At 40.2% G+C, this 72,089-nt stretch overlaps 3 protein-coding genes across 3 annotated transcripts in view; 2 read left to right on the forward strand and 1 right to left on the reverse strand.

Annotated features, from left to right (window-relative positions):
• The first annotated feature begins 17,469 nt into the window (after window positions 1–17,469).
• Window positions 17,470–25,290, forward strand: BOLA-DQB1 (MHC class II antigen). The gene is given in 5 exon segments (NM_001034668.3): window positions 17,470–17,629; window positions 18,875–19,144; window positions 23,071–23,352; window positions 23,852–23,962; window positions 24,929–25,290. Coding segments are annotated over 5 exon segments (786 nt in total). The 5' UTR covers window positions 17,470–17,520; the 3' UTR covers window positions 24,943–25,290.
• A 10,751-nt stretch (window positions 25,291–36,041) lies between these two features.
• On the reverse strand, window positions 36,042–40,079 carry LOC100848815 (SLA class II histocompatibility antigen, DQ haplotype D alpha chain-like). Its single transcript, NM_001319889.2, is given in 5 exon segments — window positions 36,042–36,339; window positions 36,491–36,664; window positions 36,906–37,187; window positions 37,635–37,883; window positions 39,951–40,079. Coding segments are annotated over 4 exon segments (768 nt in total). The 5' UTR covers window positions 40,033–40,079; the 3' UTR covers window positions 36,042–36,339; window positions 36,491–36,509.
• Window positions 40,080–68,499: 28,420 nt separating this feature from the next.
• Window positions 68,500–72,089, forward strand: part of BOLA-DRB3 (major histocompatibility complex, class II, DRB3) — an 11,103-nt gene continuing 7,513 nt past the window's right edge. Inside the window, exon 1 of the mRNA XM_024984096.2 lies at window positions 68,500–68,661. Coding sequence (XP_024839864.1) covers window positions 68,562–68,661 — 100 coding nt within the window. The 5' untranslated portion in view covers window positions 68,500–68,561. The remainder of the gene's footprint in view (window positions 68,662–72,089) is intronic.

Raw genomic sequence — 72,089 nt, forward strand, 5'->3', positions numbered from 1 at the left:
ACTTCCAAACTCATTCTATGAGGCCACCATCACCCTAATACCAAAACCTGACAAAGATCCCACAAAAAAAGAAAACTACAGGCCAATATCACTGATGAACATAGATGCAAAAATCCTTAACAAAATTCTAGCAATCAGAATCCAACAACACATTAAAAAGATCATACACCATGACCAAGTGGGCTTTATCCCAGGGATGCAAGGATTCTTCAATATCTGCAAATCAATCAATGTAATACACCACATTAACAAATTGAAAAATAAAAACCATATGATTATCTCAATAGATGCAGAGAAAGCCTTTGACAAAATTCAACATCCATTTATGATAAAAACTCTCCAGAAAGCAGGAATAGAAGGAACATACCTCAACATAATAAAAGCTATATATGACAAACCCACTGCAAACATTATCCTCAATGGTGAAAAATTGAAAGCATTTCCTCTAAAGTCAGGAACAAGACAAGGGTGCCCACTTTCACCATTACTATTCAACATAGTTTTGTAAGTTTTGGCCACAGCAATCAGAGCAGAAAAAGAAATAAAAGGAATCCAAATTGGAAAAGAAGAAGTAAAACTCTCACTATTTGCAGATGACATGATCCTCTACATAGAAAACCCTACAGAGTCCACCAGAAAATTACTAGAAATAATCAATGACTACAGTAAAGTTGCAGGATATAAAATCAACACACAGAAATCCCTTGCATTCCTATACACTAATAATGAGAAAACAGAAAGAGAAATTAAGGAAACAATTCCATTCACCATTGCAACAGAAAGAATAAAATACTTAGGAATATATCTACCTAAAGAAACTAAAGACCTATATATAGAAAACTATAAAACACTGGTGAAAGAAATCAAAGAGGACACTAATAGATGGAGAAATATACCATGTTCATGGATTGGAAGAATCAATATAGTGAAAATGAGTATACTACCCAAAGCAATTTATAGATTCAACGCAATCCCTATCAAGCTACCAACAGTATTCTTCACAGAGGTAGAACAAACAATTTCACAATTTGTATGGAAATACAAAAAACCTCGAATAGCCAAAGCGATCTTGAGAAAGAAGCATGGAACTGGAGGAATCAACCTACCTGACTTCAGGCTCTACTACAAAGCCACAGTTATCAAGACAGTATGGTACTGGCACAAAGACAGAAATATTGATCAATGGAATAAAATAGAAAGCCCAGAGATAAATCCACGCACATATGGACACCTTATCTTCGACAAAGGAGGCAAGAATATACAATGGATTAAAGACAATCTCTTTAACAAGTGGTGCTGGGAAATCTGGTCAACCACTTGTAAAAGAATGAAACTGGACCACTTTCTAACACCATACACAAAAATAAACTCAAAATGGATTAAAGATCTAAACGTAAGACCAGAAACTATAAAACTCCTAGAGGAGAACATAGGCAAAACACTCTCCGACATACATCACAGCAGGATCCTCTATGACCCACCTCCCAGAATATTGGAAATAAAAGCAAAAATAAACAAATGGGACCTAATTAACCTTAAAAGCTTCTGCACATCAAAGGAAACTATTAGCAAGGTGAAAAGACAGCCTTCAGAATGGGAGAAAATAATAGCAAATGAAGCAACCGACAAACAACTAATCTCAAAAATATACAAGCAACTCCTACAGCTCAACTCCAGAAAAATAAACGACCCAATCAAAAAATGGGCCAAAGAACTAAATAGACATTTCTCCAAAAAAGACATACAGATGGCTAACAAACACATGAAAAGATGCTCAACATCACTCATTATCAGAGAAATGCAAATCAAAACCACTATGAGGTACCATTTCACACCAGTCAGAATGGCTGCGATCCAAAAGTCTACAAATAATAAATGCTGGAGAGGGTGTGGAGAAAAGGGAACCCTCTTACACTGTTGGTGGGAATGCAAACTAGTACAGCCACTATGGAGAACAGTGTGGAGATTCCTTAAAAAACTGGAAATAGAACTGCCTTATGATCCAGCAACCCCACTGCTGGGCATACACACTGAGGAAACCAGAAGGGAAAGAGACACGTGTACCCCAATGTTCATCGCAGCACTGTTTATAATAGCCAAGACGTGGAAGCAACCTAGATGTCCATCAGCAGATGAATGGATAAGAAAGCTGTGGTACATATACACAATGGAGTATTACTCAGCCATTAAAAAGAATACATTTGAATCAGTTCTAAGGAGGTGGATGAAACTGGAGCCTATTATACAGAGTGAAGTAAGCCAGAAGGAAAAACATAAATACAGTATTCTAACGCATATATATGGAATTTAGAAAGATGGTAACAATAACCCGGTGTACGAGACAGCAAAAGAGACACTGATGTATAGAACAGTCTTATGGACTCTGTGGGAGAGGGAGAGGGCGGGAAGATTTGGGAGAATGGCAATGAAACATGTAAAATATCATGTAGGAAACGAGTTGCCAGTCCAGGTTCAATGCATGATGCTGGATGCTTGGGGCTGGTGCACTGGGACGGCCCAGAGGGATGGTATGGGGAGGGAGGAGGGAGGAGGGTTCGGGATGGGGAACACATGTATACCTGTGGCGGATTCATTTTGATATTTGGCAAAACTAATACAATTATGTAAAGTTTAAAAATAAAATAAAATTGGAAGAAAAAAAAAATAAAATTCACCAACAAAAGTTAAAAAAAAAAAAAGAAAAAAAGAAATGTAAATTAGAAAGAATAGGTGATTTACAATAATATTTCCTTGCATAAAGTTACTTTGTCTGAGCCTAACTTTGTTTGCCAGTAAAATGACTTAGATTAATTAAAGTAATATGTTGAAAAGAAAAAAAAAAAAATTAGAGTGGGTCCAACTGCTATAACAAATTCATGAATGTATGATGGCTTCAAATACAGAAGTTTATATCTCACTAGGTAACAACAGGTAGTTCATGTTGATGATTAGTAATTCTCCTCTAGGTAGTGCTTCAGGGGCCCAGGCTCCCATATTTCAACATGTCACCTTCCATCTTTAAATGAAAACTAATATTTTAATTTTTTCTCAAGAGGAGACATCAGAAAGGGAGGCAATTGTGATCTGGAAGACTAAAAGAAGGTTAGTGAGATTTTCTACAGTGTCCACTGCTATAATTAACCTTGTGGCTGTAAGTAATCTTTATCATGGATTTCCTTCACAAGCCATTCTTGATTCCCCTCATCCTATGAATTTAGTTTAGATTATTTTTCTGCCTTGATTATAGAGACTACCAGCCCATAGATGTCTGTATTCTTATTTACTCTCCCCTTGTTGGGTTATGATTGTTTTAGCATCTGTTGTCAGTCATTACCATACATAAAAGTACTAAAAGACTGTCCAGTAAAATTCATGGGTTGCAAATATATTCCTCTCTGCCTTTATTGTATGTGAACAACATGTTTTCTATCACAATTAAGATTCATTTCTCCATTCAGTACATTAACTCCTTTGTTTACCTCTTGGTCCACTGGCATGAGCTGGCAATCATAGTCAAATTTTATGAAAACCTTATTGTATAATTTTGCAGAAGCATTTCTCTTCCAGGAATCAGGATGTCTACATTGGAAGAGCCCAAGTTTATAAGAACAGTTAGCATAAATTCCACACCTAGGTTTCTTGGTAAGGAGAGTCACTCCATCTTGGTTCACATCTTTAGTTTAAGGCTGATATCACATCTTAGAGGACAGTGTCCTCCAGTCAACCCCGTTCAATCATTCTATAGGGTAGATACATTTTTATAACGGGCCATGTGGCCCATTGCCATTACTCCTTTGTTATTAAATGGGTTCTGTGATCTGAGGCAATTTTGTGGCTGGGTATTATCCCAATAAATATGGCATATCATGTATCTTTGGATGGTAATAATCCTGGATACACTGTGGGCAAAAATGCTGAACCCATATGCAAAAATATATACCAAATTTAGGAAGGAAAAATCACTTTCCCACCAAGATGGAAGGTTTTGATACAGTCTGCTGCCAATTAACTTGATATTCCCAAGGAATAGTGCAATATTAAAAGTTCAGGGTCATTGTCTATTTTTGGGAAGTTGGGCCATTGCACTCAGTGCATGTATATTTATCTTTCTTCCCTACTATGATGACCATGCTATTCATGGGCTCAATGCGCAATCACTGCTGTGGCCAATGAGAGAGGCAAGAGAATATCCATAGGATGAGTTGTCCTTGTCACTTTCAAGAGTGATCTTTGATGTAGAATGTGAAAGAAAGTCTTAGGAGAAAGAATAGCACATGAGTGACACTTTGCTATTCATTCACAGAGATCTACTTATGTACCTCTTTCACATTTTTCCTGCCCCAGATCTACTACACAAGTTCCTTTTAGAAATTTGATCACTCAGGTAAACTATTCCCCACGGCCCAAGAGTGAGTATCTATACCTCAGGCCACATCTCCTGATATTCTAAGGTGTTAACCAACTCCTGGAGAGCCATCATCAAGTGAGGCTGTGATATAGCAGCAAATAATGTCACCGTGCAATCCAACCCTTTTGAGAACTGAGTCAGAATTCTTTTTTCCTTCGCTAGTTATTTAAACAAAGTTGTAATGATATATATGTAGGCTCAGGGAGAGGTGAAAGCTCAGTAGAGGTAAGTAAGATGTGGGAACTTAGACTGTCCATTCACTAATGTACCTTGGATCTATTCAAATCTGGCTCCATATATATCACTCTATTTACACAAAGAATTGTGGTTGTGTATTCCCAAACCTATTACTCTATGAATCCTATAACATCCAGCATCAAGTCATACATTGCACACTCATTTAATATTCTAAGTGCTTATAGAGAAGAAGATGCACACTTGGTCTTATCTTTAGGGGATGTGAGTTCATGTAAACTTACTATTACAGAAGTTTTCTGCTGGTCAAATTTTGGAACATATGGTGTGATAGAAATGGTCAAAATTTTGAGCTAGGTCTTTCACTTTAAGCCGTGATAGAGTAATTAATAAGAGATATCACCTACTGATATAAACAACTAAAAACAGGAAAAATATACAAGGTGATTGTTTTCAAATTTTGGACAACAAGTTATAGGGATTGTGATTCCTGCGAGAGGAATATAAGCCAAGAGAAATACTATATTTGGTTTGGATTTCTTCCTAAAGTAACTTTTCAAAACATGGCACATAGGAGGAAGTCTCAAGCAGAAGAGGATGAATTTGATGAGTTGAAAAGAAAGTGATTTGAGTTTGGGAAGTCTAAGAAGGATAGACTTTCAGTTCAGTTCAGTCACTCAGTTGTGTCCGACTCTTTGCGACCCCATGAATCACAGCACGCCAGGCCTCCCTGTCCATCACCAGCTCCCGGAGTTCACCCAAACTCACATGCATCCAGTCAGTGATGCCATCCAGCCATCTCATCCTCTGTCATCCCCTTCTCCTCCTGCCCACAATCCCTCCCAGCATCAGGGTCTTTTCCAGTGAGTCAACTCTTTGCATGACGTGGCCAAAGTATTGGAGTTTCAGCCTCAGCATCAGTCCTTCCAATGAACACCCAGGATTGGTCTCCTTTAGGATGGACTGGTTGGATCTCCTTGCAGTCCAAGGGACTCTCAAGAGTCTTCTCCAACACCACACTTCAAAAGCATCAATTCTTTGGTGCTCAGCTTTCTTCACAGTCCAACTCTCACATCCATACATGACCACTGGAAAAACCATAGCCTTGACTAGACAGACCTTTGTTGGCAAAGTAATGTCTCTGCTTTTCAATATGTTATCTGGGTTGGTCATAACTTTCCTTCCAAGGAGTAAGAGTCTTTTAACTTCATGGTTGCAATCACCATCTGCAGTGATTTTGGAGCCCCCCAAAATAAAGTCTGACACTGTTTCCACTGTTTCCCCATCTATTTGCCATGAAGTGATGGGACCAGATGACATGATCTTAGTTTTCTGAATGTTGAGCTTTAAGTCAACTTTTTCACTCTCTTCTTTCACCTTCATCAAGAGGCTTTTTAAGTTCCTTTTCACTTTCTGCCATAAGGGTGGTGTCATATACATAGCTGAGGTTATTGATATTTCTCTAGGCAATCTTGATTCCAGCTTGTGCTTCATCCAGCCCAGCATTTCTCATGATGTACTCTGCATATAAGTTAAATAAGCAGGGTGACAATACACAGCCTTGACGTACCTCTTTTCCTATTTGGAACCAGTCTGTTGTTCCATGTCCAGTTCTAACTGTTGATTCCTGACCTGCATATAGGTTCTCAAGAGGCAGGTCAGGTGGTCTGGTATTCCCATCTCTTTCAGAATTTTCCACAGTTTATTGTGATCCACACAGGATAGACTTTGAAGGGCATTTATTAGAGAAAAACAAAAGCTGAAGAAAGAGCTCCAGAAATCTACTTGGTGTCCCTTTGAGTCTCTAACTTAATATGAAATGGAAATTCATTAACCACAAAGGGACTCTATGCTCTTTCTGATTAAAACTTGAATTCTACTCGGTGTGTGTCTCCTCTAGGAACTCTTCAGGTTACAGCTACTGGATTACTCTTTTCTAGACCTTGTAGTTTCACCCTATGAATTATTGCCAAGTTCAATGTCAAGGGTCTTATCACCCCTGCTATCCTCTAGGAATTTTATAGTTTCAGGACTTTAATCTGTTTTGAATTAATTTTTGAGTATGATGTTCAGTTTTGCAACACTTTATTGTTGAGACTCTGATTTCCCAGTGTATATGTTTGGCTTCCTTTCTTGTAAGTTAACTGACTCATAGAAGCATCAGTTTAACTCTTGATTTTCTGTTCTGTTTCATTAATCTGTGTGTCTGTTTGTATGCCAGTATCATATATTCTGATTAACTATAGCAACTAGTCAAGAAGAACTATACTACGAATACAGTTTTTAAAAAAATGTTTATTTACTTATTTGACCATGTTGGGTCTTTATTATGTCACACATGATATTTTGTTGTAGCTTATGGACTCTCTAGTTGTGACCCATGGAACCAGCAGTGTGGCATAAGGCTTAGTTGCTCTGAAACATGTGGGATCTTAGTTCCCTGACCAGAGATTGAATTTCAAGCCTCAGCATTAAAGGTGGATTCTTATCCACTGGACCACCAGGGAAGTCCCTATAAATATACTAATAGTTTTGAAATATAGTTTGAAATCAGGAGCCTCTATGATGCCTCTAGTTTTGTTCTTTTTTCTCTAGATTGCTTTGACTATTTGGGGTCTTTGTTGTTCTGTACAAAGTTTAGAATTATTTCTTTTATATGTATGGAAAATGCCATTAGAATTTTGATAGGGATTGCATTGAATCAGGTAGATTGCTTTGGGTAGCACGCACATTTTAGCACTATTAATTCTTCCAATCCATGAACATAACATATTTTCAATTTATTTGTGTCTTCTTCAAGTGTTTTGTTGTTGTGAAATTCACTCAGTCGTGTGCGACTCTTTACCACCCCAAGGACTATACAGTCTGTGGAATTCTCTAGGCCAGAATACTGGAGTGGGTGCTGCTGCTGCTGCTGCTGCTAAGTCGCTTCAGTCGTGTCCAACTCTGTGCGACCCCAGAGATGGCAGCCCACAAGGCTCCCCTGTCCCTGGGATTCTCCAGGCAAGAACACTGGAGTGGCTTGCCATTTCCTTCTCCAATGCATGAAAGTGAAAAGTGAAAGTGAAGTCGCTCAGGTTGTCTACTTGAAAGTTATACAGTCATGTCTGACTCCTAGCGACCCCATGGACTGCAGTCTACCAGGCTCCTCCGTCCATGAGATTTTCCAGGCAAGAGTACTGGAGTGGGGTGCCATTGCCTTCACCACTGGAGTGGGTAGCCTTTCCCTTTTCCAGGGAATCTTCCCACTCCAGGGATCAAACCCAGGTCTCCTGCATTGCAGGCAGATTCTTTACCAGCTGAGTTGCCAGGGAAACCCAAGAATACTGGAGTGGGTAGCCTATCCCTTCTCCAGTGGATATTCCTGACCCAGGAATGGAACTGGGGTCTCCTGCTTTGCAGGCGGATTCTTCACCAACTGCAGTGTATGAGTCATCCAACTCCTTGGTTAAATTAATCCCTAGGTTATTTTATTCTTTTGGATGAAATTAAAAATGGGATTACTTTTTTATTTTCTCTTTCTAAAAGTTTTTTATTAGTGCATGGAAATACATAGATTTCTGTTTATTGATTGTACAACCTGCAACTTTACTGAATTCATTTATTAGTTCTAGTAGTTTTTTCTCAGAGTCCTTACGATTTTCTATATATAATATCATGTAACATGCAAATTAGCAATGATTTTAATTCTCCTTTTCTTAGTTGAATGGTTTTATTTACTTTTATTGACTAATTGCTCTGGTTACAACTTCCAATACTATGCTAAATAAAAGTGGTGAGAGTATGCATCTTTGTCTTATTCCTGATCTTAGAGGAAAAGTTTAAACTTTTTGCCATTGAGTATGAAGTTAGCTGTGGGCTTGTCATAAGTGTCTTTATTATGTTGAGGCACATTCCCTCTACACCGACTTTGTTTAACTCTTTTTAAACCATTTATCATTTATTTATTATTATTATTTTTTACTTTACTATGGCAAAACCAATACCATATTGTTTAGCATTTTTATAAAAAATGGGTGTTGAATTTCGTCAAGTGTTTTTTCTGCCTTCTAGTAAAATGATCATGTTTTTATCTTTTGTTTTGTTAATGTGGTATATCACATGGATTGATATGCAGATGTTGACACTTGTATTCCCTGAAATATACTATTTATCATGGTGTATGATCTTTTTAATTCATTGTTGAATTTGGTTTACTAATATTCTTTTGAGATATTTTGGATCTATGCTTACCAGGGATGTTGTTCTGTAATTTTCTTTTCTTGTGTTGTCCTTGTCTGGTTTTGGTATCAATGTAATGGTGGCCTCATTTATATTTTAGAAGTATTCTCTCTTTAGAGCATTTTAGATATGTTTATTTTTTGGAAGAGTTTAGTAGAAATTTCTTTTTCTGTTGGGAGGTTTTAAATTACTGAACTAATCCATTTATTACTAATCGGTTTTTCAGGTTTTCAATTCCTTGATGATTCAGATTTGGAAGGTTGTACAATTCTAGGAATTTATGCATTTTCTATATTGTCCAAACATTGGCATAAAATTTTATTATTCTCTTATCATCCTTTATGTTCATGGTATTAGTGATAACATTTCCTCTTTCTTTCCTGATTTTATTTATGTGAGGCTTCTCTTTTTCTCTATGAGTCTAGCTAAAGGTTTCTCAGCTTTATTACTTCAAAGAAGTAGTTTTTATTTTCATTGATCTTTCTATTGTCTTTTAGTCTCTGTTTTCTTTATTTCTGTGCTGATCCTTGTTATTTCCTTCCTTCTAGCAGCTTTGAGCTTTATTTATTCTTCTTTATCTAGTTCCTTGAGGTGTAAAGTTAGGTTGTTTATTTAGATTTTTCTTGTTTCTTGAGGTATGCAGTAAAAATGACTATTTTCCTCTTAAAACTGCTTCTGCTGTATTCCATACATTTTGGTATACTTTATTTCCAGTTTCATTTATTTGAAAATTTAAAAAATTTCAATTTTGATTTCCTCATTGATCCATTGGCTGTTCACTAGAATATTATTTAATCTCCACATATATATGTTTTTCTTCCAGTTTTCTTCTTGTATTTGATTTCTAGTTTTCTACCACTGTGATCAGCAAAAATGTTTTGTTTCTGACTGCTTTGTAGTTTCTCTGTTTCTTTCTTCTCTTGCTTTTTATTGATTTTGATTCATGACTTACTTTAGTAGTATGCTTAAATTCATTTCTTTTTATCTTTTGTGTATTTACTGTAAGTCCTTGCTTTGTGGTTACTATGAAGTTTATATATAACAACTTACATTTGTAACAGTCTATTTAAATTTGATAACAACTTAAATCTGAATGTATTCTAAAGCTCTACCTTTTTATCTCCTTCATGTTTTATGTTTTCGATGTGACATTTTACATCTTTTCATCTCTTGCTTCTCAACCAATTATTGTAGTTAGTCATTTTTTTTTTTACTACTTTTGTCTTTTAATCTTTTTGTTTTAGGAGTGATGAATCAACTACTTTTTAAGGTATATTTGCATTTACCATTGAGCCTTACACTTGTAAGTTTACATTGTTTTCTTTTTACTAGTTAGCAAGAAGTCCCTATTTTATATATTTGTATATATATATATATATATACATATATATATATATAGTTGTTAAGGCCAGTTTAGTTCTGATGAAATCCTTTAGTTTCCTTGTCTGGAAAACTCTTTATCGCTCTTTCAATCCTGAATGACAGTGGCAAGGTAGAGTATTCTTGGTTCAATTTTTTTTTCTCTCAGCACTTTGAATAACTTTCCCCTTCTAGAAAGTTAGTGCTAAAAAATCTGATTATCTTATGGGGGCTACCTTGTATGTAACTCTTTCTTTCTCTTGCTGCTTCTATGATTCTCTCCCTGTTTTTAACATTTTGATTATATGTGTTTTGATATTGATCTTTTCCCAACCCAGGGATTGAACCCAGGTCTACCATCTTGCAGGTGGATTCTCTACCAGCTGAGCCACCAGAGAAGCCCATGGATCCCTAAGGATTGATTTATTTAAACTACCAGGTTCCTAGATCTGGATATCAGTTTCTTCCCCAGGTTAAAGAAATTTTTAGCTATTTTTTCTTCAAATAAAGTTTCTGTCTCATTCTCTCTTTCTCTCCTCCAGGAGTCCTAGAGGTAAATGTTAGTCTGCCTGAGGTTGTCCTGTAAGTTCATTAGCTGTCTTCACTGTTTTCCCTTTTTTTCCCCTCCTTTTGCTTCTCTGATTAGGGGAGTTGCTCTGGTCTTTCTCCCAGTTCACTGATTCTTTCCTCTGTTTCACCTGTTCTGCTGCTGAACCTCTTGTGTGCATTTTTCAACTTAGATATTGTATTTCAAATCTGTGTGTTCTGTTTAATTTTCTTCTATATATTTTTTTATCTTTTTGTTGAAGTTCTTACTATGTTCATCTATTTAACTCCCAAGTTTGTGAGCATCTTTTTTAAAAAACATATTTTAAGATGTGAGAATGTCTTTCCATATTTCTTGTAGGATTTTTTTTTAAGTGAGCAATAACCTCAGATATGCAGATGACACCACCCTTATGGCAGAGAGGGAAGAAGAACTAAAGAGCCTCTTGATGAAAGTGAAAGAGGAGAGTGAAAAAATTGGCTTAAAGCTCAACATTCAGAAAATGAAGATCATGGCATTTGGTCCCATTACTTCATGGCAAATAGATGGGGAAATAGTGGAAACAGTGGCCGACTTTATTATTTTGGGTTCCAAAATCACTGCAGATGTTGATTGCAGCCATAAAATTAAAAGACGCTTACTCCTTGGAAGGAAAGTTATGACCAACCTAGACAGCATATTAAAAAAGCAGAGACATTACTTTGTCAACAAAGGTCCATCTAGTCAAGGCTATGGTTTTTCCAGTAGTCATGTGTGGATGTTAGAGTTGGATTATAAAGAAAGCTGAGTGCTGAAGTTTGATGCTTTTGAACTGTGGTGTTGGAGAAGACTCTTGAGAGTCCCTTGGGCAGCAAGAAGATCCAGACAGTCCATCCTAAAGGAGATCAGTCCTGGGTGTTCATTGGAAGGACTGATGTTGAAGCTGAAACTCCAATCCTTTGACCACCTGATGCGAAAAACTGACTCATTGGAAAAGACCCTGATGCTGGGAAAGATTGAGGGCAGGAGAAGAAGGGGATGACAGAGGATGAGATGGTTGGATGGCATCACTGACTCAATGGACATGAGTTTGAGTAAATTCCGGGAGTTGGTGATGGACAGGGAGGCCTGGCATGCTGCGATTCATGAGGTCACAAAGAGTCGGACACGACTGAGCGACTGAACTGAACTGAACTATCTTTTTTATGAGTTTTTTCCTTTTTCTTTCATTTGGAACACATTCCTCTATTTCTTCATTTTGACTGACTTTCTGCATTAGTTTCTATGTATTAGCCAAAACAGCTACCTCTTCCAGTCTTGAAGTGTTTGCCTTGTGTAAGATATGAACATTACAGCAATGTCATCACTTTACATAGAAAAATCTCAGTTTCTATTTATATTGGCTCTCAAATCTTTTAAAATTGCATTTGTTTAGTCAAGATTTTAGCATTTTAAGGGCTCTTTTGCTAATTTCTCTGGAGGATCAATTCATAAAATTTACAAAATTCAAACAAAATGTTTTAAAACTATTTATGATGTTTATTCCAATCTATATCAAAAGAAGTGTTAGTCGTTCAGTCATGTCTGACTCTTTGTGACTCCATGGACTGTCGAGGCTCCTCTACCCATGGGATTTTCCAGGCAAGAATACCAAAGTGGGTTGCTATTCTTTCCCCAGGGGATCTTCCTGACCTATGGATCGAACCCAGGTCTCCTTCATTGCAGGCAGATTCTTTACCATCTGAGCCACCAGGGAAGCCAATTTATATTAAAAACATTTAAAACAACTTCTGAAGTTATCTGTGAAGTGTAATCGACCCACTTTCATTTTGTCTTTACAAATACACTTGATATAAAGCTTCATGGAAACTGGAGCTGTTTGTTGACAGAAAGAGTGGAGTTCCAGGGAGGGAGAGACTAGGGCCTATGGGGGAGCAAGAGAGCCCCAGACATTTGGAGGTCTATGATTCTCAGGCCTCTAATACACTTCCAAATATGAACTTACGCAAACATCAGGAACAGAAAAAAAAATGAAAAGAGTTTAGGGTATGTTAATTTTGGTAAATTTACCAAACTGGTCATTGGTACATGGGTTCCTCTGTAAACCAGGTTTTGGTAGATTGGGTTCATCACATTAACCTGGATCTTTTCTGGATCACAGAAAGTAATCTACAGGCCCTCTGAAAAGGTAACTTTCAAGGTAGCTCCATGAATAGAAAAGCATGTCATGGCACTCTGCTGCTTAAATTCCTTCTGGTTTTCTTGTTAAACCGATGAAAATCCAGGCACTTCCAATGGTACTATGATCAAATCTCACAGAGCATAGGGTACTTGAATCCCACCTTCTAAACATACCAAACCACAGGTTGTGAATGATCTCTGACTCCTCAGCCCCAGTCTTGCCAAACTTCTGTGTCTGCATTCAGGTTTGTGTCTTTGCCTGGAATGATCACAGCCTATCTTCCAAGCCAAAATTTCCTCTGAGAACTGCATCTGAAAAGGCTTTCTTTCAACCGTTTCATGATCTCTACACCATTAACTCCCCATCCTCATCTTCTTGAAAAATTATTATTTGTGAATTAATTCACAAATAATCATCATCTCCTAGGTCTGTGTTTCCAACCCTTTCCAAGAGAAGAGAAAATAACTGAACCAATGCTTTTCATTATCTGTAGTTTTAAATGTCCCCTGAAGCTTGAACACCACAGTCTTGTCTTTAGTCGGTAGTATCTGACATTCTCCTTAATGGCTGTTGCAAAATTTTTTCTCTTTTATTTTTCCCATTTATTTCTCCCCTCCAACGTTTGGACTCCTAGAAGCCAGGAGTCTTCTAGGAGTTTCATCTTTGGAACCCAGGACATTAACTTTGGAAGTGTATAAAAATATTGGTAACTGACAGTAACCACCATCTAGGGGCTGCTGGCTTTTGGGGAAGGAAGACAAAGCCACTAGAGACCAAAGCACATAGATATGTCAGAGCTCAGACACAAGGGGGACTCCTGATAATGAGGGCTAGGAAAGTAGGGCACTCAGGCATGTGGAACAGGACAGGGTTTAGATATTTGGAAGAAGCTACAATGAGCAGTGGCCAGTCCCTCTTTCTCTAAATCAAAGCAAGATGTGTGACATATAACCTTGGACTCTCTGTCATTAACAGTCTTATGAAACACACAAAATTGCATTCACTTTCTTCTTTCATCAATTTTTGTTAGATTCTGTTTTGCACTCAGTTTCCACATTTATGAGCCCACCGAGAAGAAGACCAGGTCCTGAGATCTGAAATTATAGTTAAAATGGCAGTTCTTTGCAAGGGTACTTATGGGGTTCAGAGAGGGAAAATGCAGTGGATTCATGATCAAATATGGCTAATGATCTTTCCCCTCTGTTTTTCTCCATAATGAGGCAGGAGTTAGGGATCTGAAACCACAATGATTCTGTCATCTGAACAGAAATGAGAAATAAGACTTTGTTAATGACCTCAAGAAAGATGAACTGACTACTGTTATATTAAAAATCAGTGTGTATGCATCTCACCATAGTTTGCAGTGCACATCGACAAATTATATCTGTTTTCATGAAGTGGTCCTGTGATGTGTGTATTCTTTCTGCCAATGAGGCAAAGCTAAGTCTTTCAGAACTGAAATGGCTTATACATGGTCACTCTGTTACTAATTTGACTCTTTCTTCAGATTCTGTAAAATGTGATTTTAAAGAGATAACTTTGTGCAAGTCCTTTGAGAAAGGACTTTCTATATGTCATGGAAAATTTTTATAATGGATTACCTAAGTGTTCATATAGGGGACATATATGAGTAACTTCACAAAGATTTGGAAAAATTTAAGGATAATGGCTTGACAATTTTATATTAAAGGGAAATAATATTAGGAGAAATAATTATATTACTACTGGCATTAAGGAGGTTATGGAAACTTTCATAATATACAATGAATGTTGCTTCCTGAATTGAGTGCAAAATAGGGTCCTGGATGGCCCTTCTGGACAAGATGATTATTACTTTCGCAGTTAACCCCACTGACCAAGAACAGATTCCAGTGGATGCTGACCAAAGAAGACGATTTCTCCCTGAATTTTCACAGGGACGTAGTTCACAGCTTTTATCTTCCACTCCGAGGGAACAGAGGATGTACCATGAGAGTTACCCTACAGTGACCTTCACCCATATCAATGACTGTTTCTAGATCCCTCCATCTACTCAAGTGGGATACACACTGCCTCCTCCTAAGCTCCGTGCCTCCACAGGGTGATTCAGGTAAATACTTGGAATCAGACCAGGCCAGGCCAGCAGTGACTGCCCTGAGTAACTCAGCACAGATAAGGACAGTGCAGAGAACTCTGGAAAATATAGAGAATGTTACCTGGCCTGGGAAAGCAGCAGGCAGAAGCCCAAGCCACAGCCTTGCAGATGAGGTTGTAGCCAATCAGAAAAAGGATTTTAAGCTGACACGTGTTGCCAGTTTAAAAGTCTGTGTGAAGAGGAGGCCTGTGAGAAGAGGGTAATCCCCATGTCTGAGGCAGCCTTCACTGCACAGCCCCAGAATAGGGCGGAGGGAACGTCCTCCTTAGGACAGGAGGAAGGGGAAGGGTCAGAAGCCTCTGTTTATTCCTAGAGACCCTGTGGTGGGCCTGAGGGAACTGAGACATCTTTGGAATCCCTTTCTGACTGTTCTTTGTTGCCCCACAACCCAGTTACTGGTCTGAGCTTGATGTTCCTATTTTATGCTTTTATCCCATCCTGGAACCCTCCTTATTCTGGAGCTACCCTGGTCCTGAGTGTGCTAGAGCAGGTGGAAGCCCAGTGACAGATTTCCCAGTCTCAGGTGCCCTGGGACTATGCACCTAATTCAGAATATTGAACTAACTCATTGCCTTCATGTGCAACTAAGGGAAACTTTTTGTCGTTGCCTCTTCCCTATGTCTTTTTACCTGGTAAAATCTTTATATTCTGCTTTTAGATCATCTCCTCTCTTCTAAAAGACGAACTAAAATTCAGGAAAGACAGAGAAGGAGAGAGAAATTAGAGGGAGAGACACTTATTTTCTTGTTCATTAATATATGCCAGATACTGTTCTAATTGCTCTATAACCATTTTATACTGTCCCTAGACATGGGCAAGAGAAGTCTGATAAATAAGACGTTTATTTAATAAAGCACATTGATACTTCTACCATTGAGATTTGATTCTTAGGGTTGGTACAGCTCTCTAAACATCAATAGAATTCAAACCCCAGGAAATGCTTCTTCACAATTTTGCTCTCTGTCCTCAACACTGAAGTTGACAGTATCTTAAAGCTTTTAATGTTAGTGGACTATGCCTTTGCACAATCAGACTGTTCAGGAAGAATTTGAGTGGATGAAGATATTTTAAGAGAAGAGTCAACTTAACTTTCCAAATAGTTTAACTCAAAAAGCATAAATGCAATAGATTCTTTTCTTTTTTATAAGTGTGTTAGTTGCTCAGTCATGTCTGACTCTTTGAGACCCCATGGACTGTAGCCCATCAAGCTCCACTGTTTATAGAATTCTCCAGGCTAGAATACTGGAGTGGGTAGCCATTCTTTTCTCCAGGGGATCTTCCCAACCCAGGGATCAAACTCAGATCTCCTGCATTGCAGGTGGATTCTTTCTCATCCGAGCTACCAAGGAAGCCCTAGATTCTTATGTAATGAAAAATCACTTGCCAGCAGGGCTGGCTGTCAATTTTTTAAAGTTTTGGCTGTGCCCCATGGCATGCAGGATCCTAGCTTCCCAGAGATTGAGCCCACACTTTCTGCAGTACAGGGCAGAGTTTTAATCACTGGACTGCCAGGGAGGTTCTGATTGTCAATTTTTTTTTTTGCTTGTTTTCTTGTTCCACATATTAACCTGATATTGCCAACAGTTACACATGGCAGCTGAGGAACATTCTGTAATATTAAACAAGTCATATTACCCTTAAGTTTGTATATATGAAGGTCTAGATATAAAATGCATGAAACATGATTCACATTTTATAGAGAAGTCTTAGGCAAAAAGGTTCAGTATTTTGTTGACTCTCATAAAGCGCATCAATGGTAGAACTACAGCTCAAAACCATTTCCTTCAAGAACTCTGTTCTTTCCACCCACAACTTAAGGGTCTCTAAGACAATAAAGTAAACATCTCTGTGACAATAATTTTCCCTCTCTGAAATATGGTCCCCACTTATTTTCCCTTGTGGCTCAAACAGCAAAGAATAATCCTCTTGCAATGCAGGAGACCTGGGTTTGATTCCTGGGTCATGAGGATCCTCTGGAGAAGGGAATGGCAAACCATTTCAGTATTCTTGCCTGGAGAATTCCATAGACAGAGGATCCTGGAGGGCTACAGTCGATGGGGTCGCAAAGAGTGGAACACAACTCATTAATTAACACTTTCACTTTTATTTTACCATATCCCCAATTCCAAGAACAATAGGTTTTAAATAAATATCACAGAAATATCTAATCTTGAATCATTTTTTTTCATTATTTAAACTCGTAAGGCATTCAATATTCAGATATTTTATAACTGAGAGAACATTTTCATCTCAATCCAGTGTAATTTGATTAGGGCAAAGTACCAGGCATTAGATTAAGAACCTTCAAAAAAAATGTCTACCCAGAAACAGATGAAGTTTTTCCGATCCACTGCTGATTGGTCCCTTTTCTAGGGACTCTCCAATCCTGCCATACATGGAAGCTCTCATCGGCTTTTATTCTGTGAAGTGGCCTCACCAGATCCACTGTGTTTGAGCTGTGTTGACTACCATTACTTCTTCCTTTGTTCTCAATTATGTCTGGGATGGTGGCTCTGCGGATCCCCAGAGGCCTCTGGACAGCAGTTGTGATGGTGACCCTGGTGATGCTGAGCACCCCAGGGGCTGAGGGCAGAGACTCGCCAAGTAAGTGCAGGGCAGCTGCTCCCTGGAGCCACCACTCTGGGGAGCAGGCTCTGAGGGACCCTTGGGCTGGGGTGTGATCTTAGGATACTGTCTTTTATCACACATTTTCTCCCATTGGGAATGAGGGCTATGTTACATTCTCATTTCCACCCTCTAAGGACAAGGTGAGGACAATTCCCCTCCCACAGGTTTAACCCTGGGAATGTTGTAACGGGGAGGATGAGACATAGTGTGTATCTACAAGTGCCAGGACAAAGTGAGCATGGGCATTTTTTTTTTTAAAGATGTGACTTTCTCCAAAGAAGGCACTGCAGAATCTGTCATTTCAGGGTCCCCCCAAGACCTTGTCTGGACTTACTGCTACGGGTTGGGGATGTGTAGGGCAGCCATGGTCTCTGCAAGCTCAGCATTTGAGGGGAAGACTCTCAGTGGAGGGTTTGTGGAAGCAAACTTTTTTTCTTGAGTGGAGCTGCCTGGGTGACCACAGACAGAATTTTAATCTCAAGTTTCACTGATTTGTAGTCAACTGGTGACTTGAGTGATATTCAGAAACTTGAGTTGAGGATGGACAGGATTTAGGACAAAGGAGAACATAAAAAGAGAATATATATTTGATTATATATTAGCTCTAATCTAATTTGAAAGTCCATACTCTTTCTGTGAATAAACTGCCCTTTTTAGGACTGGGGGGTGGGTGGGGTGGGGTTTGCTGGTCCCTTCAAGCCACACAGGAGTCGGGTGCGGGGGGCAGAAACTCAAGAGTAAGCCAAGGCGTTGTAAGGACACTTGCTGGGGACCAAGAGAATACTCCTGTCAGGAGGAGGGCAAGCTTAATTCTACAGGTCCTTTGCCATCCCTTGAACTCTCCTGCTCTCGTTTGTCTCTGAGGTTCCCAGGAGTTCAGGGTAAAATCGGATTTCATGTGAGAATCTTTAAGTACAGAGATGGATGCAAAATCAACCTGCCGCCCTGTTTACTTGATTCTGAGCCTCTAGGGATCACAGGTCCTAGGGCTCCCTCAGCGTCAGGCCTCCTCACATCCTGGGAGCCTGGGGAGGAACCGCTCGAGGACCCGGGTTCACAGCAGAAGGCGCAGGGCCGGGCTGGAGAGGAACAGGGGTTGAGAGGAGGCGGGTTTCAGGTTTACGGATCCCGCTGGCGGCGGCCGGCACCTCCCCATCTGGCCGAGCGGCCGCCGCGTGGGGCTGTGGAGCTGCGCCTGATCGAGCTGCTGTTTCCCCGCAGAGGATTTCGTGCTCCAGTTTAAGGGCCTGTGTTACTTCACCAACGGGACGGAGCGGGTGCGGTACGTGACCAGATACATCTACAACCAGGAGGAGTACGTGCGGTTCGACAGCGACTGGGACGAGTACCGGGCGCTGACCCCGCTGGGGCGGCCGGCCGCCGAGTACTGGAACAGCCAGAAGGACATCCTGGAGCAGACGCGGGCCGAGGCGGACACGGTGTGCAGACACAACTACCAGGCGGAGCTCATCACATCCTTGCAGCGGCGAGGTGAGTGCTGGCTGCCCTCCGCGGGGCCGCCCTACCCTCTCCAGGACTTCGCGCGGGGAGGGGGCTGAATCCCCCGGAGAGGGGGGTCCCCAGACCCATGGATGGGACAGAGAGGCGCTGAGGGACAGGGGACCGAGGGCATAGCGTGTGGGGCGGGGGCATCGAATTTGGCAGCCCTGGAGACTTCCCTGCAGAGGCGGCCCGGCCTGCCCGGTGTGGGTCACCTCTCGAAGGCCCCGTCCTGTGCTGTTATTTTCACTCATTCTGCACCTCCCCGCCTGGTGCCTTTGGCGTATTTGCTTCCTGGAGGCCTGACAGCTCAGCTTGGTGGCCTTAGGGTTACTTCCGGGTGCTCTTAGGGCAACTTGAACTCGTGGTGCCGTATTACAGTCATGAAATAATACATTTTCACTTTTTGGTTTCAAATTATTATTCACCGTAATCCTGGTTTCTTAAATGGATATCACTGTATCACTGGGCCTGGACTTCTTTCAGCCACGGGGCTGTCTTAATTATCCCTGTGTGCCTAGTCTGACACACTGGCAGGTAGTATGAACTCCATAAAACTTTGTTAAATTAATGAATAAATGTACTCTGTTGCCCATCCACTTAGGCTCAAGAGAAACAGAAAGGTAAATAGTGCCTTAAAAATGACTTTATCAATTATTCTTTACTATTTTGCTCAATGCTTTAAAGTAAATTCTTATTGACTTGAATGGATTTAGAATTTGTGAATGCAAAATTAACAATGTAGAATTTGTGAATGCAAAGTCTGAGGGAAAAAGTGTTTGCTAAAAAAAGCCCCCAACACTTGAATGGTATTGTAAGAGAGAGTTTTAATTTCTTAGAAAAGGTCAACAAATGGCATAGTAGAAAGACTGAAGTTTTGGGATAAATAAAGTAATGCCATTAAATTACTGAATAAACATTATTTCTAGTTTCTTTTATGTTTTTTTATGAGAAGTTTTTAGTTTTTTTATGAGAAGGCAGTGGCACCCCACTCCAGTACTTTTGCCTGGAAAATCCCATGGATGGAGGAGCCTGGTGGGCTGCAGTCCATGGGGTCGCTAGAGTCAGACACGACTGAGCAACTTCCCTTTCACTTTTCACTTTCATGCATTGGAGAAGGAAATGGCAACCCACTCCAGTGTTCTTGCCTGGAGAATCCCAGGGACGGGGGAGCCTGGTGGGCTGCCGTCTATGGGGTCGCACAGAGTCGGACACGACTGAAGTGACTTAGCAGTAGCAGCTAGTTTCTTTTGGCCTAAACCCTGCCTTTGCTCCCTTCCTCTCCCCTCTCCCAACATTTCCATCCACTTCAGAAATTATACCCATGTAATAAGCAACTAGTTCTAGACAATTATCTTACCAAACACCATCTGTATTATGCTACTTCATTTCACAACTACCTTAACAATCAGCATCACCATTTTATATACACTATTTGTTGTTGTTCAGTCACTCAGTTATGTCTGACTCTTTGCGACCCCATGGACTAATATTGGTACATAATAAACAGCTTAAGTAAGTACATCATAGTTATTCCCTAAGTTGTGAAGTGTTCTCCGAATACAAAACAGTCATCATGTTCTTTACTACATGTGTATAGCATCTAACAGAAGCAAAACCTCCATTAAAGTCAGTTATGACCAGAAGCAGCAGTACCAGTCTGTTTCTGCCTGTTTTCAATGGTAGTGGGATGAAATGATATATTCAAAGGGCTGAAACTCACTGATTAATCCCTAGTTTGACTCCAGTGTTATCTATACAGGTTCAAATAACTTTTAGCTTACTTCACAGTCTTGCCTTCTTCTTCATCCTAATGTCAATGAGTACTTATATTGAGGGCAGGAGGAGAGGGGGCAACAGAGGATGAAATGGCTGGATGGCATCACTGACTCAATGGACATGAGTTTGAGCAAATTCTGGAAGATAGGAAAGGATTAACTGAAGCCTGGTGTGCTGCAGTCCATGGGGTCACAGAGTTGTACACGACTTAGTGACTGAACAACAACTTATATTTTTGTTATTTCAGTTCTTTTTCATAAAAAAATTATTCTAACATTTTTCTCTTGAACTTGTGCCTTCTACTTTTACTCCCAATCTGTTTAAGATGAACAGATTTTATAAGTCCACATAGCTGATTATGACTTCAGTCAGAGCCCAGGAAGAAGAACCTGATCAAGAGTCAAGACCAAACAAAAGCATGCTTCCTTCCAGATGATGGCTCATGAGTGACATGTAATTGGGGTAATTTGACTGCCTGCTCACCTCAGCAAGTCACAGTTAAATGTTTATATAACATTCTCATTAACTCAGGCCAACTGCTGCAAGAATCTCAGAATATTTTCTATAGAGAATACATGCGATAATGTCTGATTTCAGAACAAGACAGTTATTCTTAATAGCAGGGGAATGGAGTAGGATAGGGAGCCAGCAGTTACACTTACTTGAATATTAAAAGAAAAAAGAGGAAATTAGAGAACATAACATGTTATCAAATAACTAAACCACACGTGAAATATTTACTATGGTTTCAGGCTAAGAGAATGAGGGCGATTCAGTACAATGCCTAGATAAATAAAGGGTAAGACGTGTTAAAGAATTTGGGAGGTATGTTGCATTTGATGATGAGTAGCAATCCTAGAAGATAAAGGAATTGAAACATAGTCAAACATTTTATCATTGTTACTTGTTTTTAAAGTCCCCTTTCCTTTACTTCAAAAATTACAAACTTTTAAAATAACATTCTTTTTTTGTTTGTTTCTATTACTAGATTGCAAGTTCTGTGAAGCCAGGGGCCATGTTCTTGTATATCATTGGATTTCCTGTGCTTGTCAAATTTATATTTGTTGATTGGATTAATAAGTGAATCAAAGAATAAATAAAATATAGGTGGGATATATGATGTGGAGATGGAAGTTTATATATCATTTAAAATAATATATGTAGCTAATTGTATTTATTTATCATTATTATTTTTGGCTGCACTGGGTCTTCATTGCAGCACTTGGGCTGCAAGCGAGATTTTAGTTGTCCCACCATGGATGGAACCTGTGACCCCTGCATTTGGGAGTGTTGAGTCATACACTGGATCATCAGGGAAGTCCCTGGAAGTTTATGTATCTTAATGCAATGTGTGTGTGTGTGTGTGTGTGTGAAGTTCACTAGAGTATGGCATCTGAGCTAAGGTTAGGCTAAAAGCTGAGAGAGGTGCTTTGTTGACTGGCAACATGTAAGAAGAGCATGCTCTTGCTCTCAAATTTTGTTAATATTGCAGGCTAAGAATTATAGAATATAGCTTGTTTGAGAAGCATTACTTGTAGGAAGGATGGAATAGTCATTGTTGACCTACTTTACCGGACATAGAAATGTCTATACTTTCTTAATTCTCAGTCCATATTGCTGTTCCTGAGGCCACGACTAATGTTGATCATCTCAGCCAGCAGGTGGGAGTCAAAGCTGCTGGATTTTCTCTACTGTGGGGAGCACAGGGACTAACAGAAAACGGTATCACTGTCCCAGCACAAGTCACCAGTGCTGATCCTGGTGGTCACCTTTAATAGGTGGGGGAGAAAACAAGTCCATGTGCTTTTTTAAAAAATTTATTTAAAAAAATAATTTATAATTATTTATAATTTTTAATTTATAATTATTTTTAATTTATAATTTTAAAATGCTCCATTATCAATTAGTATTGATAGAATAACTCCCATAGAGTGATTGCAACGATCTCTTGAGACTGAAAAGGAAACTGACCAATGTGTTTATTCAATCTAATTAAATGACTCAGCATGGATCTAAATCCAAGGCTTGGAATCCAAGGATCTTTCCACTCTGGTACCAAGGAATGACTCCTGCCTATGGAAGACGTGCTGTGTGGTCTCACGTCTCACTGTATCTTTTCCTGTCTGTTTCTCCCTCAGTGGAACCTACAGTGACCATCTCCCCATCCAGGACTGAGGCTCTAAACCACCACAACCTGCTGGTCTGCTCGGTGACGGATTTCTATCCCAGCCAGATCAAGGTTCGGTGGTTCCGGAATGACCGGGAGGAGACAGCCGGCGTTGTGTCCACCCCTCTTATTAGAAATGGGGACTGGACCTTCCAGATCCTCGTGATGCTGGAGATGACCCCCCAGCGAGGAGATGTCTACACCTGCCGTGTGGAGCACCCCAGCCTCCAGAGCCCCATCATGGTGGAGTGGCGTAAGGGCACTAGGTTTCCTTTCACTGTGGGCCCTACAGGACAGGGGTGGGCAGAGTTTCCCTGGTCCATACCCTCTCATCCCTTGTCCCCAGCATCACTACTGAACTGGAAATCACAGGACACAAGAGTGCTCATGCCTTCTAGCACAGGCATCAGAAGAGCCAAATCACATTGTCTTTTCACATAGAGGGAGCTCACTCTACACATCATGGCCCCAGAGCCCAGCCTGGTAGCTCTGTAGAACTGACTGGTGACCACAGTCTTAAGGTCTAAGGTTATGGAAGTGTCCCTGAGAGCAGGGATCCACTTTCACCTTCTCTCACCTGCCCACTGTGTCCAAAGATCTGTTGGTGGGTCCCTCCCTTGGGGATGGTTGAAATGGAGAGCCAGGTTCCCCTGACACCTCCACCTACTGTACCTCAGACTAGACCTCAAGCTTCCTAAAGGGACACCGTCAGATGTGGGGACAAACGCTGACACTCAGGCTCTGCTCCCCAGGGGCACAGTCTGAATCTGCCCAGAGCAAGATGCTGAGTGGTGTTGGAGGCTTCGTGCTGGGGCTGATCTTCCTTGGGCTGGGCCTCATCATCCATCACAGGAGCCAGAAGGGTAAGGAACTCTGGGGAAATGGGAACATGGGCTGTGATTGAGACCGTCTGTTCAGGGCAGCCTCTGCCTCTGGATGTAGCTCTTTCTTCCTGATCCTGAAAGGGGGAGGCAATGCTGGGGGTGAGAGGAAATGAACAACCTAGGGAGACATTGGAGTCTGACTTTACTGATTTGAAAGGGTAGCCCTGCCATGGAGATGACAGGTGGGACTTATTCTAAGACTTCTTTAAAGTTCATCATTGTCTCATGGGCTCCTTTCTGAAAACTTCCTCCATTAAGAGGGTCAGAGCACTGGTTTCCTTTCCTTCTAGTGACAGCTTCATTCATTTGGGGGAATTTTAGCTTAGGGCAGTTAAGGCCTGTGGTCAATGGATAAGAAAGAAATACATTTCCCCTTGAGTTGCTTATCTCATTTTCCTTTGGGGTGAGTAAGGCAGTGCCTGTTTGTGTCATGAGATCTTTTGTAGGACATTGTGGGCCCCTACCAGCAGGTGCTCTATTTCTGTTCTGTGTCAGTGGGGATTGTGGGGACAGATAAAGGAGGGAAGGGTGTGAGGTGAGTGTGCCTGGGTGCAGTGTCTCATTCATAACCTGTTCCCTGCTATGGAATCAAGAGTTAGGGAAGAAGTTTCTGTAGGAGGTTCTGTAGGAAGCTCTTGAGATTGTTCCCCAGAATCAGGCCATAACTTTGATGGCATCTTTCTGTGAAACTCGGAGCCAGAGCTCTGGTTTGAAAGATAGACACCAGGATATCACCTACTTCGTGCCACATGTTAGTGGCTACTGCCTGTGGGCATTTATAAGTGATTGAATGTGGTGGACAGAAGGTGAGCTATCATTGAATTTACTAAAAAATTGAAATCTTCATATCCCCCAGAAGGACAACAGCTGCTCGCCTGCTTCCTGTGCCTCGTTGTCAGGTTAAAGTATGAGTCCTGTGTGCTGATCACGCTCTCTCTTCTACAGGGCTCATGCGCTGATTCCTGAGGATATTTTGGGATTGGTGTTTGCTCTTCTATAATGCATGCCTGACCTTGCCCGGAATTCCCAGATGCCTGTCAGCCTGTCCCACTCTGAGATCAGAGTCAGTCACCAAGTCATTTCCCGTGGCCATCCCCCAACCATGGATCTGGCTGTGATTCTGCTTCCTCCACTGACCCTGGAACCTCTGCCTGTGCATTGTCAGCTGCATCTACTCAGACGCCAAGAGCTTCCTCTGCTCCCATTTTTACCCAACAGAGTATGCAAAAGAAACACATTGAAATAATTTACCAGGCTGTAGAGTTTTTTTTAAAATCATAATTAAACATGATTATGAGTTATCTGTACTCTGAACCTCCTTAAATGAGTAGAGGTAGGAACCACTGCAGAATGAAGGAAACTATTTTGGGGTGAACCAGCCAACTGAGGACCAGGAGACTAGAAGCACCACTGTGTGCCATGTAGGGGTGGGTGGACAGAAGAGAAAGAAAATCAACTTTTCTCTGTCTACACCTTTGTCATTATGTATCTGCATCTCTCTATTTTCTGCATCTTTCTTTCTTACCACCTCACATCATATCACTGTTTCTGTGTTTGTGTGTCTGACCCTATCTCTGTTGTATGTTTCTAGATTGTCTTCCAGAGTTTTAATTATTCTAGGAAGGATTCTGTCTGGCCCAGCCTCGGTAACATGCACACCTTTCAGAAACATCCTATACATGGCATGCAGACTCCTGGCGTTGTGCCCATCCCCCTGATTAGGAAATGACTTCCCAACATGGAGAGTCTGCATCAGTCAAATGGAGTATTCCAGTCTACAGAGCCTCCTTAGTGTGGAGTGGCTTAAGAGGAGTTTGTTTTTTGTGGACCCCAAAAGACAAATGGCAGAGTTCCCTCCAGCTCTAGGGTCTCTCATTGGAGGTACTGACTCACATTCATCCCAACCCTCAGGTCCTGCACAGTCATCTTATGGCATCACAGCCCTAAAAGCTAGTCTTCATCTCGGTCCCTGGGATTAATCACTAAGATGTGTGGCTGGGTGCTTATCTTTGAGGTTATGGACAGCTATGCCTCTGAGGACCAGACATCCCCTTTTCCTTGATCACTCATCCACTCACTGTACCTGAGGAGGCAATGGAAGGTCATTCCCTCTCCTGGGAAGTTCAGGCTTTCTTGAGATCTTTATCTCTTGTACCCCAGGATGCACTCCAGGTCATCAGCCAGGGACACAGTGGAGTGTGGGGACTCAAGATTCTGCTTCCTAAGGAGGTCATAGTCTGAATCTGCCCAGAGCAAGATGCTGAGTGGAGTCAGAGGTTTTGTGCTGACTTTGCATCTTCCTTAGGATGGGTGTTGCCATTCACAATAGGAGTAAAGAGAGAGTGACATTATAGGGAAAATGGGAGGGCTTGTATGGGGTGTCCACGGAGACGGGCTCAGTATGCAGCTCTTTGATTTTGATCCTGCAAAGGCAAGAGGCAGGACTGGAGATTGAACCAGGTTCACAGTTTAGGGAGACATTGAGATCTGACTTTTCTAGTTGAAATATAAGACCTTTTCACAGGAGTGAAAAGATGAGCGTATTCTGTGACATGCTTACAGTTCAACTTTGTCACACAGGCCCCATGCAGGAAGATTCCTTCTTAATGAGAGGTCAATATCTTCTTTAATTCCTGCCTGTGACAGTTTCATAGAAATAATTTTTTTTTTTTGCATCAAGATTTCATTAGGAATATAATCCTTTATTGATCATTTAATTTAAAATAACAAGTATGTTTTTGGGAGGGTGAAGTAGAAAAGAATAGTTTTATTGCTTTTCCAGGCAAAGGGGACACAGCAAGCTCCTGCCTTTGAAACAAGTACATCTTTTATAAACAAGTTTGCTGGCCAAAAAAACTCAAGTTTTAGTAAACATGTAGCTTGGAGAAAAGTACATGTACTAGAGAACAACCTGTTTGTTATGAGCATTTGGGCTTATCATCAATTAGATCAGTCAGTATGTCTTTTAGGGACAGTGGTGTTCAACAATATTCCATAAACTTCTGTATATTTCCCAGCCTCCTTGGCAGTTAGGTTGGAGTCATGTAACTGGCACCAGCCAATGAAACTTAAAAGTGGGTGTAAGTTCTGCATGCTGTCCCTGTTATTGCAAGCCTGGAAAGCATTGTTGAGGTGATGGTGCACAAGATGTTGGAAACTGTATAACCTGAATTCCTTGAATGATTGTGGAATGGAGTCCCTTTTAGTGAGCTAAGCCATTGAGATTAAATTTTTACTGTGGTTTAACATCTTACTGTAACATAACTTTGCTTGACTATAATGGAATGCTTACCTGAAGAATAAAGTTCGTAAGTTAGAAGATGAGCCAGTGGAGTTAATGGAAGTTAAGAGATGATGAATTTTTAAAAACATTTGTTTGTTTGCTTTCTTCTACCTGACAGTATAAGTATTCCCAGTGACTAGAACAGTGCTTCTGCAGGGCATGCTGTTGAGAGGGTAACAGGTAGGAAAGCCATGGGTCTCCAAACAGAGCAAATAGGCTGCAAGTGTCTCTTAAAATTCTGTGTTGCCATGATGACACCTGGTTCCACCAGAACTTAACTTTTCTCAAACCTTGGGCTGATAACAGCTCAACAAACCAGTATTCATATCAATTGTTTTATGGCTGGGGGATGACACACTTCGTGCCATCCTATCTCAAAAATGTACATTGTGGGAGGGGGCCTGGTGAAACTCCGTCAACCTTGAGGTGTCTCTCTTATCTGATTAATAGCTTTCTAAACATCTGGCGCTAGTAAAGTAATGCTCAAAATTCTCCAAACCAGGCTTCAGCAATACATGAACTGTGAACTTCCTGATGTTCAAGCTGGTTTTAGAAAAGGCAGAGGAACCAGAGATCATACTGCCAACATCCGCTGGATCATAGAAAAAGCAAGAGAGTTCTAGAAAAACATCTATTTCTGCTTTATTGACTATGCCAAAGCCTTTGACTGTGTGGATCACAATAAACTGTGGAAAATTCTGAAAGAGATGGGAATACCAGACCACCTGACTGGCCTCTTGAGAAACCTGTATGCAGGTCAGGAAGCAACAGTTAGAACTGGACATGGAACAACAGACTGGTTCCAAATAGGAAAAGGAGTATGTCAAGGCTGTATATTGTCACCCTGCTTATTTAACTTCTATGCAGAGTACATCATGAGAAACGCTGGGCTGGAAGAAGCACAAGTTGGAATCAAGATTGTCGGGAGAAATATCAATAACCTCAGATATGCAGATGACACCACCCTTATGGCAGAAAGTGAAGAGGAACTAAAAAGCCTCTTGATGAAAGTGAAAGAGGAGAGTGAAAAAGTTGGCTTAAAGCGCAACATTCAGAAAACGAAGATCATGGCATCTGTTCTCATCACTTCATGGGAAATAGATGGGAAACAGTGGAAACGGTGGCAGACTTTATTTTTTTAGGCTCCAAAATCACTGCAGATGGTGATTGCAGCCATGAAATTAAAAGACGCTTACTCCTTGGAAGGAAAGTTATGACCAACCTAGATAGCATATTCAAAAGCAGAGACATTATTTTGCCAACAAAGGTCCATCTAGTCAAGGCTATGGTTTTTCCAGTGGTCATGTATGGATGTGAGAGTTGGACTGTGAAGAAAGCTGAGTGCCGAACAATTGATGCTTTTGAACTATGATGTTGGAGAAGACTCTTGAGAGTCCCTTGGACTGCAAGGAGATCCAACGAGTCCATTCTGAAGGAGATCAGCCCTGGGATTTCTTCAGAAGGAATGATGCTAAAGCTGAAACTCCAGTACTTTGGCAACCTCACGCAAAGAGTTGACTCATTGGAAAAGACTCTGATGCTGGGAGGGATTGGGGGCAGGAGGAGAAGGGGACGACAGAGGATGAGATGGCTGGATGGCATCACTGACTCGATGGACGTGAGTCTCAGTGAACTCCGGGAGTTGGTGATGGACAGGGAGGCCTGGCGTGCTGCGATTCATGGAGTCGCAGAGAGTTGGACACGACTGAGTGACTAAACTGAACTGAACTGAAACATCCAGCTAAAGACTAGTGGGGGTCGGGGGGCACTCTCTGTCCCCCTTCTGATGTCCATGTCAGAAACTTTGTCCCTTTTCATACGTTAATAAAACTCTGCTATACAAAAGCTCTTGAGTGATCAAGCCTGGCCCCTGGTCCCGAAGCTAAATCTACTTCAGAGATCAAGAATCCCATACCGTTCACTGTAAGCTAGCACTGCCCTGAACCACCTAGTCTCCACCCTTTGGGAATGAAGGGTTTATTCCCTCAGTTGTTGGGAATGTTCCTGACTGATACTTCTCAGCTGTTTGTCCTCCTTTGGAATTACTTTAGCTGAGGAGAGCTGTCTATCCAGTTTTGTTCCACTTCCCAAGGGAATTCACCTCCAGTGGCAGCTCATTGCAGGGCTATAAAGGCCCTGAGTCTTGCCTTAACTTGTGTCAACTCTGAAGGACTCTTATAGCTTTGGAACTCCCTGGGGTTAAGCTGAGGACATTTTCTTGACTGCATAGTGGCCTAGCTTCTAAAATCAAGAGTCATCTTATATAATTCTTGTTTTAGTTTCTATTATAATATAAATATATTTAGTTTTGTGTCTTCTTCCCTTCAATATGACCAGTGTTTTTATCACTCTTCTTAGAAGATGAAGGTATTGATGTCACTATGCTTTCCTTCACCTCTTCTTTATGCTTCCACTTGCCAAATTGTGCTGTCAGGTCTTTTAAAAAATATATTGTCAAAGTTGGAAATATTGGCATTCTTCCATAATAGTAATTGTCTTTGGGCTTTGCTCATAGCTTAATTTTAAAAGTTGGGTGGGGGGAAGTTCTTTATCACTTTTAACTTTATGTAATCATTTTAGGCTTGCCTTGGAGCTTCAGTAGTATGATTTTTTTTCTTGTCCTGGGTTGAATCCGCTGTTTCTTGAATTTTTTGCTTTCCTATTTTCTGAATAACAGCCTCACTTTTCCAAGTCATATTCTTAATCAACAAGTCATAATCTTAATCAACAATCAGTAAAACTATGTGTGGTAGGCAAATTTATATCCTTTCATTTCTAACACTATTTTTATTCTTTCTTCATGCCTGATCATGATTTTGAAAAGGTACACATTTGTTAATAGAAAATTAACAAGGTCCTTTAGAACTTTCAGGCCTTTCTAATTATCTTAATTATATAATTATAGTAGTATAGTATAATTAATTATAGTAGTATCTGGCAATCTGATTTTGTCTGTTGTAAGTTTGTTTTATTTTTTCCACCACCAGGATGCTTTATGGTCTTCTTTTAAGCCTTGAGGTCCTGAAAAATTTTAAATGATGTATTTAGGAATGAGTCTTTTTTCACTAATTTTGCTAAATATATGATAGTCTCCTTCCATGCAAAGAGTTAGGTTTTTCATATCTGGAAAATTTCCCATTGCTATTTGTTTTGGTAATGCTGCTTTAAGTTGCTTCAGTCGTGTCTGACTCTGTGCAACCCCATAGACGGCAGCCCACCAGGCTCCCCCGTCCCTGGGATTCTCCAGGCAAGAGTACTGGAGTGGGGTGTCATTGTCTTCTCTGTGGTTTGATAATACTGTATCTTAATTTTTTGTTCCTCTCTCTAGCTCTGTTACTTGATGTAACAATAGATTTTCCTGAATGTATTTTCTATGTCTTATCTTTTCTTCTATATATTACATTTATTTGTCTTCTTTTTTTAATTTCAGAGAGATTTTCTTGGTTAATTTTCCAAGCTTTATGTTAAATTCTTCATTTTTAGCCCCCGTTATTAATTTTATATTGGTAAAGAACCCACCTGCCAGTTCAGGAGACATAAAAGACATGGATTTGATCCCTGCATCAGAAAGATCCCCTGAAGTAGGAAATGGCAACTCCAGCATTCTTGCCTGGAGAATTTCATGAACAGAGGAGCCTGGTGGACTACAGTCAAGGGGATCGCAAACAGACATGACTGAGCACGCACAAGCAAGCAAGCATTACTTTTATTAGATGCAGTATCTTTTTTCCTTCTGATAATTCTAATTAGAAAAGTTTTAAAGTTTGTTTAAACAATTTTGTTTGCTCTTTTTTTCAGTTTATTTGTTCTTACATTGAACTTTCTGTATGTATGTAATGATTTTTATTCTCTTTTATTTCATGTTGTAAGATTTTCTCAAACATTGCTCTGCCTTCCTTAACTTTGTTCTTTACCTACTATGCATCATCTTATTTCATCTCAAAATACATTTCTTCAAGTCTCTTCTAAACTCTACCAAATTTTACATGGTGTCTGTGCAATACTATTTTGTGTTACCTTTTATTTTTCATTAAATTTTTCAGAGCTTCTGATTATATCTTTGTGGAATTATTTCATGTGTGTATATTTCTTCGCCTGGAGTGTAAATTCTTTGAAGACAATGAATATATCTGTTTTCACATTATTTTAATATACTGAGAACATAGAATTGTATGTTCTCAATAACATTGGTTCTAACCATTTTTGCATTACTAATTAAATTAATCATCAGGTTACCAGAGTTTGGGGATTAATTCAGCCAATAATAAAGGGAAAATTACTTTGCTTACCTTTACTATTATTCTTTGTTGCATATATATATATCTTTAGGGTTACATTTCTGAGAGGTTCCTGTAGTCTGGATTAGCATTTGTATACTGGAAGGAAAGTTATGACCAACCTAGATAGCATATTCAAAAGCAGAAACATTACTTTGCCAACAAAGGTTCATCTAGTCAAGGCTATGGTTTTTCCTGTGGTCATGTATGGATGTGAGAGTTGGACTGTGAAGAAGGCTGAGCGCTGAATTGATGCTTTTGAACTGTGGTGTTGGAGAAGACTCTTGAGAGTCCCTTGGACTGCAAGGAGATCCAACCAGTCCATTCTGAAGGAGATCAGCCCTGGGATTTCTTCAGAAGGAATGATGCTAAAGCTGAAACTCCAGTACTTTGGCAACCTCACGCAAAGAGTTGACTCATTGGAAAAGACTCTGATGCTGGGAGGGATTGGGGGCAGGAGGAGAAGGGGACGACAGAGGATGAGATGGCTGGATGGCATCACTGACTCGACGGATGTGAGTTTGAGTGAAGTCTGGGAGTTGGTGATGGACAGGGAGGCCTGGCGTGCTGCGATTCATGGGGTCACAAAGAGTGGGACACAACTGAGCAACTGAACTGAACTGAACTCCAAGTTTCCTAAGTATGATAAAACTGAAGAAAACTTTAAAAAATTACATAACTTTAAATAGAATGCCCCTCTGCCTACTTTTTTTTGCTTTCGCTGAATTTTTTTTTTTTTTAAAACTTTGTATTATGGAAAATTTCAACTACATACCATAGTAGGGAGCATAGTATCATGTATCAGCAATCCAGCTTTAACAATTATCAACTCATAGGGAATTTTGTAAACCCATCTACTTAATCTTACACGCAGACTTGGAAAATAATCTCAGAATCTTATCATTTCATTCATAAATATTTTACTACAAAAATATAAAATGTAATGAGTTTTTAGAAATAATAATGCCATGAGCATACCTAAAATTAGATACATAATTCCTTAGTGTTTTTAGTGTTCCAGTTTTTCTGATTGTCTCACAAGAATTTTTTAAGTTATTTTATTTGTATATGAATCCAAACAAAGCTTAGCATTTGGTCCATATATTTTTTAATGTATAATTTATCTGTTCTTTATTTTTCCTAGCAAATTATTTGCTGAAGAAGTAGAATTATTTGTCCAGTAGAACTTCCCATGTGCTTAATCTTGTTGGTTGCATCCTTCTGATATAATTTACCATGAGATTTATGGTATGGGCTCCAGAAAATAACAATAATGCAAATTGTTAACATTTTTTAACTGCTTAGTATGTGCCAACTATGTGTGAAGTGCCTGATTTGTATATTAAATCCTTAAAAATCCTTGTCTGTATGTGGTAAGTACAAACTTGATGTATTTTTATGTGATTTTCAATTTGTAAATTTAAAACAGCATATTGAATATTAAAGTCTTATTTTATGCATGTACTCTGAAATAATTCAAATAATTGTTCAAGAATCACGTGATTTGAAATCATGAGGACTGATTTCCATCTTTGTTCATAGTAATGTCATATAGTGGCTGATAAAAATAAATATTGCTCTTATTTTTTGGAATTAATTTTATTTCTGTTAAACTTACACAAAGACTTAATGAATGAATGCCTTTAATAAAATGCAACTACCATGAAATTTGTTTTCCTTAGCATCTCATGGGGAAGGAGTAAAGCATATGTCTATTTCCAGGACACTGATAGTAATGCTATACAATATAACCCTATATTATGATAACACATATAATGTAAACACACACACTACCTCCAATATTCTGGGTTGTTAGCTGATGAATCATTATATTTACATAACATTTACTTGAAATTCTATTGCCAAAAAATTCTTAGCCTATTTATGAATTTTAGGTGACCTACATTTCTTTCAATATTTAAATTGTTATTTTATACATTTGAGATGAAAATTACCAATCTAATTTTATTTAATCACTCATTTTAGAGTAGCTTTATTTTCATAGCAAAATCAAATGGAAGGCAAAGAATTGGACACGACTGAGCGACTGAACTGAACTGAAAGAGATTTCCACATATCTCCTGCCCTTACTGTAACTTCCCTATTATAAACCTCTCCTAAAAAAAAAAAAAAATAAATAAATAAATAAACCTCTCCTAACAGTGGTACATTTCTTACAAATGATGAAGCTACATTGACACATCGTTAGCAAAGTCAATAGTTTACGTTAGGATTCACTCTTTATGTACATTCTGTGGCTTTGTGTGACATGTATGTACTATTGTAGCACCATACAGAGTAGTTTCATTGCCCTAAATATCTGTTATGCTCCATTACCTATATTTTCATGACCAGCTCTGGTTCAGATTCCTTGCATTTACCAATTCCTTGTCTGGACTTTAAATTATTCTCTTGCTTCTACCTCAGAGGTAGCTTTTAATTCTAGTTCCCACTTTTCCTCAAAATAAGCATGGATAAAGATCTGTTGCATATACCATAGCTTGACTAAAAATTCACAGGCCATAGGGAGGAGACATATCTTTTATTAGAGAGTAAAAACACAAAGTCAAATATTACAACTTGCCCCGAGTTCTCTCAGCAACCCCTTCATCACTGATGTGTCACTAACCACCATACCCTGTCTATTCTCTAAGTCTAAGCCAGTCCCACCTCCTCTCATTTTGGAGAGGAAAAAAAATTCTCCAATAACATATGAAAAGTAATTCATCTATAGCTCCAAATTTGAATCTCCTAAATCATTAAAGGGCTCAGAAAAACAATTTTCATATAACATAATCCATTCTTTTAAATAAACTATGGATATAACTAACAATGTTTTCTTCTGTATTTCTATACTATGTATAAGGTACTATCTATATAACAAGATTATTCAAATTCTGTCAATAACTCTGCAAAGAAAGTATTACCACTCCTACATTATGAATGGGAAAATAAGATTCAGAAATGCTAGATACTTTGCCTAATGTTATAATTTAAAATCCTAGCTGTAAAGTGCTGAGTCCTGTATTTGGATTTAGGCTGCTTTGCACTAAAATCTACTCTATCATTTATGGTGTTTATATTGTATCTTTTTTCCCAGACACATTGTTTGATATTTTTTTGATTTAAACATATTAAAAAAAATCTTTACAAAGTAAGTCAGAAAAAGAAAAACAAATATAGTATATTAACACATACATATGGAATCTAGAAAAATGATATGATGAACCTATTTTCAGGGAAAGAATGAAGACACATTCTCTCAGGGAATGGATTTGTGTTCCAATCACATTTTAAGCTTCACTGATGCAGATGGCTTGGGCAAGGACAGTTTCATACATTTCATAGTTGTTCCATAAAATAATCTGCAATGCAATGTATGGACTTAGTAATTGCAGAGTGGAAAGACTGAGGCAATGAACCTAAATAATTTTCAAGGGCAAAATGACTCCAAGTCAAGTCACATACACTCCCAAGAGTGAGGCCTTGGACACACTGAGGACAGCCAGAGAATCTCATCTGTTGATCCATCCCCACTACAAGGACTTTGAGACTGTGAGTCTAGAGGAGGATATGGCACCCAAAGTTGCTGCCACATTATCTCTTCTAGCTGTTCCTCCAGAGATTTTTCTCTTGTAAGCTTATATTTCCCTTTGCCAGGAGGGGTGAGGGGCAGGAGCTGAGGATACTGGTGGATTATCTCCAGGGCAAACAGGGATGCACCGAGATTCAGTGAGCCTGACTTAGGCTTATCTGCCTAGGAGCATCCTGGAGCCATATTCACTCTATTGTTCCACACATGCCAGTCAGGAAAAGTCTACATGGTTTTCTAGCAGGGATTCGCATAAGACATGAAGCAAACTGCAGCTGTGTTCTTAAATATGTCTGTGGATTCTACATCCATCCATTTTCCCATTGCTTCTAACCCTAAATAAGGACAAAGTATTTGGTCCTTCTCAGATACCTGCTTTATTGTCTTATTCTAATGTTTTCCTAACAAACATATTTCTTTTCCAACCTAGATAATTCTTATCTCTTCAAGTGTGAGAGGGAGAGAATAAAGTTTTTCTTATCACCACTAATTCTTTGAGAATTAAAAGTTCTGAAAACTAATTTTGACTCTTGGTACTTTAGAGATTCAAAATTCTTTTTTCCCAACTTATTTCTCTGTCAAAATTTTTAAAGTGATATTAAAATAAGTATCACTTTACTTCTCGGTTTTTGTATTTTTGTTTTAACAAATCTTCACCAAAGGCAGAGAGTATATATTACCTTCATTGATGTCTGAATTTGGGGTGTGTGTCAGTGGTTAAGGATAATAAAAAAGGAAGACAGAAATATTAACTCCAGCTAAGATACCAAAATATTATCAGTCTCTACAAGCTGCTCCTGTGTTACTGGACATGAAACACAATCTGGAAAATGAGGTTAAATGGGCCTTAAGCAGAAGAGGCCATAGTTCTAATCAGCTCTGAAATGAAAGATGGGAAAGAGTAAAGACCTCATAAAGGCATTTATTTCTTCCATGGATATACTAGTTTAGGGTCATTGGTGGATTAGGTAGCTGGGTGGGATATCTCAGGGATCCCATAATAGGTAACAATGGAGAAAAGAAAAAATTAGAAGGTCAGGGGGAGAATCCCAAATGTATGTGAGTTCTGAGATGATACAGCACCTTAAGTCCCAGAGAAGAAGTATGAGGAGGAGGGTAGAAGGAGAGAAGGTACACGATGGACTTTGCCAGAAAATAGTTCTAGGTTATCCATTTTTTCTGTTCTCGAAGATGGACATTGCACCTGCAACAGGAAAGACATGAGATCAGTGGGTTCCAGGGGGCTCCTGTGCCACTGTCATGCTGTTTCCCAATTTAGCAACTTTCAACCACGTTTGTGTCCACAACCTCTTCCCACTTTCCCTTGTCTGTACTATGTCCCCAGGAATTCTTACCTTCCTTCTGGAGTGTGACTCACAATGGCCCCTGGTGTCTGGAGGGGCCACCTGAGCGCAGACCTCGGATGATGAGGACAGTGCCCACCACGATGCCCACGAGGCCCACGGTCAACCCCAAGGCACAGACCACAGTCTCTGTCAGCTCTGACATAGGGGCTGGAATATCAGGTTCTGTGAAAGTGAAGTTGTGGAACTCAGAATACAGAACATTTTTGTGCATGTGGATGGGATGGGCGAGGAAGGGTTGGCTCCACACACTTGGGGTATGGGGCTTAGGAAGGAGAGTGAAGTCTGTCATTAGACACCCTTGGAATGTGAAGTTTTAGGGCCATGAGATTTAGCAGATAATAGGCAGGGTATTCTGGACTTGACAGAGAAAAGAATGTTCCAAAAGGGTGGAACTCGTACATACCCCAGTGTTTTAGCAGCGGCTTATCCAGGCCCCAGTGCTCCACTTTGCAGTCATAAACATCATCATCAGAAGGAAGGAAGGTGAGGTAACTGATCTTGGAGAAGGAATGATCATCCTTGGAGAGGAAGCTGGTCTCAGAAATACCCTCTATGACCAACTGCCCGTTCTTCAGCCATGTAATGTTGATCACAGGAGGAAAGATGTTGTCCACGTGACAGATGAGGGTGTTGGGCTGGCCCAGCATCATGGGAGACTTGGAAAACACAGTCACTTCAGGAACCTCTATGGTGAGGAAACAGCACAGATGTGAAATGGGAATATCACTGCCCATTGCCTCTGGAGGAGCCCTCCCAGCAATGTCTCCCAGTCTAATAGTGGAGGAGCTCTTGCTTCCCTTCTGTTTGGGAGGCACCATGTGTTGCTTCTGCTTTATCCCTGTCCCTCTGTTTTTTGATGACCTGCTTGTCAAGTGGGAGGTCTGTGGGACCTCTCCATGAAGTATTCAAAGATTGCATTATGGGAGTAGGGATCTTTCTATCATATGGAAATACGTGAGTTGGAAGAAGGCAGAAGATGAGGGTTCAGCTATTACCATGAGAAAATGTGGTGACTCCTTGGAAGGGAGAGAGTTTTATAGAGTGGTGAAGGGTATCTATCCCTAGGGAAAAGGGAGTGAGGCCTGGTATGAAGGGTAGATTAATAAAGAGAGGCAGAGTGGGGGACACATACTGTTGGTAGCAGTAGTAGAGTTGGACCTTTGAATCAAGACCTCCAAATTGTGCTTCGCTGTAGCTATGTTTCTCAGCGCACCCTGAGGGTCAAAACGTCTAAATTTACTAAACAGAGGCAGATTCCAGACAGTCTCCCTCTTTTCCAGGTCCACGTAGAACTCTTCATCTCCATCAAATTCATGGGTATAGTAGCCAGAGGGACCATATGAGTGGTAGACGTTTATGCCATAGGCGCCAATGTGGTCAGCTGAGTCGGAGTGAGGAGCAAGAAAGGGAAAAATAGAGAAAAGACCCTTATTAATCAAAGTGAAAGAAGAAATTGACTATCAAACATTGTGGGCTCCATTTGTGGCCCAGTTTCTAGACAAAATTCCCAGTACCTGCTCCTTCTTCGCTCTGTGTTGATAGTTGTCCAGTTAGTTAAAAAGCCTTGCAAGAAAGCCTCCTTATCTTTACCATGAATCTTGACTCCTTTTCCAGACAGGAATATATGTAATATCCTTTTCATCTGATACTTGTCCTGGGCTACCAACTGTTGCTGAAGAACATCACTCCACTGTGTCAATTGGAACTAATTCACTTTTACAGTTTTAGCCTCAGCTGGATCCATGGTCCTGCTCAGTAGTGGTCCTTCTGCTTTCCTGCACCATTTCTTTTCATCCCTAATCTGTATACCCTCTAGGGGACAGAAATCACGTCTTTTCATCTTTGAATCCCCAAAATTTAGCTTGCTGTGTTCTCAAAAATGTGTATTAAGCGTCAGTTGTTATTCTTGAGAATTACAGAGATTTGGGGGAAGACTGACAGACATAGGTGGCCGAACCATAGGGAAGTCAGAATCAGCAGTGAGCAGAGCTGCATTATGGCTTGTGAGCCTTAAGTGTTGTTGCTTTTGTGAGTGCCTCCTTTTATAAAAATATTAAAAATGTATTTTATAGCCATATGATACAAAGATAAACGTAATTCAGTTTGGATTAAAATTTAAAGCATTTCCCCCTATTCTAAAAGTCTGCTTTTCTTCTAATTTTTAAGGAAACAATTTTTATGAGCCCTACAAGCAATGCAGGCCCTCGGCACTGTGCCCACTGCGCCTAGTGTGTAAATCAAGGTGGACAAGGATGCTCTGGTGCGATGAGGAAGAAGGGAAAATTGGAGGTGCTCTGGAGAAGCAGGTGAAACTTGCACTACCACACAAAATTAGAGTGATAGCTGCCGTGGTTAATAATGTTGTTGAAGGTTAGAGTAATCTTTCTTTCACCTCCCCTTTAAACCACTTGGCTTTTCTACTTTGGTTTTTACAAACCCACTTTTTCTGTCTATGAAACAATAGAGATATGAGCCAGGGATGGATCCTGGAAGGAAAGGAAGATGAAGAAATGTAAGAAGAGCGGGTGGAAAGAGGGCGACAGCAAGGCAGAGGGTCCTAAGGGACCATGTAATTAACCTGTGCTTGCCCAGTTTCCTTATACAGGTCTTCATTACATGAACTGAAAGATAGGCAATTTGGGCTGACAAACTGAGAATAATATAATTTAATTCTCCAAATTTTTCTTCAAAAAGTTCTTAATTTTAAAATAAAATTAAATATATCCTCTACTTTGTTTTAGAAAAATATGAAGTTATACTTGTGATAGTAATAATTTAAAAATAAGAATAATCATTGGTATTTATGTGTCTTCATTACTTGGAAAGCATTTCTATATGCCTTTTTTATTTGATTATTTGTGAGGTGACACAAATTAAGTAACTGAGATTAAGTGAGAACCAGGTGGTAAAATGCTTTGTCTAAGACGCTCAGCTGGGCTTGCTCACCTACCTGTGCTAGAATGCCAGCATAGAAATGTATGTAGATCTGAGACCAAGTAAAAGTTACTCTTCTTCATATCCACACAGTATTCATAATTCATGAAACTATATACCCCAATATAAACTTTAGGAGAAATACATGAAAACTTCAAAAGTTATTCAGAAAATTTGGGAGCAATAGCTCATGAAATTTTTTCTAACAAAACATCTACTTGTGAAAACGTCTCTAATCTTTGAGACAATTGTGGTGAATGCCCTAGAGCCCTCCAGAATGTATTCACTGGATCCAATATCAGAAACAGAGCATGCAACAGCACAGGTAACAGAGAGAGTGCGTCTGGACCCTGATTTCCTGAAGGTGCAATGACGGTAACTTTTAGATTTGCTTAATATTGAGAATGCTTCCAGGAATCTCTATTTCTAGGCCAATCCCCTCCCCCTCCACCCCCACCCCTCCAATTCCCTGCTCCCTAACTTCAGTCTCCGTATCCTTCAACCGTGCACTCACCCACAATGTCTTCACTCCCAGAGGGACCCATCATGGTGGTCAGGGCGAGGGCCCCCCAAATCAGGGCTCTGTTCAGGATCATCCTGTTCTCAAGGTGGTCTCAGCAGTTGTTCTGAGTTGCAGAGCAATGATTGTGGGTTGAGTTGAGAGGGAATTCTAAAGATATCCAAGCCACACTCTGTCAGGTTAGGTTTTGACCAATCAGAAAAATCCTCTATGATGACACCTCAGTTGCCAGATGAAGACTTTGTACTAAGAGGCCTGGAAGGGACTGGGAAATCCCCTGGTTCTGATGCAGCCTCCACTCAGAGTGGACAAGAGGGATCTGTCTATGAAAGGTGGGAGAGTACTAAATCAGAATCTTCTCATTTATGTGTGTATGCCTGCTGGTGATGAGGGGTGGGGATTTCTGAACAGCCTCATGGATAGATGAAGATACAGCTAATTTGATGTCCAACAGGGCTATAGCTTCCAAAGAAATCTTCCCTGAGTTGTTCCCCCTCCCTGGCAGGTCCCATTCCCTCCCCTTTCCATTGACTCTGTATGTAGGTTAACTGTCTTTCTCTTTGTTTCCATAGTGATATGGAATTCTCTAAATACTGAATTGATCTAAGTGATTTCTGCCAAGTGGTAGCCAAGGAATACCTTTGCCTTTTCTACTTGTGGAAATCCAGTTGCGTAAATTATTCTTCTCATGCTCTCAAAAGCTCCAGTATTTGCACTCAGGGGAATAAAAAGACTTGTAAGGTCATATAGTGCTGCCTAAAGTAACTGCGTGATGTTTCATTTGAATTTTTCCCCTGCCTTGAGTATTCTTTATGTTCTATATTTTGGTGAACCTACCTACATTTAAAGGAATTTGGGGATCATTGATTACATTAAAGGACATTCTTGTTGACTTGCTGTATAATTAAGTACATCAACTCAAATACTGAGGGTAGAATTCAGGGAATTGTCCTGACTTAGAAAATTAGTTTTCTTCCTTTACTCTATATTTTAGAATTATTTATCCTGCCATATCAAAACTCCAGATATTTGTGAGGGACTAAGGACGAAGCTAAAGTGAAGTGAGTGAAGTAAAGTCGCTTAGTTGTGTCCGACTCTTTGCGATCCCCTGGACTGTAGCCTGCCAGGCTCCTCTGTCCATGGAATTCTCCAGGCAAGAATACTGGAGTGGGTTGCCATTTCCTTCTCCAGGGGATCTTCCCAACCCAGGGATTGAACCCGGGTCTCCTGCATTGCAGGCAGATGCTTTATCCTCTGAGCCACCAGGGAAGCCCATGACTTTAGACCTTTGACTTTAGACCAAGCTAAAGTCAAAGACAACTTTTAGAGGGGAAACTTATTTTTTCAAAATAATTTATGTTTGTGTGTGTGTTATGAAAGCCACAGGTTAATGGGGGTTCCATTTGGAATCAATCACCCTGTCCCTGTTAGATGTTCCTCAGTTTCTCAGCACTGTCTTATCTCACAGTGACAAAGACTATAAAGAAGAGTGAGACAGAAAAAGCCCTGGTGTCTAGAGCTGCTTGTAATTAGGCCTTGTTGTTGCCCGGGGCTGGCCTGCTACTCACAGCTAGGTTTTGGTATTTTCTTGTTGAACATAAGCAATGTTGTACAACAGCATCAGACAGCCATTCTGTGACCAGGATGGATCAAAACAGAAAACAAGGACCCTCAGAAATCATGACACAGACAAAATATGAACAACAGTGTCCAAGCATGCTTCTGTCCTAGATAATATGAATGACCTCTGCTTCTTTACGAATTACAGCTTTAGCCTCAGTACCTTCTAGGTAAGAGTTACTTAGATGGCTGATTATAGAATTACCCCACTCCACCACCTATTACAATTCCTGACAGAATCTAGTTGAGAACAAAGTCATTGTTTCTTAAATCATCCTCAAAATCACCAACACGAGCCTAAATCCTATAGTAGTTTAAGGGTCAGTTTCATGTGTTGCCAAGGCTATGGTCCTCAGTTATTCACTCAAATACTTATCTAGGTGTTGTTCTGAAGATATCCTGTACATGTGATTAAAGTCCATAATCAGTTGACATTAGGTAGGAGAGGTTATTCTAGATAACCTGGGTGAGCCTGGACCAATGAGTTGAAAAGTCTCAAGAACAGAGCGAAATTTCCCTGAGGGAAAAGAGATTCCACTGTGGGCTACAGCATCAGCCTGTGCTGAGAGTTCCTGTGCTGAGAGTTCCAGCCTGCCTTTCCTGACAATAGCCCACCTTATGGTCTTGCACTTCTCTAGTTCACCCTCAATTCAGTTCAGTTCTCAGTCATGTCTGACTCTTTGCAACCCCACGGACTGCAGCTTGCCAGGCTTCCCTATCCATCACCACCTCCTGATGCTTGCTCAAACTCATGTCCACCAAGTCAGTGATGCCATCCAAACATATCATCCTCTATCATCCCTTCTCCTCCTGCCTTCAATCTTTCCCAGCATCAGGGTCTTTTCCAATGAGTCGGTTCTTCGTGTGAGTTAGTTTACCCTCACATTGTGTAAACTAATTCCTTGCAATAATTCTCTTAATAGATCTCTCCAAAAAGTTCTGCTTCTTTGAATCCAACATCATCACACGAAGATACCCCATGATTCTCCATGGTGAGTTCATGAGCAATAAAACCAACTCGTTCATCCATGGATGTATTTCTGATGGACTTTGACTGAAGACATTAACAGCACTTCATTATATTGTTGTGAGGAACATACATATACTGCACCTGGAATGAAAAATTCCCAGGAGTTTTTAACTATACTTGTAATACATTATGGAGAAGGCAATGGCAAGCCACTCCAGTATTCTTGCCTAGAAAACCCCATGAATGGAGGAGCCTGGTAGGCTGCAGTCCATGGGGTCGCTACGAGTCGGACGCGACTGAGTAACTTCACTTTTACTTTTCACTTTCACGCAATGGAGAAGGCAATGGCAACCCACTCCAGTGTTCTTGCCTGGAGAATCCCAGGGACGGCAGAGCCTGGTGGGCTGCGGTCTTTGGGGTCGCACAGAGTCGGACACAAGTGAAGTGACTTAGCAGCAGCAGCAGCAGTAATACATTAATATTAATATCATCTCCATTTGACAAGGAGAACACTGAACTTCATAAAATTGAAAGTATTTGTCCAAGGTCACACAACTGGTGAGTGCAGAGCTGAAAAGTGGCAAGGGCGAACAATGAGTAGGGAGGGGTCACCTGTGTGACTTCAGAATACAATGTCCTAACATATTTAGGATAGACATTTGACCCTATAGGTGGTTTAATCGTTCTTTTTAGTCTCTTCTGTTATGGATGGATCAGGAGAAATTTTCAGGTTCTACTTGAGGTATGCTCTTTTTACCACAGCATCCTCCTTTCTATGCAGTAAATAACATATTTCTCTCCCTCTCTCTCTCTCTCTGTTTTTTTTTTTTTTCTGTATCTTGATTTACCTGCTTGACATTTTACAGAAATCAATTTTGATTTAGCAAATGGTCAGAAGTTTTCTTGATGGTGCGTCAGAATTTCACCTACTAACACTATAGTTAGAAAATACAACTCAAATTAGGAAGTTAGGATGTTAAACCTCAGGATCAGAATTGTATCTTGGGTGGGAAGTTGAAGACCAGTCTCGGGTCTTAATTTTAAGACCCGAGACTGGTCTTCAGGTCATAATTTTAACATAAAGTAAACTTACTAGTGAATTAGACTCAGATAGAGGAATGGTATACCACTTTGACAAAAACCAATTGCCACCTTTGTCTAAGAGCAAAATAAAAGACCCTTTTCATAAATCAATGGTGGAAATAAAAATTGCACTGCTGCTACTGCTAAGTCACTTCAGTCGTGTCCGACTCTGTGTGACCCCATAGACGGCAGCCGACCAGGCTCCTCTGTCCCTGGGATTCTCCAGGCAAGAACACTGGAGTGGGTTGCCATCTCCTTTTCCAATGCATGAAAGTGAAAAGTGAAAGTGAAGTCTCTCAGTCGTGCCCGACTCTTAGCGACCCCAAGGACTGCAGCCTACCAGGCTCCTCTGTCCATGGGATTTTCCAGGCAAGAGTACTGGAGTGGGGTGCCGTTGCCTTGAAAATATTAATTTTGTCCAATAATTTTCCTAAAAATTTCCTGCTATGGATTTAATACCTAAAATTGGAAATGTAAATGGAATGTGTCATTGTAACTTATATCTTTGGTCTCCCACTAAGAAATTACTTAGGTAGAACTCATGTTACTTCTAATTAACATTTATAACATTCTCTAAGAAGCTGTGTATTTTCAAATTCTTCAGTTCTGACTTTCAACTGTTTTGTCCTGATCCAACCCTAGTTATCACGGTTAGTGAAATTTTATTAAAAATCTCAACCTCTACTATCTTGCAGTAAAGATGTGTCACAATAACAGCAGAGTTCAGAGTAGTAAGGTAAAAAAGAAGATGGGCTTTGTATAAGTGTTCAATAATGTTTTTGATTTTGTTACCTGTCATCTTGGACAAGTCACTCAAAATATAGCCTTAGGATATTATATCATAAAAAGGGGATGAAAACTATTACATGATAGTTAATATGGATAAAATGAAATAAATACATATAAATAATAAGGTTTAAATACAGTCTGGTGCCTGGAACATAGCAAGTATGCTCAAATGAGAGCCACTATATAATGACAAATATTCTTCAAGAAAATTGGAGGTATCAAGGGACATTTTCATGCCAGGATAGGAACAATAAAGGACAGAAATGGTAAGAACCTAACAGAAGCAGAAGAGATTAAGAAGGTGGCAAGAATACACAGAACTATACAAAAAAAAGTCTTAATGACTCAGATAACCATGATAGTGTGGTCATTCACCTAGGGCCAGACATCCTTGAGTGTGAAGTGAAGTGGGCCTTCAGAAGCAATACTATTGAACAAAGCTAGTTGAGGTAATGGAATTCCAGTTGAGCTATTTCAAATCTTAAAAGTTGATGTTGTTAAAGTGCTGCACTCAATATGCCAGCAAATTTGGAAAACTCAGCAGTGGCCATAGGACCGGTAAATGTCAGCTTTCGTTTCAACCCCAAAGGAAGGCAATGCCAAAGAATGTTCAAACTGACACACAGTTTCAGTCATTTCACATGCAAGCAAGTTTATGCTCAAAATCCTTCAAGCTAGGCTTCAACAAGTGTTTCCCAGGTGTTGGTAGTGGTAAAGAACCCACCTGCCAACATAAGAGACATAAGAGACACCAATTTGATCCCTGGGTCGAGAAATCCCCTGGAGTAGGAAATGGCAACCCACTCCAGTAATCTTGCCTGGAGAATCCCCATGGACAGAGAAGCCTGGCTATAGTCCACTGGGTCACAAAGAGTTGGACATGACTGAAGCTACTTAGCGCACAGCACAGCACAGACTTCAACAGTATGTGAACTGAGAGCTTCCAGATATACAAGCTGGGTTTACAAAAGGCAGAGGAACCAGAGATCAAATTGCCAACATCCACTGGATCACAGAAAAAGCAAGGGAATTCCAGAAAAACACCTACTTCTGCTTCATTGACTACGCCAAAGCCTTTGACTGTGTGGATCACAATAAACTGTGGAAAATTCTTAAAGAGTTGGGAATACCAGACCACCCTACCTGTCTCCTGAGAAACCTGTTTGCGGGTCAAGAAGCAATAATTAGAACCATACATGGAACAACTGACTGATTCAAAATTGGGAAAGGACTATGGCAAGTTGTATATTGTCTCCCTGCTTATTTAATTTATATGCATAAAACATAATGTGAAGTGCAGGGCTGGTTGAATTACAAGCTGGAATCAAGATTGCCAGGAGAAATAAAAACAACCTCAGATATGCAGATGATACCACTCTAATAGCAGAAAGTGAAGAGGAACTAAAGAACCTCTTGATGAGAGTTAAAGAGAAGAGTGAAAAGGTTGGCTTACAACTCAGTATTAAAAAAAACTAAGATCATGACATCCGGTCCCATCATTTCATGGCAAATAGAAGGGGAGAAAGTGGAAGCTATGACAGATTTTATTTTCTTGGGCTCCAAAATCACTGTACACAGTGACTGCAGCCATGAAATTAAAAGACACTTGCTTCTTGCAAGAAAAGCTATGACAAACTTAGACAGTGTATTAAAAAGCGTAGACATCACTTTGCTGACAAAGGTCTGGATAGTCAAAGCTATAGTTTTTCCAGTAGTCATTAAAGATGTGAGAGATGGACCATAAAGAAAGCCGAGAGCTGAAGAATTGATGCTTTTGAACTGTGGTGTTGGAGAAGACTCTTGAGAGTCCCTTGGACTGCAAGGAGATCAAACCAGTCAATCCCAAAGGAAATCAATCCTGAATTTTCACTGGAAGGATGGATGCTGAAGCTGAAGCTCTGATATTTTGGCCACCTGATGCGAAGAGTTGACTCATTGGAGATGACCCTGATCCTGGGAAAGATTGAAGGCAGGAGGAGAAGGGGATGACAGGGGATGAGATGGTTATATAGCATTACTGACTCAATGGACATGAGTTTGAGCAAGCTCCAGAAGATTGTGAAGGACAGGGAAGACTGGGGTAGCAAAGAGTTGGACAGGACTTAGCAGCTGAACAACAACTCCTTGTATGTTGAAATGATAGTATTTTGTATATACTGGATTAAAGTATATTATTACAATAAAAAAGACAACTTAGTATTAGCATAAGATTCAGTTCAGTCGCTCAGTCATGTCTGACTCTTTGTGACCCCATGGACTGCTGCAAGCCAGGCTTCCTTGTCCATCACCAGCTCCTGGAGCTTACTCAAACTCATGTCCATTGAGTTAGCAATGCCATCCAACCATCTCATCTTCTGTTGTCCCCTTCTCCTCCTGCCTTCAATCTTACCCAGCATCAGGGTCTTTTCAAATGAGTCAGTTCTTTGCATCAGGTGGCCAGAGGATTGGAGTTTCAGCTTCAGCATCAGTCCTTCCGATGAATATTCAGGACTGATTTCCTTTAGGATGGACTGGTTGGATCTCCTTGCAGTCCAAGGGACTCTCAAGAGTCTTCTCCAAAACCACAGTTCAAAAGCATCAATTCTTTAGCACTCAGCTTTCTTTATAGTCCAGTTCTCACATTTATTCCTGACTACTGGAAAAACCATAGCTTTGACCAGACAGATCTATATTGACAAAATAATGTCTCTGATTTTTAATATGCTGTCTAGGTTGGTCATAGCTTTTCTTCCAAAGAACAAGCGTCTTTTAATTTCATGACTGCAGTCACCATCTGCAGTGATTTTGGAACCCCTCAAAATAAAGTCTCTCACTGTTTCCATTGTTTCCCCATCTATTTGCCACGAGGTGATGGGACCGGATGCCATGATCTTAGTTTTCTGAATATTGAGTTTTAAGCCAACTTTAGACAAATCAATAAATGGAACAGAGCAGTCTAGAAATATAACTACTTTTATTCTGTCAATTGATGTTCAATATAGGTACCTGGTAATTTAATAGGGGAAGACTGATCTTTTCAATATATGGTACTATATAAGTTAATATCTGTACAGAAAAATTAATCCTAACTCCTAATGTTAGGAGTTAAAACTAATTAAAAAATTAATTCAAAAATGTCTCGAATTTATTAGCTAAAACTGAAGTGTGTAGAAGAAAACAGGACAATATCCTTGGATTTGAGGTGGCAGTGACTTAGAATGCAAAACCACTAACCATAAAAGATTGATTTTTTAAAAGATTGGTTAATTGTATTTCATAGAAATTGAAAACTTCTTAAGAAACACCACTGAAATGCAAGCTACATAATAGGGGAAAATACTTACATCATATATCTGATAAACTGTATCCAAACTATTTCAAGAATTCCAATAATTCAGTAATAAATAGACAAAGATGTCAATAATAAAAAAAAGTGAAATATTTCATAAAAGACTTTAGGTACCTTGCCAACAGATGAATAACAAATGTTCAACACCTTTAGTCATCAGAAACAAGCAATTGGTATTGTCCCTCCTCCCTTTCCCAGAGTAGCATACAATATGATCCTTTCTTGAAAGTGAAAGTGTTAGTCGCTCATTCATGTCCGACTATTTGCAACCCCATGGACTGTAGCACACCAGGCTCCTCTGTCCATGGAATTCTCCAGGCAAGAGTACCAGAGTGGGTTGCCATATCCTCCTCCAGGGGATCTTCCTGACCCAAAGTTTGAAACTGTGTCTCCTGAATTACAGGCAGATTCTTAACCAAATGAACCACTCGGGAAGCCTTACATGCAGACTAAAGCAGATAATTATTTGCTCTGAGTTTCTGGAACAAATGAATTAGGGAGAGGATTTGCTGAGGTGTTATTTTTAGTGTTTTGGAATTAGACTTTGTGATCAGGCTGTCTGTGTCAGCCACCGTAGCCTGAGGTCAGGGTTCTGCTCCTTCTTTCTTTCCTGTAGTTCTGTCTTTGACTCTGCATCTGCCCTAACACCAGATGCCTCACCCTGTTTGTTTCCTAATGTGCTCACTTGGATCCCAAAGTCTGTAGCTCAAGAGTCTTTCTCCCATCTGATTGTGACTGATTGTAAAGTAGACTAATTGTAAAGCTTTAGTGCAGAGGTTCTCAGCCAGCTCGGTGTAAGAATTACCTGGGAGATTTTAAAATATGCTTGAGCTGTATTCTCATATGTTCTCATTTAACTTGCTAGGAAGGAGTCTGAGCATCAGATGATTTTTATGTGCAGCTCTGTTTGAGACCACTGCTATGAAGCAGGGTTTCTAGAACTTTATTGTACATCCAAATCATTTGGGGATATTGTTCAAGTATGGATTCTTATTTACTAGGTCTGGATGGGTCCTGAGATTCAGCTTTTCCAACAAACTCCCAAAGTCTACAGATCCCTCTTTCAGAGGCAAGTCTCTGCAATAAGATTTCTAATCTCTGCACTATTTTATTTAATTATAATTTAGTTTTAAACATTTATTTTATTAAAACTACTCACACTAGATGCAGTATAATTCTTTGTTGTTAGGAGACTGTCTTGTGCATTGTAGAAAGTTTAGCAGCATCCCCTAAAGCCATCCAGATCTTTAGATGTTTTTTAAAACCAAAAATGCCTCCTGTGTTGTCAAGTATCCTCTTGGCAGAGAGTGGAGGGGACTGCTTTGAGAATCATTGCTCTATAGTACTAGTCCCCAAGTTGGCTGTATCCTGGCATCATCTGGAGACCTTTAAAGATACTGATGGTTGGGTCATAGATCCTCTCTCTCTCATAGATTTTGAATTAATTGATCTATGGTGTATCTAGGCATCACAGGCTGAATCTCCTTTGGATAGTGGAAACTCCAGGATATTCTTATATTTCATTTTCCTTAAAAGCAGATTTGTGGAGGGATATACTGGTGGTGGCTTGAAGGAGATGATAGTTCTAGTTTGCGTTGTGATAATCAGTCAGTCCTAAAGAAAATCAACCCTGAATATTCATTGGAAGGACTGAACCTGAAGCTCCAATACTTTGGCCACCTGATGTGAAGAGCAGACTCATGGAAAGGACCCTGATGCTGGGAAAGACTGAAGACAAAACGAGGACAGGGTGGCAGAGGATGAGAGTGTTGGATAGCATCACCAACTCAATGGGCGTGAATTTGAGCAAACTCCGGAAGATAGTGGAGGACAGCTTGCATGCTGCAGTCCATGGGGTCACAAAGAGTCAAACATGTCTTAGTGACTGAACAACAACTTGATATTCAAGGTATAGTAAGCTTCTTTTATCCAAAGCTTCATTATCTCGAAACTGTTTACTACTTCAAGTTCCCCCTGATAATAAGTAAATAGATTCTCTGGTTTAGTTGCTTAGTGGAAGAAATAAGTATAAAATACAGTCTCTGATCGATAATGTATATGGGTATAGATCAGTCTAAGAGTTGAGGAATCTGTCTCCAGTGTATATGAATGTGTCAGGCTGGACTATTAAAAGATGCCTTGCATTTCACAACACCTAGGATGTGGCTGGAGTTCAGGTGAACTCTGATTCTTTATTGGGAGACTGATGGCAACCAGAGTGGGTTGGGGCTGGATGAGTGGGGTGAGTTGGGTGGGGAGGGTGTTAGCCAAGCTGTTGAAGTTCAAAATAAAATATTAGTAGCCTATGAAAATGATGTCTCTGATATTTTTGAGAAGTTTGTCAAGTGAACTGTAATCACTTTTCTTGTAGAGTCATCTAGATACTTAAACATAGAGGCTGTGCTTTAGGACCTGTAGATCTAATTTTTGTTGAGTGGGCAAAGTCTGGACAAGAGACATGCACAAGTCTCTAGCCTAATCTAGAGCCCAGATTCAATTAACCATGTCGATCAAGTACACAGTTTTCCTTCTCCTACTGTTGCCAACTTCGTTTTTTTCTTTCTGAGTCTAGAAGGTCATGTGACCTGTAAGTCATGAGCTTTTAGGACATGGTAGTGAATGGCCCAGTTAGCAATGAGTTTGGAGAAGGCAATGGCAACCCACTCCAGTGCTCTTGCCTGGAAAATCCCATGGATGGAGGAGCCTGGTAGGCTGCAGTCCATGGGGTCGCTAGGAGTCGGACACAACTGAGCGACTTCACTTTCACTTTTCACTTTCTTGCATTGGAGAAGGAAATGGCAATCCACTCCAGTGTTCTTGCCTGGAGAATCCCAGGGACAGGGGAGCCTGGTGGGCTGCTGTCTATGGGGTCACACAGAGTTGGACACGACTGAAGCGACTTAGCAGCAGCAGTAGTGTCTTTAGTGCCATAATCACATTAAAAAGATGATGTTGCAACTACTCTTCTATAATATGTAAATTGGTTTTCTCTCTCCCCACCCCATGGATTATTATAGTGAATAAAAAGAGCATCTTAGAACCATTCAGATCTTTGCGTCTGAAAAGGAGAGATTCTTGGTCCTTCAGAAAACTGAATACAAGCTGTCATAAACCTGGAAAAGTTTACTTCTTTAAAATACCCTGGTAGTCCAGTGGTTAAGACTTCACTTTCCAATGCAGGGGGTATGGGTTTGATCCCTTGTCGGGGAGCTAAGATCCTACATGCCTCATGGCCAAAAAACCAAAACATAGAACAATATAGTAACAAGTTCAATAAAGATTTAAAAAAAAATGATCCATCTAAAAAATTCTTTAAAAAAAAAAATACCCTAGCAATGGAGTTTGAAAGACTGATGAGACAAGTTTTTGAAGGTGATAGCCTGAACATCTGATATGGAAAGGGTAGATATGTTTGTGAAAGTCCCTCCTCCAGGCTGCAGGCATATGAGGCAATCATAGACTTAGAAAAATGTATTTATGTATTAGACTCTGTGGGGTCTTAGTTGTGGCACATGGGATCTTCACTGCTTCATCTGTGATATTCTGTTGTGATGCATGGACTCTCTGGTTGTGGCACAAGGGTTGTGGAGTGCATGGACTCAGTAGTTGTGGTTCGTGGGCTTAGCTGCTTCGTGGCATGTGGGATCTTAATTCCCCTGCCAGTGATCGAACCCATGTCCCCTGAATTGCAAGGTAGAGTCCTTACCACTGGACCATCCGGGAAATCGCAAGCATAGACTTTTGAGAAGGCTTTTTTCCAGCCTTGTATTTCTCAAATACCTTGCATATATCACTGACATTACTGATTGGGTGTGAGGTGACAAGGGATTGTCAATTTATAGTCAGAACAAAGGTGAAATTCACTATTCAAGTGTACAGCTCACTTCCAAGATAAATGCAGACACCATGAAGTCCCGTCTGCCTTTGTTTTATCAAGTAGGGCTGGAGAGTTAGTTCATACTTGTGTGTCCCTTCCAACTACTGACTTTAGGAAAAGTTTCATCCCCTCGAAATACAGAAATATTTGAGAAATTTTTGTCTCTTTAAAAAAAGGAAATGCATGCTTAAAAAGGAAACATTTTTGAAAATTAGACAGTGTAGTTGAGAAGACAGTAATTAGAAACCAAGTGGTGAAGTTAATAAAGTGTTCATTGGTCTTATTTAGTTGTCATGCCTACTGACTTTTAGAATCACATTGTTAATTTTACAGTTTCAAGTGGCATCTGATTTATATTTTATCTCTTCAGCTCTTCATGCTACGTTAGATAGATTAGTAAAGTTTGGTTACATTCTTTGCTTCTTACATATTACATTGTGTTGTTATTGTGAAGACAGACACTTCTGTACACTGTAGTTCCATTACTGTGAGTTCTCTAGATAACTTTGTTTTCCAGAGACAAGTGATGTTACCCTATACCTGATCCTCATTGGCTGGAGATAACATGTTCAATGCCACATCGCTGTTCCACTTAAATGTAACTTCTGCAAATGTTATTTGTCAGTTTTAGCTTATGTTTTCTTTGTGGGCAAGAAGTGGTGGTGGGGTGAGACTTGAGCTGAGCAAGACAAGGCTGTAAAGCTACTCTGGATGAGTTTTTTCTTTCCCTCTGGTAATTTGAATCTGTCTCTGGGATTTATTTCTTTAGGTCCAAACTGTAATTACTAATATGGTGATCAGAGATAATGGAATAAATCATCTCCATATAAGAAAAACAAAATAATATAAAAAAGAAACAGCAGCTTTGAAAATTAAGCAATACAGTAGAAAAGAAAGCTAATTATTTTATTAAAAATTGCTCAATAGAGTAGCAACCTTATATAAGTAGATACTTTTTAATATTGATTTTTGAAAGCACAATATCCCATGTAGCTTTTGATGGAAGCATCATGATATCTATGTGTTATATTCTTTTCTCAGAACAACATATTCTCCCCTGCTTATTCATCTTCTTTTGTGGTCTTAGAAAAGTTTTGTAATATTTTCGCTAATGACTCCTTGTTAAATGTATGACTTTTGCTCTCGTTGTTGTTGTTCAGTCACTCAGTCGTGTCCGACTCTCTGACCCCATGGACTGCAGCATTTGCCCTCATTAATGGATATTTTTTTCTTTTTAAAGAAGTTTTTTTTTAAATTAATTGCTTATTTATTGGCTGCACTGGGTCTTCGTTGCTGCTTGCGGGCTTCTCATGGCGGTGGCTTCTCTTGTTGCAGAGCACAGGCTCTAGGTACGCAGGCTCAGACAGTTGTGTTACATGGGGCTCTGTAGTTGTGGCACTCGGGCTCTAGAGTGCAGGCTTAGTGGCCCTGGGCTTAGTTGCAAGTGGGATCTTCCTGGACCAGGATTCAAACCCATGTCCCTTGCGTTGACAGGCAGATTCTTAACCATTGCACCACCAGGGAAGTCCTTCTTTTTCTATTACTACTTTTTCTTATAGTCTTTCATGGTTAAAAGAAAAAGAAAAAAAAAAAGTCTGCCAGAGACAAATGATGCTGCCTCCCATATGGTCTTAACTTGCCTGAGAGGCAAATTTTCAATGTCTCATTTTGGTTTCAGCTAAACCCAACTTCTGCAAAGTTTGTTTGTCATCAAAGTGTGGCTAGAGGAGAAGCATTGTGGAGACTGGGGGTGAGGAAATGTAGATAGCACTTATGGGTGTTCCTTCTAGGGTGCTCTGCTTCTCTGCCTAGAAACGTGTACCATGTGAAAAGAGAAGAGACGGGCTTAGCAGTCAGCTGAGGGAACACGTATTGTGTTACCCTTATAATGTAGGTCACGATCAAGTGCTGGAAATTAAACCAAGAATGGGCTCTCACCCATACACCTGTAGAGAAATGACCACCGTAAATATGAACATCCTAAAGTGTTTCTACTTCTGGAAACGCTGAGGATACTTCATTTCTTTATGTCCACTCAGTCCTAAGTGAGTTTCATGATATGCCAATTAGGTCTCATGGTGTAGGCTCCTGTTTACCAAACTGTATTTGTTCATATATATACAGCTAAGTATATGAATAACTGTATTTGTAGTTCACAGTTTAGGACTGTAGTGTTGGAGAAGACTCTTGAGAGTCCCTTGGGCAGCAAGGACATCAAACCAGTCAACCCCAAAGGAAATCAACCCTGAATATTCATTGGAAGGACTGATGCTGAAGCTGAAGCCCCATTTACTTTGGCCACCTGAAGCGAAGTGCCGAGTCATTGGGAAAGACCTCGAACCTGGGAAAGATGGAAGGTAATAGGAGAAGGGGACGACAGAAGACGAGATGATTGGATGGCATCACAGACTCAATGGACATGAGTTTGAGCAAGCTCCGGGAGATGGTGAAGGACAGGGAGGCCTGTCATGCTGCAGTCCGTGGGTTCGCAAAGAATCAGACACTACTGAGTGACTGAACAAACAAATATGCTCATAAAACCAACTGTGAATTTGACCCACTGATGTGACAGTGACATTTTTTGGCATTGCCTTTCTTTGGGATTGGAATGAAAACTGACCTTTTCCAGTCCTGTAGCCAATGCTGAGTTTTCCAAATTTGCTGACATATTGAGTGCGGCACTTTAATAGCATATCTTTTAGGATTTTAAATAGCTCAGCTAGAATTCTACTTCAATTAAAAAAAAAAAGGCCAAAAATATGCAAAAGGATATAAAAGTATGCTTGAGAGCTCACTAAGGTTGGAAATTTACATATTTATGGCCACAATTCCAGGGGAACCATGAATGCCCGTGGGAGAAGAAGAAAGAGAATAGACACAGTGGGGATGGTGCGGATAGATAGCTTCACAGAAATTCTACATAACGCTCCTTATTCAAATATTCCTTATAATAATTTCACTAAAGTGAGATGTAAATGGAATTTCTTTCCCCTCATCCCTGCCCCACCACCATGACTCTGAGTGTGCCTTTTGAACACTTTAGTCTGCCAGAGACAAATGATGCTGCCTTCCTTTCTTCATCCTATTAGCTAGAAAGGAAAGTATTTTATAATACATCACAATTCATGTAAATGTGGTTTATGCAAAGATTTACGTCAATATCCTTCCTCTTCAAACACATCCCTGGCCTAATATCCACTTCCCAAATATCTCCTCACTTCCTACAAGAGTCAAATAGATTATTAGTTTCTCCGAGGTTTTTCAATGTAAGTTTTCAATAGTGATATAGTCTTTGATCAATCCTCCAACAATCTTCATGTAAGATGTAAAGAACATAAGAAACAATTAATAAGGAAGTGAATCAAAGGAATGTAGGGTAAGGCTCCCAATTGTGAAGGCAGTTTTCACTAAGACTATATTTTACAGGGTACTTTCTGAGTATATGAATCCAACATATTAGTAATAACATTGTAGAAGCGTCTCAAAAAGAAAAAAAAAAAGCATTTAGGAAACCCATTGCAGTAAGAAGGATCTGCAATTGGCATAATAGTGAGGACTGTGTCCAGCTCTCAGTCGAGCAGAATGAGGGCCCCTGTTTCAGTATCTGACAGAGGCAGGTTTTGAATGGTGAGGACTGCATTATCCAGGGGGCAGGATCTACAAAGTTCACAGTTGAACAGGGATTGGAACAAGGCTGACTGCCAGTTCTGGGGCCCAGGCCATGGAAAAAGCTTCCTGCTGGAGGCCAAACCTCAAATTCTGTGCAAATGTTGGACCGTAAGTGTACAAATATATTTTCTGGAACAGTGAAGCCTTCAGGGTCTGCATTAAATTAGCCAACACCCTCTTTCCCGTCACCCCACCCAATGGTAAATCTGGTAAAGCAACCTTAATTTGCTTTGTACTACAGGATTTGCTAAATGTGATGGCTGGTATTTTGAGTCAAATAGCCATTGCTACTGATTCAAGAACAATGTATAGTGGTAACTCGAGTATAAGAATAGAATTATCCATTGATATACAAATTTACCTGATAGCTCAGTTGGTAAAGAATCCACTTGTAATGCAGGAGGCCGGGTTCAATTCCTGGGTTGGAAAAATCTGCTGGAGAAGGGATAAGTTACCCACTCCAGTATTCTTGGGCTTCCCTTGTGGCTCAGCTGGTAAAGAAACTGCCTGCAATGCGGGAGATCTGGGTTCGATCCCTGGGTTGGGGAGATCCCCTGGAGAAGGGAAAGGCTACCCACTCCAGTATTCTGGCCTGGAGAATTCCATGGACTGTATAGTCCATTGGGTGGCAAAGAGTCAGACACGACTGAGCGACTTTCACTATGCACCATAACTTCTGGAGAGATGACCATTGTAGTTTCTTGTTTTATAAATGTGGTGTTGCCAGGATGAATTGGGTTAGGTAGCAGCCACTCCTAACCATCCTTCTCCCTATTGCTACAGGCACTGGGCCCCAGTAATCTACAGGGTCGCAAAGAGTTGGACATGACTGAGCAACTTTCACATACAAATTTACCAGTGACAAATAATCTGTCTCACTCCCTACACTTATACCTGTTCTTTTCGAGTGTTGAATAAAGATATACAGAATTTTAAACAGAGGGACACTGCTTGGGCTTCTCTGGTAGCTCAGCCGGTAAAGAATCCACCTGCAATGCAGGAGACCCCGGTTTGATTCCTGGGTCTGAAATATCCCCTGGAGAAGGGATAGGCTACCCACTCCAGTATTCTTGGGCTTCCCTTGTGGCTCAGCTGGTAAAGAATCCTCCTGCAATGAGGGAGACCTGGGCTCAAGCCCTGGGCAGGGAAGATCCCCTGGAGAAGGGAACAGCTACCCACTCCAGTATGCTGACCTAGAGAATTCCATGGACTATATAGTCCATGGGATCACAAAGAGTTGGACATGGCTGAGTGACTTTCACTTTTCACTTTCACTGTAACAAGATTGGTACCACAAAGTGCTCATTTTTAGCTTTCTTGGGTTTTCTCTCTTGTAGTTTGTTCTTTCTTACTTCTGCTGAAGCATTCTCAACTAAGCTTGTAAATTTTGTAGCCTCTTTCTTCCAGTAATTTCCTATATCTAAATTTTAAGACTAGTAATCCTTTCTGACACTTGGACACCGAAAGGCAGCATCTCTCTCTTCCCTTTACTTATCAATCTTCCTATGAGCTGGTGACTCTGGAGGTCACCAATACAACCTGGCAACAATAAGTTTCTCTGCTAGTTATCTTCACTGTTGAGATCTCCTTAATATGGGAGTCCTCCCTATTTCCCTTGGGGAAAATGGAGGACATGACTGGCTTTGTGGGGTCGGTCATGGGAGATCAGCTGCACTGTGTCAAGTAGTTCAGTGAAAGGCACTGGTGTGTTCCCCTACTCTGAGTGTTTTGATCTGAATGACTTCATATCAAGGCTCTGAGGATCCCTATAAATGGTAAAAAGATTCTGAGAATGTTTCTGAGAACCTTTTCCATAACAGAATTCTGATTACTTCAATTTTTTTTCATTTGCTGTTATCGTCTTTGCCTCTCCGAGCATCCTGGCATGGCTCCTGGTCCAGGTGTGTAAGGGTAGAATTTCTGTGCTTTGTATGTGTATTTATACCTTTACTGAATTTAACTGCTAGCTGCATGAATTTATACCTCTACTACCAGTGTATAACTAATACCATAATGGACTTTCTTGCCAGTAGTTGGTATTTTCAGACTTTTTCATTTTGTCCATCTCTTGAGTATTAAATGGTGCCTCTTGCTGGTTTCAGAATGCATTTTACTGATTACTAGTAAGGTTGTGAATCCTCACATGTGTAGTAGACTGCTGTATTTCCTTTTTAAAATCTAAATCTAGCCCTTCCAGTGATATTATTTCTTATTATTTTTATAAATATAAAAATAGACACATATCTAGATAGAAATAAGTTTATAGGTTTTGGAGTTTATTCAATTCAAATTCAATCTCAATTTTCTATATAAGTTCTATGTATTAAAATGATTTCTCCCAATTTGTTACATATTTCAAAAACTGCCTTTAAAGTTGATATAATTTTAAGAAGCATGTAATAAAGTCAATTTATCAATATTTTACAATGTTTTTGCCATTGTGTTCCTGTTAAGAAATGCTTCTTCACCTAAGCTCATAAAAGCAAACTATTTTTTTTTTACTGGAAGTTAAAAAATTTTCTTCTTCACATTTAAGTATTTATTCTGCATAGCACTGACTTTTGTTACGTGGTCTGGGTCCAATGTTGAGTGTTCCCTCTGTGACCAAATCTCACAGGATGATTTATGAAAAACTGCACTATTTCCTAAGTGAATTCCAGTGCTGACTCCAGTATGAATGCGTTGGTTCTGGACCTTGTTTGTGTCTATTTGCCTGTCCCTGAACCAATCTCACTCTCTTATTTATACTCGTTTCATACCATTTTGGTCAGAGTAAAAATTGAAGACTTGCTTTGTGACCTAAACATATGGTCTATCCTGGAGAATGTTCTGTGTGTACGTTTGGATGTTCTATTTATGTCCATTAGAGCCATTTGATCTAAATTGTCATTCAAGTCCATTTTTTTCTTATTAATTTTTTAATATGATGATTTATTTGTTGTTGAAAGTGGGTTATTGAAGTCTCCTACTCTTGTTACATTGCTGTCTGTTTCTCCTTTCTGATACATTAATAACTGTATTTTAATCAAATATATTGGGATTCTTCAAGCTGAAACTCCCATACTTTGGCCACCTTACGTGAAGAGTTGACTCATTGGAAAAGACTCTGATGCTGGGAGGGATTGGGGGCAGGAGGAGAAGGGGACGACAGAGGATGAGATGGCTGGATGGCATCACCGACTCTATGGACATGAATTTGAGTAAACTCCGGGAGTTGGTGATGGACAGGGAGGCCTGGTGTGCTGTGATTCATGGGGTCGCAAAGAGTCGGACATGACTGAGCAACGGAACTGAACAGCCATTGATTTCAACAGCTCTCTGGGGCATAAATTCCTCTATAAACAAATCCAATAAAGTTGTGACTTCTTCTGTGGGATAGTTTGATGTTTGTGTTTGATATTTGTTCTGACTCCAAGAGGTCAGTGTTTGATAGGTCAGTGTTTGATATTTGTTCTGACTCCAAGAGGGCACCTCTCCACTGTCTTATTCCCTGGTTTTTACTTGCAAACTAGTCAACCTGAGAGTAACTTTCTGTAATTATTTTCAGCTAGTGAAATGATCAGTGACAGTGGAATAAAGGTTCAGTGTTTATTAACATTTCTCATGTTCCAGGAATCAGTTGGGTGTTAACATGGGAAATGATGTAATTCAGTCTCTCGATGTTAGTGATGAAGAATTAGAAGCTCAAAAGAGTAAGTCATTGGACAAGGCTACCAGAATTACAACCTTATGATAATCAAAACTGCTTTTTCCACCCTATGGTACATATTCACTAACTAAGCTCCAGGGTTCTCTGATCAAGTGAAATGTTGCTCTGTATGGAGGACTTTTAGAAGAAGAAATATTAAATTGAGGTGTGTGAAATTCACAGAATGAAGGTCCACTCAATTTTTATTCCAGATACTCTTCTGAGCTCAGAAAAACTAATATTTTCTGGATTTTTGAACTTACAAAGAACTAAGTTTGGATCCTAATAATTATGACCTTATATTTCTTAAATTCACTCATTCTTAGTTGCTTATTCATTTATTGATTATTTGCCTAGCTAGTTATTGCATGTTAAGAACTATTCTGGGTGCTACAGATTCAGCTGTTAAAAAAAATGCAAGACTGTCATGATGATTAATAGAGAGAGAGAATACATCTGGAAGCACTGCTTTTCTAGAGCAAAATCATCAGCATGTGGTAATGCGACTTTCCCTCCAATTGTCCTGTGACAATCAGCAGGTGGGCTTGTGGACTTTTTCATAATTTCCATCTCGTCCACCACAGGTACATATGCATCAGAAGCAGGGAAAGTTCAGTGTCATAACTGTTTCCTCCTCTTTAAAACCTGAGCAGGGACTTCCCACAGATGCACAAAAAAATCAGGTTCGCTCTTCTTTTCCACCCAACACTAAATACTTAGATGTGTGTGTGCATGCTCAGTCTGCAACCTCATGGAATATAGCCTGCCAGCCTCCTCTGTCCATGGGATTTTCCAGGCAAGAATACTAAAGTGTTCTTGCCATGCCCTTTTCTAGGGGATCTTCCTGACCCAGGGATCGAACCCACATCTCTTGCATCTCCCTCATTGGGAGGCAGATTCTTTATCACTGAGCCACCTGGGAAGCCCCATACTTAAATACTCATCATATACTCTGCTTCAAACTACAAAATGTGGTTTCTTGATACTTAAACATGGAATATCATTTTTTCCCCATGACACTAGGCTGTCAGCCACTCCTCTCACCATATATGAGTCATTCCATCCCTTCACCTTCTCCCCAAGACCTGGGATCAGACTGCTACTACTGCTGCTGCCTTCTTAAAAGATTCATCTGCTTAGAGACGAGTGATGCTGCTTCGTTTTCTTTTCCTATTGGTTAAAGACAAAGTTCAAAGGGGTGGGGATTTCTGGAAATGCTTTTCTTTCTTAAAATGCCTCAATGTGAAAAGCTCTAATACCTTCCTAAAAAGGAATTAACCTGGACCTGAATGAATGGATGAGGCAGATCCTGGGTTTGAGTGCTGAGCCTGTAGATGCTGCCTTTGAAAAGATATGATTCAGAAGAACAGTAAGGAAAAATAAATAACCATGAATCACATGAGCAAAAATAGTACTGGCTCAGGGTTGGAAGTACTGGAGGAATGAAGGGTGATGTAATTTAAGGAGAAGCCCTGATTGACTGGAGTGAATGTCCACATTGAAGAACAGTGTGGGATAAGAGTAGACAGAATAATTCTATTGCAATAGTCCTAGTATTAGTCTGGTTTCAAGATTCTGTGAGAAAGGGACGGGTTATGAGTTATGTGCTGAAAGGAGTTTGTGAAAAGAAACAGGATATGACTATGTGGATTGCCAAGAACTCTCCCCTTTCGGTTTTAAGCATAATTTAGATAGGTGTAGAGCCGTCTATGGGGTCGCACAGAGTCGGACACGACTGAAGCGACTTAGCAGCAGCAGCAGCAGCAGAGTGCTATAAGGGCTTTCCAGGTGGCGCTACCCGCCTGCCAATTTGGGAGACATAAGAGACACAGGTTCAATCCCTAGGTCAGGAAGATCCCCTGGAGGAGGGCATGGCAACACACTCCAATATTCTTGCCAGGAAAATTCCATGGACGGAGGAGCCTGGTGGGCTACAGTCCATGGGGTCACAAAGAGTCAGGCACAACTGAAGCGACTTAGCACACATGTGTACACACACACACACACACACACACACACACGCAGAGTGCTGTAATCAGGATATCTGTTCCTTTTTGAGCATCTCTGGAAAGCCCCTGGAGGGATTAAATGGAAAGGAAATTGCTATGATACTAGTATTTCATTGCTGGTAAAAATTTAATCTTTGTGGTGGGGATAGGATGGAAAGGGGAGAGAGGTATTAAGGGCTATCTCTCCACCTGCTGGTTATCATGAGAAAGTGCAGGGACAATGATAGAGAAATCAGTAGTTCCAGGTCCCGATTAAGCATTTTTCAATTATCTCATTAGCGACCCCATGGACTGCGGCCCACCAGGCTCCTCTGTCCATGGGATTTTCCAGGAAAGAGTGCTGGAGTGGGATGCCATTGCCTTCTCCATTAATCTTTATAACAGATCTGCAAATAACATTTTATACTATTTTTTGGAAGTGATAGTAGGAGTAAAGAATTTCTATCATGATTTCAAAAAGAAAAGAAGATTCTCTCTCTGGAAGCTATAAATTAATAAAAATGTATTTGTGTTGAAAATTGAGCAAAGTATTCTTCAAGGCTTCCTGTGTGGCGCTAGTGGTAAAGAAACGGTCTGCCAATGCAGGAGATGTAGGAGACTCAGGCTTGATACCTGTGCCAGGAAGATCCCCTGGAGGGGGTCATGGTAACCTATTCCAGTACTCCTGCCTGGAGAATCCCCTGGACAGAGGAGCCTGGTGGGCTACAGTCTGTAGGGGCACAAAGAGTCGCACACGACTGAGGCAACTTAGCACACACTTAGCACACACACACACGTTCAAGGTGCTGGCATTGCCAGCATGAATGGGACCTACAGACTTGTACCTAGGAGTTCAGAGCCTACCTGCTCTTGTTATAATGCACTGTAACAAGAGCTGTGATAGATTGCACTTAACTGAAAATATAATGGGATACGACACAGCTATTTCAAGGTTATGATGAGAACTAAATGAACTAAAGCTTCTGGAAGTACATAACTCAGTGCCTTGTAAAAATAATTGACAATTTGTTATTTGATTTTCCCTTCATTTGTCTGTGAAACCAGAGTTGGGACAATAGACCTCATTCACAGTCTCCATCTCTTCTAGGCTAGGAACAGTGGGGAGACACCAACATCACAACTTTTTATTTGTGCTTTTAAATCATAGGAAGGGACTTCTCACATAGTTTGAAAAGTCAGGCATCATATCTCTATTATTCTAGATGCCTATCTCCTCCAGTCCTCATTCTACACTTTGCTTTACTCTGCAAACCCTCTTTCCTTGACAACCACCTAACCATGTCCGGGATATTTTTGGCTTTTATTATCAATATCTAAGTTAGTCATCCTATCCTTTCCTAATTTCTATCCAAGACTTTAAATAAGACTTTGTGGTTGTGTGTATCTTAGTATCTGCTGGAGATAAGTGATGCTGCCTCATTCTTCATCTCCATTGGTTATATATATAAAAACAGTTATCTGAGAAAGGATGTGGTTTTTCCAGAAAATCTTTCTCTTTCTCCTTATATTTCTCCAAAATCTTACTCAGAAGAAAAGAACCAACACCCAGACTAATACGAGGAATGATCTTCTGGGTGCTGTATCCAAAAGGAAATAAGAGACACTTATGAAAGACCTCAGGTTCCTCCCTTTTTTTAAAATCAAATATTAGTTGTAATACATGCCTGGAAGTCCAAAAATGCATAATATCCCTATTGTTTATTCCTACTGTTATCACACTAATCTCTGCCCAACTCATCATATCTAAACTTGGACTGCTAAATGTTTTCCTAGTAAATATTTTTTCTAATCTCATTCCTTCCTTTCTAAACAATGTAACTTCTTTATACTTTTTCAATGCCTTACCTAGCATAGTTTAAACTTTTCATATAGGCTCTGATCGCCCAGTGTTACTAAGGAAGAAATTTTAATTCTGTCAAAAGGACTCCTCACTATTTACCACCTCCTGACCATCCCTCCCCCTACACACATGATTTCACTGTGGTTCATAATCCCCAGATGTCTCTAGACAATCTGAAACATAACCCCTTCCTCTATGTTCTAAGTCTCACTTCCTCCAGAACTCACATCTCTACAAATACTTCCTTTTTGTTGTAACGTATGTTTTCACTTATTTTTAATTATTTTGTTTTATCTTGAAAATTAGTGTCACCAAGTTGTGTTTTGCTTGTTTTTTAACAGATGTGTCTATGGTAGGTTTCGTCACATTAAAAAAAAATATTTTATATCTCTATCTTTACTACGGGCTTTAGTCTTTTTAAAAGTAGAATCTAAGTCATATGTATATTTTAAGCCTTAGCATTAGAAGAATTCTATGCATATAGGAAGCACTTAAATACTCTGAATTGAATACCCCCAACTAGAGCTTCCCTGGTGGCTCAGTTGGTTAAGAATCTGCCTGCGATGAAGGAAACCCGGGTTCAATCCCTGGATCAGGAAGAGCCCCTGGAAAAGGAAATGGTGACCCACTCCAGTATTCTTGCCTGAGAAATCCCATGGACAGAGGAGCCTGGAGGGCTACAGTTCATGTGGTTTCAACAGTGAGACATGAGTTACTGACTAAACCTACCTACCTAACTAGATTGCATGTGTAATGTACCTATACATGTGGTAGGTTCTCAGCTAAAATTTGTTAAATGATGGTGAATAGTTAGTATCATTGTAGGGAAAATATATGAGGGATAGGCATCAAGAATATTTTTCTGACTGTGAGGATATGAGATTTGGAAATATGTGAAAGAGGGACAATCCCAAAATTGTCTTTTCACCAAATTACTGCTAACTACTGCCAATCTGTGTGATGCCAACAATTTCTCCTGTGTAGAAACAGATAATTATTTCTTCCTAGAAAATGAGAGAATAAACTGACTAGTGACCAAGGGTTAACCAGTCCCAGGATCATTTCCCAGATTACACCTAGTGCTCCTCATTTCATAATTTCTTATTAATCACAAAACATTTTCTGGATTTAGGGTGTTTGGTCTTTTGGATGTCCTTTCTACTTTCCCCGACTCCTCAATGTTTCCAAAAAAGTCTCATCAAAACATAATCCTGATATTTTATAGAATTATCTGTTTCAGAGTGTCTTGAGATTGATCTCTTGTATCTATTCTCCCATTCCAGTGGAGAAGTGAAAAGAGACTCTTAAAGGGCAGATTCATTTGTTCCAGGCACCAACACCTTAGCAGACATTGAAAAGTGCCCATGTGCAAAAGATACTCAATCTTAGAGCGTTGACCAGAGGGACAGGGACCTGTTGGAATCCTCTCTAGGGACAAAGGCAAGCGCAGGCTCCATTTTGACCTCTCTGCCTTGCTAAAGGTGGCAGGCACAATTTTATTTTATTATAGATTTTATTCCAAATTTTTTTCCCTTGGTGAATGCTACTTCACATTTCAACTGACAAGCATTGTCTCTGTGCTCTTGGTCTGCCTTACTAAACCTAGTGGGCACCATCTTTTTATTTTCTTCTTCAGCAGGTGCCAGCTTCATGCTCTCCATCTGTCACACTCCACAGATCCAGTGTCTCCCAGAGGGGGGCTCTTACACACGTCTGGTGCTCCTGCTTTTATGTCCGGTGCCCTAGTTTGTGAACTGTGACCAGGGGACACCTCCAGATTAATTGGTTCTGGTGGCTGTCAGGGTTTATGCTCACATGTCCTGCAGGACAATAACCAGCAGAGAAAGATTTCTTAAATAGCTCCCACCCTTAGGGCACAGCAAGAGACAACAGACCCAGGAGCTCAGTCTTCTTGTGAAAGAAACCTCTAATTTATTATCATACTTGCAGCCTGAAGGGTGCGGTTCTCGTTAAATACACACCTAAGGGCTAACTGGGATAAACATCTACTTCTGCTTTATTGACTATGTCAAAGCCTTTGACTGTGTGGACCACAACAAACTCTGGAAAATTCTTAAAAAGATGGGCATACCAGACCACCTGACCTGCCTCTTGAGAAACCTATATGCAGGTCAGGAAGCAACAGTTAGAACTGGACATGGAACAACAGACTGGTTCCAAGTAGGAAAAGGAGTATGTCAAGGCTGTATATTGTCACCCTGCTTATTTAACTTATATACAGAGTACATCATGAGAAACACTGGGCTGGAAGAAGCACAAGCTGGAATCAAGATTGCCAGGAGAAATATCAATAACCTCAGATATGAAGATGACACCACCCTTATGGCAGAAAGTGAAGAAGAACTAAAGAGCCTCTTGATGAAAGTGAAAGAGGAGAGTGAAAAAATTGGCTTAAAGCTCAACATTCAGAAAACTAAGATCATGGCATCTGGTCCCATCACTTCATGGCAGATGGGGAAACAATGGAAACAGTGACAGACTTTATTTTGGGGGGCTCCAAAATCACTGCAGATGGTGATTGCAGCCATGAAATTAAATGACACTTGCTCCTTGGAAGAAAAGTTATAACAAACCTAGACAGCATATTAAAAAGCAGAAACATACTTTGCCAACAAAGATCTGTCTAGTCAAAGCTATGGTTTTTCCAGTAGTCATGTACAGATGTGACAGTTAGTCTATAAAGAAAGCTAAGTGCCTAAGAATTGATGCTTTTGAACTATGGTGTTGGAGAAGACGCTTGAGAGTCCCTTGGACTGCAAAGAGATCCAACCAGCTCATCCTAAAGGAAATCAGTCCTGAATATTCTTTAGAAGGACGGATGCTGAAGCTGAAACTCCAATCCTTTGGCCACCTGATGCGAAGAACTGACTCATTAGAAAAGACCCTGATGTTGGGAAAGATTGAAGACAGGAGGAGAAGAGGATGACAGAAGATGAGATGGTTGGATGGCATCACCGACTCAATGGACATGAGTTTGGGTAAACTGTGGGAGTTGGCAATAGACAGGGAGGCCTGGCATGCTGCAGTCCATGGGGTTGCAGAGTTGGACACGACTGAGCGACTGAACTGAACTGAACCAAAGGGCTAACTGTAAATCTTTCCAGGGACCCCAGAAGGCAGGGGCTGTCTTTGTGCTCTTCCTGTGCCACCCCAGAGCACCAGTGTCTCTCAGAGAGACATTCTTACAAATATCTGGTTTCTCATCTGCTTCCTTGTTTATTTTTTGTGGCTGCCATTCAGGGATACCTTTTGATCTCTTGACTCTGGTGGCCAAGGGGGCTTGAATCCCTGTACACATTCCCAAGACAGTTTATATTTAGGCTCAACAGGTGATATTATGACACTGATTTGCCAGAGGTGAGGTGTGCTAAAGATTCATACATGCCACAAGTTACTCCCAACATTTCAAGGCCTCCTTAAACATTCCTGAAACTATCTCATTTCAGTTCAGTTCAGTTGCTCAGTCATGTCTGATTCTTTGTGACCCCATGGACTGCAGCACGCCAGGCCTCCCTGTCCAACACCAACTTCTGGGGCTTGCTCAGACTCATGTCCATTGAGTTGGTGATGCCATCCAACCATCTCATCCTCTGTCATCCCCTTCTCCTCCTGCCTTCAATCTTTCCTAGCATCAGAGTCTTTTCCAATGAGTTGGTTCTTTGTATCAGCTGGCCAAATATTGGAACTTCAACTTCAGCATCAGTCCTTCCAGTGAATATTCAGGACTGATTTCCTTTAGGATTGACCGGTTGGATGTCCTTGCTGTCCAAGGGACTCTCAAGAGTCTTCTCTAAACTATCTAGAGTTTTACAATTCACTTAACACTTTGAATCGCTATCTTAATTAATAGAAAGGGGCAAACAGAGATACCCTTAGAATCCTATCTAGGTATACACTCCAGTGAATTGTTCATACAGGAACATAACAAGAAATTGTTTTGGATGGTGTGAAGTCACATAGCTATAAGATCATATAATAGATGAAAAGAACACTGTCAAGACTAGAGATATTGTAATTAAGAAAAGCAGTAGCATTGAAGGAATTGTAGACAGCTAAACACTCCTGGTGTTTCATTCCTGTTCTGAAAGGAAAATAAACCAACTGCTATGTATTTTGGTTGGATGGCAGAAACAATCTGGTAGGACTGATTATTGTCATGCTTTTGTGTTTCCCATAGCTTAGAATTTTTATTCAGTAAAAAGCAACAAGTATTTGTCACTCCTGGAGAAGCTTAATATTTTGAATAGTCATTATGTTATGTTCTGCTATGATTATTAAAAAGCATTTTTCTCTTGTTATTGATGTAGGCATGGTTTAGATGGTTTTTTAAATTAACTGGCCACTTCATTCTTATTTTAACAGTTTACTGAACTCCTCTCTGAAAGTATTTTTCAAGGTCAGATTCCAAATCCTGAACTTCAGAGACTGACAAGCATTTCTGCACCTGGATCACCTTTAGCATCTCTGGATGGGTATTAAATAGCACCAAGTTTTCCTCCTTTACCTTGCTTGTGCAACATATGGAATGAACATATGACTTAAAAGTGGATGCTAGCAATAATTACTGAGGGTCATTTGCTTCAGTGTTCTCAAAATTGCTCTACAGTATTGAAAAATTGTACACCACGTAGGAAGAAATGTCCTTTCCCACTGAGGGAGAATCATTACTAATAAGCTTACTTTGTGAGGGTACAAACTTGTTTATAAGGATGGAGTACTAGCGAAATAACTGCTGAAATATTTTATTGTGTATTGTGAGTAAAACAGACAACATTGCAGACATACACCTGAAATCACTTGGGAATTTGCTAGTGGAAAATCTAAGTGGAATTTTGAAAAATAATTAGACCAGTATTTGTACTTTTAGTAAAGAGGCGGATAGTTTGACACAGCACAGTTAGATGAATATTCTGGCGATGCCACTAAACTCAGTGACAGCATCAGGAACAAATGTGAAAGATCTTTTCATTCAGGTTAATTATTGACTAACTTTAAATTTCCTTTTGTTTATCAGAGACACCCCTACCTGTTAGGAAGTACAGACTATATAGTCTCCAATCAACAATGATAATTCTGTAACATCATCTGTTACCAGAGATACTGTTTCTTGAGGTGTTCACAGAATCATAGCACATGAACTACTGAAACTCCTGGAAGACTGAAGTGACTTCTTTTCAATTATGAGAGTTTAAGTAATTTTCCAAAATCTGCACCACTAAGTTATGGTGCAAGTAGGACAAGATTTAAGATCTTTGCTTGCAATCATTTTCTCTCCACTCCCTTATCTCCTAACACACTATGATACATTTGTCAAAACAGCTCTGTTTCCAAGTGAGAGGAATGAATGCTCCTAAAGAAACAAGTGTGTGACCATCATTGACCAGCACAAAGCTAGATCACAATAGGGGCCCAGTTAAAATATTTCAGATGCAACAGGGTCAAATCTTTAAAGTACTAAATTAAAACAATCCTTTTAGTAGAGAAAATTCTACGTTTCAGAAGAGGACCTTCATATTGAATCTCTGACCAGCAACTGATGATGCTATTTGCCTCTGATGTTGATTGGTTGCCTAGACTGGGCTCACCCAATCCAGGAGCAAATGAGTTCCTTGGTCGGTATTATTTGGGATGTGGGTGGAGGAGGGTCACAGTACCCATTTGAGAGGGACTTGCCTGCTCCTCTCACTCTCTATCCTCTGCTGTTCTCCGGCATGGTGTGCCTGTATTTCTCTGGAGGCTCCTGGATGGCAGCTCTGATAGTGATGCTGATGGTGCTGTGCCCTCCCCTGGCCTGGGCCAGGGAGATCCAACGTAAGTATATACCTTGGATGGTGACCTATCAGGGGGTTGGGGGGTGGGGAGGAACGGAGTTTGTCACTATATCCAGGCCAGGTCCCTTAAAAATTGTGATATATTCTTACTGACCACCTATCTTTATCATATGGATCCTTAGTTCTTTCCATAGTAAAGGAGCCTGGGTGCTTCCCCACTTCATGAGAGTTGTATAAGTTGTCACCATATATATGAACCATTTCTTTTCAACTCTCCTCCAGTAAAACCTATCCAGCCTTGCATTCGATTCTCTTAGGGTCTTAAGATTTATAAATAAGAATGTCAAAATAATTCCTCATACAGTAGTTTCCTTTATTTATAGTGTGTGTGTGTTACTAAGTCAGTCATGTCCGACTCTTTGTGATCACATGGACTATAGCCCACCAGGCTCTTCTGTCCGTGGGATTCTCCAGGTAAGAATACTGGAGTGGGTAGCCATTTTCATCTCCAGGGGATCTCATGACCCAGGGATTGAACCTGGGTCTCCCACATTACAGGCAGACTCTTTATGGTTTTAGCCACCAGTTATGCCAAAAAAGGGCTTCCCTATGGTTCTAGGGGTAAAGAACCTGCCTGCCAAAGCAAGAAACATAAGAGATGGGGTTTGATCCCTGGATCGGGAAGATCCCCTGGAGAAGGAATGGCAACCCACTCCAGTATTCTTGCCTGGAGAATCCCATGGATGGAAGAGCTTGATGGGCTACAGTCCATGGGGTTACAAAGGGACAGACACGACTGAAGCAATTTAGCATGCATGCCAAAAAAAGGGAAAGTTTCACCAAAAATTTTCTGTGGATTCAAAAGGAATTAGAAAGATCTCTCCTAGAAGATCCTGTGTTGTGTCCTCAGTAGGACCTATGCTGTCTCTCCTTAGCATGTAAGAATATATCAAAAGGTCTGTTCCCATTAAGCCATTCCCTTTCTCCTGAGCTTCAGTGTTTATAAGGATTATGTACCTGTGAAATCCTCTGACAAAAGTTGGGGTTGGTTTTCTCTCTATTCTGTGGAAAGCACCCTAAAGCTTAAGCAGAGATTCTTAGTACTTGGAATGACTGTATAGATAAGGAGCACCTTATGGAATGTTCTATGACACTTAAAGGATTCACATATATTCTGAAAACCTGACATAGGTTAGTATTCATCACGAATCTATTTTGAATCTTTCTGCACAATCAATTTCTCCTACGTCTCCCCATTCTCTGCCCTGAACCCATGAGAAGGGATTTAACTAGTGGAGGACAAATTGTATAAAATTCTGTTTTTGTAAGTCAGTAGCAATCAATTATCAGCAATTTCATGTTGTTCAAACCATAAACCCTAAGCAGGGTACAGAGTATGAAGGTTGTTTCCATCCCATAGTGTTGAAAGTCAAAAAGCGAGTCAAGGGGGTTCATTGGCCTATTGAGGTCTTGGCCTCAAATTTCATAGCTTCATTTATCATGTAGTCTCTGTTCCTTAATTATTCATGTTCATAAATCTTTCCAGTTATTCCCTACTCCTTTTCCAGTTATGTCATCACCATTATTGAAAATCCCCAAGTTTACACAGACCATCAGCACTATATAGTCCATTAGATGAGATGAAATTTAGTGAAAATCTCTCTTTCTTAAAAATCACCTTTTACTTAACTTTGAAAGTTTCTTACAACTAGTGGGAGGAGAAAGAGGAAATTTGTCTGAATTTGTCATAGAAGGTAGAAGGAATTTAATGTGTCATCAGAATAAAAGTGTTGGAGCTGGAGCCCCTTCTGGATGCTTTCCAAGATCCCCACAAAAATCAGCTTCCAAAACTCAGGGTTTATTTGTTTAGACCAAAAAAATTTTTTTTTTTTTCTGAACAGCTGTTATATATTGGGCTCTGTTCTAGGCCCAGAAAATTCTATTTGAATAAGGAAGAAAAGACCCCTGCTATCATGGAGACAGGAGAGAAAGACAACAACCCAATAAACTTTAACAAAGAAAAAACATTTCAGAGACAAATAAGTGCTCTGAAAAAAAGTATGTCAGGGTCATGGAACAAAGAGAATTGCCACCTGATTTCAGTTCAGGTGGCTAGTAAAAATGACATTTAGTTGAAATACGGAAATTTTGATGATGGAAAGCCAGTCATGTGAAGGATGTAAGGGAACAGGGAAAGAATGAAGTGAGGAAGATATTTGATTTTCTAAAGGGACAAAAAAGAAGGCAAGAAAGTGGCTGAAGCATAGAAAGCAAGTTGGCATGTGGAATAAGATGAGGTTGAAGATGAAGTCAGGGGACAAATCATATTAGGACCTGATGGCTGTGGTAAAACATTTAAATTTTCTTTAATAAGATATGTGAATGCTACTGAGGGATTGCTTCCCAGGTGGCGCTAGTGTTAAAGAATCTGCCTGCAAATGCAGGCGATGTAAGGATGTAAGAAACGCGGGTTTGATCCTTACGTCAGGAAGGTCCCCTGGAGGAGGAAATGATAATGACTCCAGTATTCTTGCCTGGGGAATTCCATGAACAGAGGAGCCTGGCAGGCTACAGTCCATGGGGTTGCAAAGAGTCAGACATGACTTGAGAACAGCACAGCACCTAGGAAAGCACTTGGTGGTGCTGTTTATTGAAATAGGAAAAGTTTTGGAAGGAAATAATTTGAAGTGGGTGGATAGAAGAATAAGTTTTGTTTATTTTAAGTTTGAAATAATGTATTAACACGTATGTGGAGCCTTCGAGAAGTCAATCGAAAACATCAAATTGAAATTCAAGAGGAGGCCAGAGCCAAAGGTATGAGTGTCAGGGTCACTGACATATGCACTATGTTAAAATATAAGAAAGTGGGGGAAGGAGAGAGTGTGTGTAGATCAGAAAAAGAGAGCAAGGGCCATGTCCAGAGGGCCAAGGGCTTGTGAGTCTGTAAAAGAGCCTGGGAAGGGGTACTGTTGATGTTGGGGAAAACCAAGAGAATGTGATGCATGCAAGTGAAGAAAATAGATTTTTCAAGAAGGGAAGGAGTGGCAGTTGTGATGAGTTTGACTAAGGAGGGTCAAGTGAGAACATGACAAAGAAATCAACACTGGGTTTGGCGGACTTGTTTACAGTCAACAGAACGTACAAGATAGGAACTAGATTGGACCCTTTGAAGAAAGAATGAGAGCTGAAGAAGTGAGGAATGGATTACAGATGCCACATTTGAGTAGCTTAAATCAGGGGGAGACTGTGCCCTAGAATCGGAGAGTAAGCTGGACCTAAAGTATAAGAATAAAAGAACCTGAAGAAACGCTGAGAGGACTTGAGAACCAGAGAGGTTCAGTCACCAGCAAAAAACACTAGAATGCCCTTGTATGTATGCAGGGGTGACTGGTTATGGAAAAAACTATTGATTTATACAACCTTATATTTATTAGTGACCTAGAGTACAACAGTTTTTCCCCTCGCTGA

Source organism: Bos taurus, chromosome 23 (genome assembly GCF_002263795.3).
Source record: "Bos taurus isolate L1 Dominette 01449 registration number 42190680 breed Hereford chromosome 23, ARS-UCD2.0, whole genome shotgun sequence".
Lineage (NCBI taxonomy): Eukaryota > Metazoa > Chordata > Mammalia > Artiodactyla > Bovidae > Bos > Bos taurus.